The sequence below is a fragment of the Puntigrus tetrazona genome, chromosome 23, assembly GCF_018831695.1.
Source record: "Puntigrus tetrazona isolate hp1 chromosome 23, ASM1883169v1, whole genome shotgun sequence".
NCBI classification, from domain to species: domain Eukaryota; kingdom Metazoa; phylum Chordata; class Actinopteri; order Cypriniformes; family Cyprinidae; genus Puntigrus; species Puntigrus tetrazona.
Genome location: NC_056721.1, coordinates 4,579,372 through 4,638,526, shown reverse-complemented (window position 1 = coordinate 4,638,526; position 59,155 = coordinate 4,579,372). Strand labels below are relative to the sequence as shown.

Genomic DNA, 59,155 nt, shown 5'->3' with positions numbered 1-59,155 from the left:
ACCGGGAAAGCCTTGCTAAAATAGCACAGAATGTTTGAGCGTAGACCACTCGGTTTGCTAGAAGTTGGTCCAAACATTTCCATCACTCCAGGAGATCGTTTTCCATGCTCCTCTCAGTCTTCTTAATTGTTTGTAGTTCAAAGACATAGATGGGTCTTCGAGTCTTCCTGTGATTTATTATTTATTTATTTTCACTTCCCGATAAAGGCAGCAATGGATGTTGCAAAGGCAGTTGTTGCTTTATTTAATTCATGTTTGGACGCAGAATGACTGGAATAGTTATAAAACTACGAGCTTCTGCCTACGATTCTCAGAAAATAAAGGCGTAAGGAAAATAGGAGCCTGCCGAAGCTGGGTCAGTGGCGTGAAACACGTTTTTGTCTCAAACTATTATTTTATTTAAAAATACGGTGAAAATGCGATTCATTTCGTGGATACAACTGACCTGAAATCAAAATTTGAAGAATATAAGATAAATTAAATAAAGGCCCTTAATAATTATTGTATATGGCACTTATTATTTCATTAAAAAATGCTTAGTTACTGAAAATAGCTTATTTGGGTGTGATTTCCTTAAAAAATTAGATTTACTGGAAAAGCCAGCGTATGGTTTTACTGTAAATTATTTGTTCTCTTTTAACAGCATTTTACTATTAAATGTCTGTCTACAGTTTTTCAGTAGCTTTAAGCGGTTAACAGACTGTTTTCCTTTTTTTTTTTTTGCATTGCATTGCATTTTTAGTTTTATGTAAAAAAAAAAATACAGTCACGTTTTACAATGCATCATTTCGAAATGATCACAAAACGACGACAGAAGTGATTAGATTAGAACGAGACTTTTCTTGAAAATGGCATGAAACCAAACGAGCATGAAAACAAGGAAAAATGGTATCTTTTCACTCTCATTTGTCAGCGGCTGATGTAATCACTCTATTACCGCATTTTAGAGGAATGATATTTTCGGGTTTCACCGCTAAAAGACAAACTACGCCCTGGACAGTGTCCCAGTGCTCTAACTGCCCTCCGCACTGTCAGCTTTTGATTGGTTAAGCCATGCGGCGGGCCAATGAGGCGTGACCCCAGAGCTCCGGCACTGTCAGATACTGTCACGGGATGTCACGGGCTGCTTATAATGCGTGCGTTTGCGTGTGTCTGAGTTCCTAACACGCAGATCATCACGCGGCTGCGATCCTCCATGTCGCGTGGTAATTGCCTCTCAAGGTGGCGGTGGAGATCGACCGCTCTTTAATTATCTGTTTGCGTGACAGCTGCTTCCACCGGTGACGCTCATCAGAGACGCGCGCCTCTGATCTCTGCACGGAAGAAGCGCACAGTCACTCAGGCCTCCCCCGCAGGGAGCGAAGAAACGGGTGGCGAAAGAGAGCTACAAAGCCTGCTCGGGCTGACGGTGTTTGTGACCCGATATTGGAGAATTAGAGAAGCGGGCGCCATGAAACAGCTTTCAAGTACATCCGATTCACACAAGTAGTTCTTCGCCCTCCCAGGCCCCAAGCTCTGCCCGCTCGAGGACAAGAAATCCTTTTTTGTTGAATGTCCGAAGTTTGAAAGTTACAAGTTACAAGTTAATTGGGTAAGTTACCCAATTCAAAAATCGCTTGTGTGCATTGGGCAGGCAATTATAGAAATGATCATAAGTAAGTGTAGATAAACGGATAATATCCTGGCAGAAATTGAATCAGTCACTGTTTCTGTCTGATTTTGTGGGGTTTTTTGTTGTTGTTGTTGCCGGATCATTAAAACAAAATATTCATTTTGGATGTAATATGCGATTCTGTGCATTGATACGAATACGAAGTGTAACGTACCTGAACTTATCTTGAAAGAAATATGTAAATAATATGCAATCTGCAGCAACAACAACAACAACAAAACATCGCTAATTTCAAAGGGGAAAAAAATAAATGGGAATCGCAAAAATCTGAGATTTGGATTTGCAATGAATAAACTTGTAATAAACTTTGTGATAAACTTACAATTAAAAAAAGAGTAAATGATTAGATATAAATCAGAATTCTGAGAAAAAAATCTAAATTGTGAACTTGAAAGTGAAATATTAACTTTTATTTTAAAATTTTAAGACAAATATTTGCTAGATGCAAACTTGCACGTTTGAGAAAAAAGTCAGAATTGTGAGATGTTAACTCTGAGATGTTAATTTTTGAAGTCAAAATTGTAAGTTATAGAAATGCAAGAAAAATCTGAATTATAAGATAAAGATAAACATAAGATAAACAGTTTACAGTAAATAAGTCATAATTGTGTGTTATAAACTCCCCATTCTAAGAAAGAAAGTTTAAATGATTAGATATAAACTTGGGGTAAAAACATAAAACTCATAAATGCGATAAATAAACTCTCTAAACATCTTTTTGAATGTGTTGTGGAAATGGTCTGCTATAGCTACGGAAGGCTAATTCTTCACAAAGATAAAATGTACCAACAGATTGTTACACAAGGATTACACCGACTGTCCGTTTCATCAAGCACATAAACTCCTGTCCTCATTTCAGCACGCAACATTTCCAAACTCACGTTTGAGGTATGAATATGTGTGTCATTTATTCTAAAACTCAGAAGGGAATCCACGGCTCCAAAATGCTAATTCTGTTACGGGTTTTAGGATACAAACCGAACGGCTCTATTGAGTATTGAATGCTTTCGAGAGGCTTTAGAAGCGGTTTCAAATCCTGAAAATGAGATGGAGGGGGGAAATAATGGATGCGGGCCAGATGCACGCAGCGGGGAATAAACTGGTGATTAAAGGAATGTGGAGGAGTTAAAAAAATCGTACAAAATGCCTTTCGTTTAAAACCTAGCGGGCTGCCTAACTAAACAATGTTTTTGACATCACACCCAGGTTTTGATGCATCAGTCATGCCTGAAAATGTTCAGCTAACTAAAGACAAAGGCAGGAGCTTTAGAAAAACAAGTCTGAGACGGATATACAGTTAAGCTAAAAGTGATGTTTTTTTCCCGTGGGTCTCCTGAAGTGAATCAGCTCTCTACTGAGTGACCAGGAGAAGCTTGAGGTATTCAGACACACGGCTCACAGAGGTCCTTCATGAATAAGAAGAGCGGTAACTATCTCTCCTCCATCTCAGAGATCCAGCTCGGCAGGAGAGCACAGAACACCTGTGGATGTGAGAGAGAGAGACGGATATCTTCTCTGGCGGCCCAAGCAACTCAATGAGCTTTTTCTGTTTCGGTCGTGTTGTACGAGAATAGGTCGCATTAAAGGGGTAGTTCACCCAAAAATGGAAAGTCTGTGCTTAATTACTAAGCCTCATGTCGGTCCATACCCGTAAGACCTTCGTTCGTCTTCTGAACACGAGTTATTTTTTTATGTAATCAACCGAAATGCGACCGAAACGCTCCTAGGCTCAAAAACGTGTGGTAAAATGTACAGTAAAAAACTGGCAGCTGTGGTTGGCAGAGGTTTACCGTAAAAATACGACAGAAATTTTTTGGGGGGGGGGTTTACAGATTAGAATTTAAATTAACATTTAAAACTGTATTTAATTAACTGTTATAAAGTTAACATACCAACACACGATACTGAATAAATGCAATAAGCATTCATTTAACAATATTAGATGTGACATACAAGCCCAATTTACAAAACTGCTAAGAAATTATTTCAATGAAAAAACATCAAATGTGAAATGTAAAGAAGGGAACGTCAATTTGCGTTTTTCATTCACTGCAACTTATACATTCTATTCCACGTCCAAAAACTGTACACTACTGTAAAATTACATGCCATTTCCATCACAGTTTTCATCATATATATATATATAGTATGGGAATCGTTTTTTACTGTAGTTATTTTGCAGTCTTTTTTACATTGTAGTACCTAAGGACATCAATTAAGTACTTCAGTGACTCATCTGTAATGTATTGAAGATTTTATGTGCGCAAAAAAACGACTTTATTCAACAATTTCTTCTCTTCCGTGTCAGGAGCAACAGTGGTCTTCATTTGTTAACAAATCAGTGTATTTGGACACATCTGAACATAACTTTCTCACTTTTATGCACTAAATTTTTTTTCTCACTGAAATATCTCTGTTAGGTAATATCTAATTAAATATCCGAATGAATGAATAAACAAAATTCATTGGCAACAAAAAAGAACATCTTGTTCCTGAAAAACCATGACCAACATCGAGAGAATCACCTGTAACCTGCAGAAGAGTCATTAAGCAAATCTTGGAGCATATGAATCTTTTTGGTGAACAAAGTCTAAATATCTGAGTGACTAATTAAAGTTATGCATACATTATCCAAAAAAATTAATAAAAACTAATAAAAGCAGTCAGTGTGCTGATCTTGTCACTTAAAATAAAATCCTGAAAAATTCATCAACATTTCCACAAAAAACATTAAAGATTTCAGTTTTTTATCATTGATAATAAGAAGAAATGTTTAGCAAATCAGCACATGAGAATGATTTCTGAAGGATCACTGAAGACTGGAGTAAAAACAGTTATTTGCTGTAGATAAATCTGATAAACTTGGGTGATTTGGGCATTTTTAATAAACGCTCTTTACTTTGCATGTATTCCGCTACACCATAACTGTTCACACAAACTTCACGTATGAAAATCTGTACTTAGAAAACTTTATTCCAAAACACACGCATACAGCTGTCTTTGCCACGCCATTTCTTGTATAATCACGCTGGTTCCAAGTCATTACGTAACCAATGTTCATTTCCCCTCACATTTTTGCATAACAAGATAAAAAAAAACCCATTGCATGTCTGAAGAGAGCGTGTCAGAATGCACGAATCAGCGAAACGCTCTGGAAACCCATCTATCATTACGTCAGAGAGAACTCTCTCACACAAACGTTTCTAACCTGAATGGACTGAAATGGTTCGTGTCAGATTTCCGTCAGCTTTGAGTGCGTTGCGTAAAAGCCTTGAACAATGACCGCATTGTAATACAGCAACGTTCAAGCTTTCCTTAAACACGCCACTGCGTCACAGTGTACTCGAGTGTCGAAGCGTTCGGGATTCATCAGCACTAATAAAGACAAAATCACAATAAGGAAAGAATTCGATTCTCTCCGCAAAAGCTCCTTTATCACGCCAGAGGAAACAAACGGTCTCTGTACGGTACATACTTAACATGTCCCCTTGAGTTCTTGGACATAACAAACCTCATTGCTCAAAATCCTAGGTCACACAGCCTACAAACATTAAAAGTTAGCTTTTGGATTATTATGCCGGAAATAACAACACAGCCTCGTCCGCGCCGACCCAACAAACACCAACACACTCATCCATAGAAACCAACGACTATTTGGTGTTCTCTTCAATCTCCACTTGACCTGAAAGAGAAAACTTTAACTGTACTTGAAGTGTGATGTGGATTCAACGCAACACCGAATTGATGTAAGCGTTTGCTTGCGTAGAGTATGTTGCAGAACTAAATTTCGTCTCCAGCCATGCAGACACGTGGCACCTCTTTACATTATTGCTCGGACGACGGGGACTTCTACGAGTGATCTAGACATGTACTCTAACTCCTAGAGCAAAGGTATATTCGTACTCTGATATATTCTTTGTATATTAGGAGAAAACCTGCTACGTCGTGTGCAAGATTTTATAAAGGACAGTGAAATCGAGAATATAATTTATGAGGGTAACAGCAGGAACAATGTACAGCTTTTGAACGTCCTGAGAAGAAAAGCCAAACGATGGTTGTGTGCATCTGATGTTATTAACATTCATTCGTTTTTTTAAACAAACTGTCCATAATATCCAGTTTCAGATCATGTAGTCTGTGTTTTTTTGTCGGCGTGAACATCCCCTTAGCTTGAACGGGAAGATGTTGGATAATCAAACTTCATGCCTTACATCTAATTCTCTGCGAATGAAATGATACAATCTATCGTGAGAGGTAGGAGAAGGAATAGTACGTTCCCGCACTTGTAGAAACAGGATTTCTTCAGCATTGCATCTACGTCCACGAGTGAAAAAAAAGCAGGTCTGTCAGACATCCCAACACTAGATGAGATGAACTGCTCTGAATTGATCTGAGATCAGCGTTCGTCTTCTGATTGGGAGTCAACTTCTTAAAGTCAAAATTCTTGACCCAATGCTCAACTGTTGTCTGACAGAGCTAGGTTTTGTAGAGATGAGGTGAGACTTGAATCTTATCACTATATTACAGTTTTAGAGTCCGACTTTGTCCTTTTGAGTCCCGATCAGATCTGCATAAAAAGACGGTCCTGTCTGTTAAACTGGTGTTGAGTTATCAGTCCACAGCTCCACCGCCGGGCAGATTTCTGCTCTCTCTATTTCTGTCTGTAGCCTTTTGGAACAAGTCCTCCCGTATCTGCCGGGAAGTCGAGAGAGCCGCCAAAAGGATAGACGAGCTATGAAATGTTGCCGAAGGAAGCTGTAAAGAGAGAAAAGAGACAAGAGAATGAAAAAGAGAATAAATTATTCATGTGATTGCAGGAAATGCATGTGGAGAAGGGATGTGCATCACAGAACCTCTCCTGTTAGACATTTACTCACTATCCATGGATTTAGCTTCTTATCTATTAGATCCCTCTGTACCTTCATGTTCTCCCCTCTAATGCTTGTCTTTGAGGGAGGAACTCAGATCTTTAAAAACACTCATAAATGTGCATCATGTGCACACTTCAGATCTTAAGGCTGTTCCCAAAGGCGGCGGCAGCAGCGCTACACAGCCTTTATAGATGCCTTCCTTTGTGCACGATTCTAATTCAGCATCAAACTCTATTTCAATTATACAAAGCAGTACAGTCAAAGTTTGAATTCTAATTAACAGAAACCATTTGAGTATGCAATAATTTAGGCTATTTAAAGTATATATACAAGGCAATTAAGTTCCCACAGGCAGACAAGAGATAATAGTAAAACTGAGCTTTTCAAAATTCTAAATCAATAAAGTGAAAACCATATATTAGACAATGGTTTATGGGTTTATCTTTAGATCAATGTCTCCTAGCAGAAATTGTAAAAGTTTCGAAACAGTGTGACCTAATTAAGCCTCCTTTGTTGAAATCATGTGACTTTGCCTGATGTAGTGGTGGGCCGATAATCACATAGTAATAGGCCGATAATAAATAACACATGCATGATTTATTTATTTATTTTACACAATAGTTCAACAGAAATAATTAAAACTTGATACAAAAATATGTCTACAAAAATAAACAGATTCCAGCTGCATAAATAAGTGAAAATAAAGTTGTTAAAAACAAATGAAAAGTAAGTAAACTCTGTAACTAACTAAGCAGGGAATGATCTGTTTAGTTTGTATGCAATGGAAATATAATAATCTACTTTTGTAATAATGTGTACATATTATTTATACAGCTTGTCAATACCCTTACATAAAAATTTTGTACCTTATCTACTCCTAAATCGGTTTGTATTTGCACGTAGTAGTAGTAATATGTACCCATAAGCTGTTATTAAACAAGTTTTTTTGATAAATGAGGTGCAAAAATCTACCTTTGAGGGCACTGGCACACTGAGAAGCTATTGCACCCCTAAAACAAAATTGTATATTTTTATATATTTTTTCTAAAGGTGTATTTTACCTCTTTTACTAAAATGACAACATAGTCTAATTTAACCAGGGTTGCCAGGTTTTCACAGTAAAACTCAATTGCTACTTAAAACTATTCCAAAACGAGCCAAATTGCTTTTCAAGGGGAGACGATACAAGTGTTGGTGGGGTAAAATACACGTCTTTTGGCAGGGTTGATAAAAGTCACATTCCAGACTTGGCAACACTGCTTTCAAATGTACATTTAACTGACTCCCATTTGGACCGTTGCCTATCATGCATTGCAATTTCTTCCATTCTTCTAATTCTAGGTTTTTTTCTAACTACTTGTTCGTATATTATTTGTGTGATGCACTATGGGATTTCCAAGGTTTTGGAAAACAGTCAAAATCCAGGTTGGAGATTGTTCACATTTAATTTGATTAGTGTGCACTTGTTAGAAAAATGCTTCAAAAGCGAGCGTTTCTTAAGGTGCAGATGTGAAGCAACCATCAATCATACGTGAAGTGCTGCAGCGACAGACCGCCCAGATGTTGTTTGAGAGTTTGAGCGGAGCTTGTCTTGAGGTAACAATTAACATAACTCTCAAGAACATCATGGTGTGCTATATTTCTTATCTGTCACCAGCTGAGAGTGTTATCTGAGAAAAATGCAGGAAGGATCTTTTCATCAAGGGCAGAAACAAAAAGGACTAGACAAAATGAGATCATATCGGAATACATTATAACTGTAGCAGCCGGCTGTCTACTAGAAACACTGCATGATTTATTTTTTTTTGTTATGCAATCAGTTTGTAGGGATTGTAAAAAACACTGATTGCAATTTACAGACGTGTTTCTTCATGCCCGGGCAATCAATGATAGTCTAGCTCAATCTGATCTGAAAAAAAAGTAAGAAAATGAAAGTAAGAAAAGATAAGAGTACAATAGAAGGAGAAATTTAAATCGCTGGACAATGAACAATCAGAGACGAATGCATTTGAGGAAAGGAACAGGTGGTTTGTATGAAATAACACTGTGCCAAAGCTGAGGAAAGTCAGAACGACAGCCTCTGATGAAGACAACTGATTACTGCTGTCCATTTATGAAAAGCATTCAGAATGAAAATAGTGAGAGCAGAGACAGCTAGGAGGGGAAGACACCCAATTTCAGTGAGGAGCGGTGTTCAAACTATCCCAGAGCTCCCGGTGAGACCCGGTTTCAGCAAGACAAGACGTCTGAAGTGTCTAAAGGGATCAACGGGTGTTAAGACATTTATCTCGATCACGGGGGGCGCCATTATTTTATGTGCACATTACATTCTGCGTCAATGACGTCAAATGGTTTGACGCGGTGAGCTTCTGCCTCTTTATACTGCAACACAATAAACAGTTCAGAAAATACAATTCTGATAAGAATAAAGTTGATTCTGATTCTGATTCATAGCCATTTTCCTAGCGATGAAAGTTGGACGAAATAATGGAAAGATGCCTGTAGACGAATAAAACTTCCTAAAGGTTGTTTCTTTGTCCTTTCCACGTTAGTTCAGAAGCCTTTGACTCTTTTAGCAGACCACAGCTACCGAAAGAGCTTACAAACGGCCGAGACAAGAAATGCTGTGCCGTCCCATTGGGATGTAAACAGACCCAAGCTTTTTATTACGGAGTTTCTTATTGTGGATTTCCCTCAATATACAGGTCATTTAGACTTCTAGTGGGGGAAAAAATCATGGTGTGGCATTTGGTTTAAGCCTATGGTTGTATCTATCGTGTCCTGTAAGCTCTTTTATTTGCTGTGGTCATCATATCAGTCATTTATTTTAGAGTTGTCTATTCTGAGCTCACCGAGAGCAACCATTTTATGTCATCAGAATTATGACCCCCCCACACAGTCCAAAATATGTATAAAATAATGTGAATTTTTATTAACATTCATGGGTTTTCTTCTACATATTTCAGTAAGGGACATCAATTACATTACGTCAAACCGTACAAGTCTTAATTAATAATTTAGTAATAACATATATTGAGGAGTTGGCAATGCTTTATTTGAAGTTGTCCTTTTTATACATTACATGTCCTTATTACTATAATTACTATGAATTATGCATAATTACATGCAAGTAACCCTAAACCAAACCCTAACCCTAACCACGTAGTTAATTAATATTATTCAGCACTTAAATGTATAATTACACTATATAAATGGTGATGTACTTTCTGATTGAACACATATTTTTCATTATGTTTTTCTTTCTAAAAATACTTCTCTTTCTTTTCGTTTCCCATGTACATAATGAATGGATAACTACGGAAACCTAGGATTTGTTTTTCCCCACGCTGAACCTTGCCCTCCATCTGGAACTTTCCATGAACACGACCCAATAGGGTCTGAAATTTATAGTCAACATCAAGGGAAAAGAGTGGGTTGACCTTTAGAAAGAGCTGACTATCAACGTCAGGAGGTCAAACTATGCCTAAATGTTAGAGTGTGTGTGTGTGTGTGTATATATATACGTATAGCAAAAAAACATAATCACATGTAAATTATTTAATCTTTTTTTATTAATATATTTATGATCTTCTAATATCTTATGAAGTTTGGAAAATGCAGTCAACATTACATAAAAAAAGCTAATTATGTTCGAAATTATGTTAATTTTAAGCAATGTTCAATTTACCAGCACAACATACTGACACAACACACGAGTTGAGTTTTTGGGTGAACAGTTCCTTTAAAGCTGAAAAGGAAAAAGAAACGAGATGAAAAATGTGCGTTGAGTAGCTTGTTGTGGCAGATGTTTGGAAGGGCCTCAGGATGCTCTCCTGATGGAAACAGGCATATGGAGGAGACAAGCTGATTACGCTGGCGGATGTCTCAGGGATTTTGTGTGGGTCGCTCTGCTCTAAATGAAGCTGAGTCTCAGAGACTTCCCGTCGGGTTCACAGCGTTAGCTACATCAACATTTAATTGGTTTGTTGAAGATTTATTTGTCTGAGCATCCCATATCTGTCTCCTTTAACGAAAATAATTTCACAATTGATATTCGGTTTGATCTTTTGCGGTGTTCTCAGATCTTTTTTCGCGGTATGAAACGAAACACTAAAGCAACCCTCCTAAATAGCAACACAAGGAAAGTGCATTACAAAGCACGTAAAAAATTCATTGAAACAGCATGCATTCGTTTGTATGAACCCTTTTTAGGAAAAACATCTCGGCGAGATTAGTGCTTAAATACAAATGTGACGTCCGAAACATGACAATGAAGCTAAAAAAAGGATGTTTCCATGCACTCGCTTTGTTAACTGGAACAAACGATTGCATTGTTTGCTATGATGAAGAGGTGGATTACAGGTTTTGCTCTTCTATTTGTGCTGAGATGTTTAAGGCTATTACAGTTGGACGATTGGGTGGTAATTTGGAGAAGAGGTAATAAGGTTTGGTGTTTCAGTAGAAACAGCAATTATAGTGTTGGGAGAATCTGCCTCGCTCTCGGCTAAATTGCTTCGGTGAGAGGAAGGAGGAGGGTTCGGCGAGGGATGAAGAGGGCAGAATTACTTAGCCTTACTGGGATCCAAAAGAACAAAGCAATTTAGAAGAGTACAGAGGCAACATGGCAGAGGATAAATACAAGATAGCGATTGGACTGAAAGGTCAATCTACACCTCCGAATCACTCATGTGAGCGTTATGAGCTTCAGCAGAGAGCCGGAGAAGTCCAGTCCAGAAATCCTCTCTGATGGGTATCAAGCTGATCGTTAATAGACAATGCTAAATTATTGGGCAGAAAGCTTTTACCCTCAGTGATACACTGTATATCGTAAAATTGCTACATCTATATATTTATACTGATAAATGAAACCATATTTGTTGCAGCACCGGTATGTGAGTTGCACGGGACATAAAAGTAGCTGTTGTGTAAAAAAAGACATGGACTTATCATGTAAAGAGTCCCCCATTTCTCACTCCGCTTTCCTGTTAAATCTCTGTTGTACTGGTAAAAGAAAAAGGTCCCTAAATAAATCATTTAAAAAATTAATGATACATAATTAAAGAGTTTTAAAAAAAGATTTTTTTTAGAGTATATTATATGATCTGTGGTTTACGTTTTAAGATCAGTAAAATGTTTTGTAAAAAAAATTAATACTTTTAATTAGCAAGGATGCATTAAGCTGATAAAAGTGAGTAAACATAGCAATACAGTTTTATGAAAAAAATGTTTTTAAAAGTATCCACGAAAGTAATATTAGCATAACTGTTTTTAATGGTGATAATAATGGGAAAAGGTTCTTGTGCAGCAAATGAGCAGATTAGATTCAATTCTGAAGGATCATATGACACTGAATGATGCCGAAAATGAAATATATTCAAATAGAAATCCTACTACTGTTTTCACTGCATTTTTCACAGCTTGGTAAGCATAAGAGATTTCTTTTAAAGCATGAAAATGAATCACAAATCTCCAAATCCCCCAAAAAAGGATTGTGAACGGTACATCTCTTTCAGATCAATATCAGCTAAACGCACATCTCAGGTATAGGTTATCGTAATAATAAAAAAGAGGCAGAAAAAAGAGGGACAAATTATCAACCAATCAGAACATATTATGTTTATGTGAAGCTGAATTTTGGACCAGTGATGTTTCAGAGTGGGAGTGGCTATCAAATCTGCCCAGTAACCATGCGATAAAGTTTGAGAATGAATTTTCTTACAGAAGAAATTCTTACAGGTTTATAATGAGGGTGAGTAAATTATGACATAATAACTGAATGTACACTTTTGGTTGAACTATTGTTTTAATGTAAGTTAATAACCTTTTAACCTTTTAAAGTGCTAAATATTTGAAGACATGCTTTATTTGGGTGTTAAATACCAGTAACATGACAAGCGCAAACGTTACTAAAACTCGATTCATTTGAATACCTTCCTCCCATATCTTGTGCTTCTGAAAGGGAAACTCCTACAAATGCGTATTCAATCAAGTCAGGTGCAAAAATGACTGTGTCCTCACCTTTTCAGTGATAATTCGCCATTGCGCATCTTTATCCTGACAGTACTATTTTAATGGCAAAAGACGGTTTGCGCTGTTGCAAGCTGTTAGTAAAACTGGCTTAGTCTCTTCTGTGGCTTTCTTGTTTTCCCCCCAATCAATATTTCATATTTTCATTCATGCCGGCTGAATCAAATATGACAGGCTGCTATTGACGGCCTCTGTTTAGACGTCCAGTGGAAACCCTGCTGGCTGAGAGACGCATCTAAGAATAAACTCAGATAAGCTGTGTCCTCCAGCCGTGCCGAACAGTCTCCAGGAGCCAGACTTAACACGCTCTGACAGGTGACGCCGACTATCAGAAACAAACTAATCAGCATTGACGGCACTTTCATTTGACCGTCCTCCTCTCTCCAACACCCTTCACCTGTCTGAACCCTCACCCAGGTCCTCTGTTTGAACCTCAGGTGAGGACTTTTTCTCTGGGTGGCTCAATTAGATTCCTTTATCAAAGCACGGAGACCAGGACCTGGTGAAGTGTTAAATTAAATTTGGCCCCTAAGCTGTTGGTAGAATTCCCTGACACAGCGTTTAAGTGGTCTCTAATTCCCTTTCCTTGTTAATGTGGGGTACACTGGGCTTTGACACTTGCTGAGGCGAGAGTTCTCACCGCGTCTGCTCCAAGGAGACCCCTCACACTTTGTGTCTTCAACTATGGGTTGTCCTTTAAAACTTTGAAAGTTGTGTTTAAGTGATCTTCAAAAAAAGAGATACATATAGCCTTTTGTATCCCAAAAAGACCTAATAGGCTACCTAATTATATAGAGATAATTTTTATGTGTGTGTGTTTTATTACATACAATGATTTCTGCTTCTTAAATTTAATTGGCTGATATATAATTTAATATAATATGAATATTGTCTGATCCTGACAAACCATACGTCAATGGAAAGCTTATTTATTCAGTTTCAGATGTTGTACAAATCTCAGAAATCTAGAAATCTACCCTTATAATACAATATAATATAATATACATGCAGTAAAATTGTTTGTCCTCTTTGTTTTTTACTTATGTGTCAGAAGAAACAAAAGTGCATGAAAAAAAGCACATGTATTTAAAATATGTCTATTAGGTAAGTTAGGTTATGCTACATACAATGTTTGAATGAATCTCTGTCTCACATGGGAAATTGTTGACCTCTCACCTCTGCTGAGCAGCTGTAGGTTACGCACTTCCTCTCTGACCTGAAGCTGTAGGACCTGCTGCAGGACTTCCTGTCTCAGTGTCTCTTGGATTATACCCATTCTCTGCAGCTTCTCTCCGTTCAACCGCAACAGGGCACGACCTGAAAAAAGTGTGTGAGAGGCAGGATGAATGACAGTTTAAAAAGTCAAAGTCAGCTTTGGAAAATAGCGAGACGGAACAGAAAAGGATTATATCCAGAGACAATTTGATCAGTAGTATGGAATTGGTTTACATTTGTTTAAATCCCCACAGAAGCCATCAAATTCATGTCACAAGTCTTGCCAACAGAACAAGACAACCCCCAAAAAGTCCTGCAGATGTCCTGCTGCTTTCTGAATATGAAAAGAGTAACCAGAGATAGAAGACTTTTCCTTTGTGCAGTTCACAGGGGTGTAAGGTGCTATTTATATAACTTAAAATGCAGTAAAAAAAAAGAAGGAATTTACATAATACATAATAAAAATATCAACCATAAAAAAGCAACAAAATAAATCTTTATAAAATCAGTGTTAGCTATATTTTACCAGTTTTGTGTATGCAGTGTATCTTTTTTATTGGGCTACAATATCGGTAGCTAAGCTGCAACATGCTAAAACTGTACTGAAATCAATTGTGATTTGCATCTCTCATTTCACTTCCCTTGAGAAGTGACATTTCTGTGGCTCATGGAGCCGGTGTAGAGCTGTACAAATCTCTTATGAGGATCAACCCCGGAACGCTAACTCAGAAGACAGCATGTAGCATGTAACATACAGGTTTTTCAAATGAAAGTTTTTTTTTACCTCAGCAATCATACAGTCTGACGACATAAAGCACGCATGTACCTCACTGTCAGAGTCCTGTCCTTCAAAAAGCACCACAAAGCGGGGGAATTTATTGTCATTTGCCCCGAATGCGCTCGCTCTAATTAGATGCATAAATCAACTCATTCTCTCTTGCAATATAATCATCCATCCTCATTCTCACCTGGCAAGAACACAGACACTCCCTCAGAAGAACGCCATGTATACAGTTTATGTAACCGGAGTCTATTTTAGGCCACATTAATGAATGTGTTCAATTTCCGCACATATTGCTTTGTGTAATGATTACTAATGAATTCGGGTTACGTAAGGCCCATTGTGTGACCTTGGATGAGTGTATTGATTTGTGTGGCGTGTGTCCAGGAACATCGGCGCTGGACAGCTATTCCCCTCCGTAAATGAAACATAATGACCTTAATAACAGCTGGCTGTGGCTATTTCTCTGATGATGTAGTGGAATTGGAGAGACGAGTGCAGTGTGGTTTGGGGGTTCAGGGATTGGATGGCGATGATTACAGTTTTACAGATCGTTTACAGAACTTCATGAGCTGTCTCTTGAGAGAAACCACTACCTGCCGTTTAATTACTTTCTCATAAGCGAGATTCGGTTACAGAAACTTCTATGAGTTCAGACACGGTGAACAAAATGACTCCTCTTGGTTAGCCAGTGGTTAGAGGCAGAAAGGTTGACCGCCTTTCAAGTCGGCTAACACATAGCACAACGCATAGTTTCCTTTCGTTTGCTGACAGGAAGTTTGGTTAAAGACCTATATACTGTAGATACACTCTGTAGGCTTATAGAAAAAATAAATACAATTCGCAGCATTGTTTCAATCTGCAATGAACACTAGTGGCAGCAAAACACAAACAACTTTATTCCTTTTCTCAAAAATAATGATTACAGGGCATATCATTGATTAATAAATAGCTATTTACATGCAGTTCCTTGCACAGTACTATTTTATGACCTCTTTTTACCGTAGTGCATGATTTGTGAAATTAATTTTGAAGTCTGCATCATATATCACCTCCATGTGTAGCTTTTCTCATGAAGTAAACTTGCTCAGTAGAGCACCCGGTACAGCATAAAAGTCCAAAGTCATAAACGTTATGATCAATATTTGAATTATATCTGAATTTAAAAGGCATAGTTTCAGTTAGGGCAAAGTTTTTTGGCTTCTCCTCTGAGGCCACAAGAAGGCATTGCTAATTGCTAATTGCTAATGCACATATTTCTTCATTTAAAAACAAAACATGAGAAACTGTGGGTTGGGAAGTGTAAAATGCCATAAAGTTTTGAGACATTTTTATAAAAGTTGAACGTTAATCATTTATATCAATTTTACATGGCTTTCTGAATATGTGGCTCTTTTGTGTGAGACGCGAGTGTAACTGTGATAGATGTCTGTCTAGAAAATGTCCAAAATAAGCTCTCGGTGTGAACAGCTTGGTTTCAGTTTTGACGTAAACAAGATTTGAGCTAAGAATTGCTTTTTCCGCATTCACAGAATGCTCACTACCAAACAAAAAACAGTGTGACTAGGGCCTAAGTCCAATCTTCAGATTCTGTAAGACTTTCTGGTAAACGTTCCTCACCACAACAGAAGTCCCGCCTCTGCATTCATTGTGAATAATGTCGAGCGCTTCTCACTACCAACTGAACCCCTACGTTATTTTCAAATGTATTTAACTTCTGATCTGCTGAGATACATAAAACAACGCACCGAAATATTTGCCAGATTCTTTAAATAAGGCTGAACGTGCTTCTAGTGCCATTCTCTAGTCATGTGACTTGTTGCGAAAGTATCCAAGACATCATTTTGCAGAAATGTCACCACAGGCATGTTTTTCCAATGAGTCTGGGTTGTAATGAGGCCTGCCGGGCTCCAGACCAGCAGGAGGTGCCGATGAGCTGCAAAGACAATGCATATTAGCTTGGACTGTTGCCATAATTATCAACGATGATTATCTACACAGCAAGTGCACAATGACGCTACAATTGCGGGGCAGAGAGACTCGTCCCAATCTCCTTGTGTTGTCATGCCACATGCCACACAGCACACTTTCAGTGTACAGATGGAGCCAGACATCTGTGTCCAGGTGCCCAGGGCAGGCCGGTGCCATAATCTGTCCTTGGTCCAGACATAATGAATGGCTGTTCTCTTTTACATCACAGTGACACAAGACGCTTATCAAAAAATGAATAGTATGCGAAGAGTGCTTGTGCACACTGACAAACCATGACTTGCTACTCTAACAGAGGCAGATTGTATTAATAATGGAATCATTTTAGACAGCATTTTACTGGACAGAAATCTGGACACGGTCATTCATATTTCTGGTCCGTTTTCCCAGAACTTTACTTGACTTTTAATTTTTATGAGTGCACTAACATACAGATGACCTCGAAGCTAACAGACACTCGCTAAAAAGCTTTCTTCACGAAAAGCAATTTCAAATTTTATGGGGTCTTTAATGTGCTTTACTGTACAGTGGAAGAGATCAGCTGCAAAACCAAAGCCGTTTTGCAGAAATATATACGTTTAAAGAGATAAATGGGCGGTCGGTATGAGGGGACATCTGTTTACGTGCGGCTGTGTGTGTGTTTGGACAGTAAAGAACAAAGCCCTTAAATGAAATCACAAGGTGAATCCCAAACAGAGATAGAGAGAGAGAGAGAACAGAAAGAGGCCTGAAAGCACCACGCTGAAATAGCCAGTTCTCAGCATATTACAGTAAATCACAGTAATTCACCAGACACCACTTTATTAAGCTGTGTCCCTCGCCTCTATATCTATAATATATAGCAGAAATCAGAGAGCCTCAAGACGAAACGGCGAGTGCCTTTTCTTTTTGGAAAGGTGATGTTTAAAGTACATTTCTGTAAGATTGTGCAACGTATTTGCATGCAATTAAATTGCGTTAGCTTACGAATGAACCTGTGAACTTTATGAACTTTTGACTGCAGCTCTCTCTGTCTCTTTTATGTAATATATAACAATGTGTCATGTTTGGTGAAATAAAAATATATATGTTAAATGAGGGTATGATTAAGTCAAACTATTGATGTTACGCATTGTTTTGTGCAACGTTTTATCATATGAATAATTTATATTGCACACGTTTTCTCGTTTGGACAGATTAGTAAACATTATAACATTATAACACTTATACACAATATACTGTTAAAAATGTGTAAAATAGACTAGCACCAACACCTGTACATTTTTACTGTGAAATCTGCAGTGTTTTGTTGTGTGTGTGTGTGTGTGTTGGGGGGGGGTTTCCTGTCTGTTTTCCGAGTGGATTATAATTAAAGACTATTTGTGTGGATTCGCTAGTGCTTTCTCAACCAGGAACCGTAACAATTATACTGTTTATTAATTATAATAAATAATTAATTATACTAAATTTCTGCGCATCATCATATTCATTATATGATCAAATTCATATTCTTCAAGCTAGACTTCTAACAATCTTTCCAAACTGCTCTTTCCATTCATCCATCTTCATTTTAAAAAGCATCAATCACTGAAGTATACCATGTTAAGCCAGATGTATAGGCTTTTAAATCAATTGCTAGTGTATTTAACTACTAGGGGCTCATGGGGGATTATTGGACGGAGATGCTCCAGTGACCCAGTGTGCTGTGACGGAGCAACCTCCAGTTGCCCCTGGGGCTTTAAAGGACAGTCACGGACCAACACTGACCCAGTTTCCAGCTCCAGGAATTCACACATGGCTGTGGGGATTGCATTCGCTTCCCAGTCACTCACAGCAGGCTGAGAGGAACAATTAGAGCATGGGTGATGCTAATAACACTGATAATGGAAACGTCCATAACTAGCCAGAAGTGCTTCTTGAGGTTGATATCTGGACTGTGGGGGTTTTCAGAAGCTGCATTGTATTTCCATCTTGCTATGGCTTTCCATTTTGCACAACATCGAGATGTTTTGTAAAGCTCTCTCTCTCTCTCTCTCTCTATATATATATATACACACGCACACTAATTCAGTGCTTTTGAATTCAGCCCTCAAGAAACACTTTATCCAGAATTGCCGTTTGTTTGAGGCTTTTGTGTATCACAGACAGCACAGGTGAACAGGGCAGAAATGAATTCCCCGCAGATGGGTTTAATGTGCTCCCAAATAACACCCTCAGGATAGTGATAGAGGTGCTGTCAAAAACAAGATGAGCTGGAGTAAAGGGGAGAAAGAAAAATGCTTTCAAACTGTTGGTTTTAAAAAGCACGCCTGTTTTTTATTTGCTGTGATTTTTATGACCAAAGAAGACTGAAATTATATTTAGTTGCTTCATTATATATAAAATAACCAGGCCAAATTGTAATTTGCTATTGTCAATGACATGTTAAGAATAGAAAAGAGAATATTTTTTAAATTATACGCTACAATACACCATATCAAAAGTGCACTGTGCACATGCAGTTTGGGTAATTCAAAGTCAAGCTCATTTTTTTACAAGCTTAAATTGCATTGTCAGAAAAATATAAAATTATCAGATTTCATAAAGATTAGTTTTTTTACCTTTACACACCTTTACGTCGTGAAGGTATTACTCTCTTCTATAATGTACATATAAATAGTTGCTTTGAACCACGTGACTTTGATTTGGTGGACAAATGTAATTACAACTGAATATTTAATTAATAACATATGAATAATTTTAACATATTATAACAACATCAATAACGATAATAATAATTATGTAAAGGTTTTCTTTTGAAGACAGTTTAATCAATCTGACATTTTCACTTTATATATTATATTATATTAAGAAATACAAGCACGCTCATTATGGAAAAAATATATATGTGTATCACACACGCATATACATATATATACATACACACACACACACACACGATTACAGCCACTTACATTATTAATAAGCACTGAAAAAATACCAAACTGCACTTTTCATGTCATGGGTTCTTTACGCCCCATTTTAGGATGCTCAACTAATAATTCATATGAACACTGTCCAAAGCAATTCACACTTGCCGCTATCATCTGACTCAAAAGACCAGTACCTGCGTTGGAGCAGACGCACTCTGTGCCTGAAGCAAGCGGCGGTCTTGTCTGACATGAGTCAGTGTCTTACGATGTTATACAGCAGTGTGTGTAACACCGCTTCAAGCCACAGTGCCAATGACCCAGGAAAAATGACACACACAAGCAGCCACTTACGGACACACACCATCTGAGAATGAGGCTTGATAAATGAAGCAATAAATAATAGCGCAGATAATAGAATAAAGCCTCTAGCCGGTGTCGGCGCCCCGGATGAATTACTTAAAGGGGCATTTGGAGGGGGCAGACATTTGTCACTGCACCTAACTAAATGTAATGCTGCTAAAATGAGTGCTTGTGTTCAGCCATCACTGAAGGACAGAAAGAGCCACGGCATGCATAACCCTAAAACATAAGAAGCAGAAAAACACTAGATCACCACTGATTTCTGTTGTTATATATAAATGTATATATGGTACACTATTAAATTCAGCTTTTTTTTTTAAATGGCACAAAACATTTAATGCGCCTCTTGGATTTTAAACTAGATTTTGCTTTTATGGTGGACATGTTATATGTCACTGACCCCAATACAAACCATTCAGCCATCAAATCTCTCCTAAGGCACAACTCTTCCCCGATTGGTTAGAAGACGTCACGTGACTCACATAGCTTGACACTCATATGACATTGAACGGGGTGTCTGTGATTCAAACTACTTATAACACCACATCCTCTGCCTGCCAAATGTTACAAATCCCACAAATAACAAAAGCCGAATGTCCACCTTCGGTGAATCCATTTAGTCTCAGCTCCTCTTCAGAACGAACGCACGGATGGCAGCGCAAAATGATTTTATTACTTGGAAGCTCCGCTCCGGTGACCTCTAGATGGCGAGGCCTCATGGAAATGACTGTGATGTGACAAATGGCTCAACATTAGGGTGTATAATTGTCCATTAGTGAGGGAACTCTGGGAGTTGGATGAGAGTGTGTTAGTTCGAGGATGTGATCTGCCAAAGCTGTTCCTGACAGACCACAGTAAGGCTTGGCAGATCTATAATTATCCCGAAGCTTTACAAAAGAATTACTGCATAATCGCAGTGAAATATAATTTGCATATCACATAAGTAAAATCATTAAAAAGAGTTTAATTTTAAAATAAAGGTTAACTAAAATCACAGGTATTTTGATATTATTGAGATACTATTGGATTATTAGATTTTTTTGGTTAATATTTTTTTTATATTTTAGTTCATTTAGTTTATTTTTAGCTATTTTAATATTTATTATGTATTTATAAATTCCAAACACATGCATGTATATATTTAAGGCAAATTGTATCTTTATATATTAAATATATTTATATAATATGAAATATAAGAATATAACTATATAAATGTATATACATGCAAATATTTTAAAGATATTTAATACCGTATGTGTGTGTGTGTCTTTATATAATATATATACACAATACACACATATATTATGTAAACAAAAACTTTTATTTTGGATGTAATTAATTGTGAGCCTAATATATATATATATATATATATATATATATATATATATATATATATATATATATATATATATATATATATATATATATATATATATACAGACATAAAGGTGAACATGTTGTGAGCTGTAAAGGGATACAGCATGTCTTGGTTAACACAAAGTTTGTTGTTATTCATCCTTATTATATTTATTAATATTTACATAATATTAATAATGTTTAATAATGTTTAAAAAAGAAATTTCATTTTCATTTTCATTTCATTTTCATTTCATAAATTTCAATTTAATGAAGATATTTAAACCATAATCACTATACAATGCCTACCAAAATTATTAAAACAAATTCAAGGTTAAAACAAGGTTTCAATAAATTATGTAAGCTTTGTGCCACTGCTGCTCTAAACCGTATTAGTGATGCCCCAAATCATTAGTTGAATTGAAAATCAAGCTGTTATAAAAGGTATAGGAAGATATTGTCAAGCACTGTTTCAGTAACATAGTTGACATGTTTTGAATGTGTTTTTGTCAATTTTGTCAAAAGAAAAGAAAAGAAAAGAAAAGAAAAGAAAAGAAAAGAAAAGAAAAGAAAATTTGACTTTTTAAAATCAGATTAGTCGATTAATTGAAAAAAGAATCTGCCAATCATATCAAAGAAAGTTTTATATATATAATTTCAGTGAATGTGCTTTATTTCAAGTACAACAGTTTTTTCAACTCTTTTAGCTAACAACTGAAATATATTTTATATATATTAAACATATATATACTGTATATATATATATTTTTTTTTTTACAAATATTAAAATAATAAATAAAGGTGGCAAAACATTGAAACTACTAAAACTTTCAAGAAATTTAAAGTGGAAACAAAATATAAAAATAAAAATAAAAATATTACTAAAAACTATAATAGTAACAATGATGCTAAAATAACACTAATACTGATCTGCCAATTCACTTGTAAACAGGCTTCACCATTTGAAAAAAAAAAAAAAATACTACTTTGAATGGTTCCTTCACATACCAGGCATGTCTTTGACTAAGTTTTACTCACATGAACAGTATCAAGTCTAGACCAGAAAGCCCAGTTCTGAAAGTGGTCTGATCTGTACCTGTGATGGCGTGGTGAGAGAAGGCCTCCACATACGTCAGGTAGTTGTGAGGACAGTGTTTCTTCAGCCACTTACACACGTCCTGCTGGGTCCAAAGCACCACTGGTTTGCATAAGCTGGACAGCGTTGGGCTGGTGTGGTACACAGTGAAGGCCTCTCCTGGCTGGATCTGTGGAGCGAAAACATCTTTAGTCTCCACCTCCACCGAAACCAGTTTAAAAACTATATGAAGCCCATATGTTCACCAGACAACATTCCCGTCAGGTTAAAAAGCTCAAAGCACTTTTAAATGTAAAAATGTCAATCTATCATAAAAAAACAAAAATAGATGGATTAGTAGGCAGGACGAATATGGTGCTTTCGTATCTTCAGGGTGCTCTTACAGGGTACGTTTTTTTCTGTGAACGTGCTAATTAAAACAACTAGCGTTGCATGCTTCTGTGTAAACAATGCTCTTCTAATTACACGCACACTTTGTTCTGACTGCCGCAATGAGCAGAAAGATTCATCAAAACACACTTTTATGGCTCTGTGCTGCAGAGAAGTGTAATAAAACCCTTTACTGGGGTATATTACTCTTGTGTGAGAGCATGATGAAATGCGATGCTAGCTTGTGTAAACTATGAGAGTAAACACTCACAGGCCTGATTTATTTCATCGGGACTACCAGAGACCTTACACTGCGAGGCAAATCTTGCATACATGTGCAAACACAACGTCTTTATAAGGCCTTATTTCTAAAAGTCAAAGTGAATATGCAAAGCACGGGTAACTGTGGATCTTTGATAAGTATGAGCCAAACGCTATTTACCACCGGAAGACATTATTTAGACCACATGACCTTAGGAAACTGATTTCGGACAGTTCTGAGGCAGCGCGTTTCAAATTCGCCGCATTGAGCTGCTTAGCTGGAAAGTGGCATCTGTGCTTCATGCATCTTGACAACTGACAACAAAGCAAAAGAGATAACGTGATACCCGTAGGCCTTCAACTACACGATCCCTGACCCCAAACTTTCCATTTCCATGTCTCTGTCTTTGAACAAACAGATGTGAATATGTATTTCAGATGAAAGGTCTATGGTCAGTCAGAAAGATGGCAGCTCTTGTAGCAGAGGGAGTATTTGTTGTGAGGAGCTGCAGGTCGCACATTAATCAACACCTGAAGACAGAAGCTCATTTTCACTCAGGGAAACAGACAGATAGAGACAGGCACTGAGTTAGGTAGCAGACAAAACACGGCAGACAGAACGAGAGTGATAGTGAGACGTGGAGCATTTTGTTTTCATAAAGAGTAAGTGAAAGCCGTCACTGAACAGGATTGAAGTAGATGGCTCAACACACAGGACTGAACTTGTAAAAGGCTGAAAACATGATTCTGTGTGAAAAAGAGATGGCACAAATGAAAGCACAGCACAGGACTGACAGAATATAACATAAAAGAGAAAAAGAGATGTGTATAATGGGAGTCGTTTCAGCTGGATCTCTTAAAGAGATCAAAAACTCAAAAACTCATTCCAAACTCGTCGGGCCTTCGTTCATCTTAAGAACACATATATTTTGATATTTTACATATTTTGGATGAGCCTGACAGCTATCTGACCCTTCATAGACAGCAGACACATCTCAAATGATCCAGATCCAGAATCGTAATAAATACGTGGGTCCATGAGACGTCAGTAGCTCAGCTTCAGTTTTGTGACGCTACGCAGATACTTTTTTGCACAAAGAAAACAAAAATAACATCCTTTGCTCAACCATTCTTTCCCCTGAGTTACGTCTCCCCCCACTTTGAAGACTACCTAAGAACATTTGTATAAAACTGAAATGAGATCATTCAAACAAAGGATGTTACTTCTTTTGTAAAAAAGAAAAAAAGTGGTAACAGAAAATAAAGATAACGCTCTTCGTGCTATGGCTTAAATTGCACTGCATGTCAGACAATATTTATCTAACATACAGTTCTCAGATGTGAATTTTATTCTAAATGAACTGTAATGGCACACCAAGGTGATCCCGATGTATGGAGAGTGGGGGACGGGACTGAGGATGAAACAAAGCAAAGAGGATCTGGTGAGAGCTGCGAGTCGCCCTCATCATCACCATCAGCTCCTCCTTCACACTCCGCTCTCTCTTTCCCAGCCATCCATCACCCTCTATCTCTCCCAAGCCAGCCTCTGGGCATTACACAGCCACCCTTGAACCCCTGAGACCCGATTCTGTCCAGCCTGAAACATACAGTCATTAATAATACACGGGGGATTGAACCTGCAAGGAGAGGGGCGGCCCGATCTGGGCGGCCATTTTGTGAGATGCGTCTGAATACATCAAGCTGATGCATGATTAGAGGGAAGCCATGTCCTGCTCAGCTAATTATACACACTAGCTTGGAGTCAGTAGGATTTTGTGAAGAAATTAATGCTTTTATTTAGTATGGATGCATTAAATTGATCAAAAGTGACAGTAAAGGTGTTTCTATTGTTATAAAATATTTCTATTTTGTATAAATGCTGTTCTTTCTTGTCTTTTCATCAAAAAATTATGGTTTCCACAAAATATTAAGCAACACAACTCTTTTGATACAAGTGAATAGTTTAATTACCAGAACGACTTTACAGGTAAATGTAAAACTGCACTGTTCACACACATTAGGTCTTTTTTCTGGAAAAGCACCATTCACACATCCATTCCAAAATACTGCTCATTTCTGTGATCATTATTAACCTCTAAACATAAAACGTTAACATCTGATCACAGTAGGCAAAATAAACTATGCCACTTTTGTTTGTGGTCGCTTATTTTCAGATATTTAAGGCGCAGTGTTTTTAGTTTACTCATGACCTGACTTTTCGTCCGATGAATCCTTGCTCTCTAGTTATTTTATAATATCATGTTACTGCACCGGTTTCAAATTTTGAAAATATTGGCGCGCTTGTGGCGTCCTGGAAAGTTAAAAAAGTATCTTCGTTGCTTCACAAAATTCCGACTGAACCACTGATGTCGCATGGACTGTTTTACCAATGTCCTTGCTATGTTTCTGGACCTTGATCATTTCAATTGTGTTGCAATTCTGTTTGTGTCGTAGTGTCCCCTTATTCTCCTGTTGGTATCTTCTCTGAAGCTGAATCAGGTATTAAAGGCGGGTGACATGCATCTCTTTAATATTCTGCCTGCTCCCTCTGTCGTTGAGATCGTTTTGCTCTTACAACCTCAGATACAATCAGAGATCACAGTGAGTTAGTGGACTCAATCAGAAGCACACAGTGAGTCTGTTACCGTGTAAAACAGTTGATGTCACACTGACCTTGTAGCTTGCGTCTCACTCTCTTGACTTAAACTCCAGATTCTGCTTGTGTTTCTCTGTCAGTCTGATTTCTGCCTAATGATCTCCTGCCGGTCTCCAGTTCATTTCAGTTTAGTTTAGGTCAGTTCAATTTAGTTAACTGAAACTAGTTAGATCAGTTAATTTCTTTTCGAAATTGGTTCAGCCTAATTAAAGGTAAGTCAATTCAGTTCATTTCTGTACATTTGGGTACAGGTCAGTTCAATTCATTGTAGTTCAATTGAGTATAAAGTAGTTTAAATTAGTTCAGTGCAGGTTTCTTTTCTGCTGATTTTAGAATAATTTAGTACAGCTCAATTCACTTTATTTCTTTTCGGGTCTGGTCAGTTCAATATGTTTAACTTAATAGAATCAGCTGAGTTGAATAGTTAATACAGATCAATTAATAGTTAATACAGTCAATACTTAAAACTTCAGTTCAACTAAATTAAGTTCAATTCAATTATTTTCAGGTCAAGTCAGTTCACTAGTTCAGTACCATTTATTTCATCTTTCTAATTTCTGTTCAAGTCGGTACAGGTCAGGTCAAGTCAAGTCATAAATTTAGTTCAGTATAATTGAGTTGACTGTCAATGCATTTAAATTCATCTATATTTAGCTGATTTAAAAAATAAATATATATATATATATATATATATATATATATATATATATATATATATATATATATATATATATATATATATATATATTTCAATTCATTCATTCATTCATACAAGGTGTTCAGTTCAATTGAGTTTAATTTAACCCTGTATACTGTAGAATATACAGTATAAGTAACTAGAATGATATGAAGAAAAACACATAGAAGAATTCAATACATTTTACACATTGAAACATTTCATTATGTTCAGAGTAATTTTTGCCCGAAGCACAGTATAGTTGTATTTTTCAGCAAGTAAACTAGTACTAGCCATTTTTTTAACAATCCTTTCAATCAATCAGTGTTGCTCTTTCTTCCGTCTGGTCATGTCACACCTCAACACAAGCTTCATCTTTCATACAGCGAATAGGTACAACCCCCCCCCCCACACACACACCCCCCAAACACACACACCTCCACTCATGCTTGTCTCTCCATCTCTCTTTTCTTCTGCAGACTACCTCCAATCCCACAATCCTCTGGGCCAGGACAGCTTACATGCATAAGAACCCAATGATCCCTCTCAGCCTGGTGACAACTGACTGATATGAGACTTCAGACGCGGTCTGCATGCATTATGAGGTTCCCACAACATCTGTTCAGACACACGGGGTTAAAAAAGCAACTCAGAATCATCTTTTTCATTTCCACTGGAATCCGACCATTTATCCGAGATTAACTGAGAACTGTACGTTGATGTTAAAAAGATTGAGCCATTCAGCCTAATTAAGATAGGCTGGCTAAGTTTGCTGACTTTTGGTAATCTGTGTGCTTTTCTAAATTGTTTTGTGCTGCTGATGGGGTCGGTAACCTTTGTAGTAATGAGGAAACTAAACAAATCTGGAGGCCAATCTCCTCTGGCTGTCAACCTCAGGTAGCCTCATCACAGCTCTGCTTTAATGGACTAAACCCACTGCATGCTAAACAACATTTGCATGGCACTGTTCCCATGAAGGAATCAGACAGTTTACTTGTTTTCCTTTTTCCATTAGCCCCGTATTTAGTCTGTCTTCCTCATTCTCTTGTCCCTTTATGTGCATATAAGACTTAACACTAACAAAAAAATCAACTGTGCTGCAAAGTCGTGTATTCACAAAGCAGCCAGAAGTCATTTATTTTCATTGAAAGATTGTAATATCTGGCAACCGTTGCTGAAGCGCTGTGGATCACCAGCAATGCTGCAAAGTTTTATTCTGTATTACTTTATTAGTAAAAGCATTCTTGTGAGATGTTGATTCATGCAAGGATAGCCATTTATCTTGCGCTATGATGCATTATGCGCTGTTACAATTTATATTAAAGCGCTGCGCAATCCAGAATGTACTTTAAGCTGGAAGTGCTTGCTAAAAATATCTTATTTTACCATTAATTTATTCCATTTGCAATCACATTTTCAGAAGCTGTGGCCAGTGGTGCAGACAGAAATGTCAGGGCAGCAGCAGGAACACCTACTGAAACCAAATATACAGCCACCTGGTGATGTGTGAACAACCCATAAAGATTTAACCGCCCTCACTGAAGCCATCATTAATGTGCGTGTGCTGTTTGAGTAGTTTTAGCACCACGTCACTGCTGCTGAAACTACATTTGCATTACATTTACATTTATTCATTTAGCGGACGCTTTAATCCAAAGCAACTTAAAAATAGACTTACATAAAGAGGCAAATAAAAACAGGAAGTGCTCGTAATTCAAAGTCTCATACACTGTTCAGATCAGTGCAAGTCGATGGATCTTACCTTGTTTACTCTTTTTGTCCATTTGTATGAAGTTGGCATTCAGCAGAATTCTTTTTTTGTCATGAAGTATTGTACAAATCAAATAAAAGGCCTATATCACGTTTGAATAAACTAATCTTGAATATGGGATAGAGTTGATAGATAATCATAAAAGTGAGAAATTTCTCGGAAGGGCTAAAAGCAAAGATTAAAGTTTCTTTTATAGTCCTACCTTGTGGATGATTTTTACACAATTCAGTACAGATATTTTCACTTTGACAAAACATATGATTATTTCCATTTTTATAATGGTAAACCATTTCGGATTTGAAGTTAATAACCAGTGAAATTTGATTGACTGCTGGCGGCCTTGGTTTTGAAACATCTGTGTCATGTTAGATCAAACAATTCAGTTGCTTCATCAAAGCAATTCTTTTGATCATGAATCTTTTGTCATGAGTGTCTGAAGATGTGTGAAGTTTATGTGCACTGGACCAACGATTTAGGAGGAGTTTAGCAGATTTACAAAATGGCAAAACAATTACGAATCGGTTCTTTCTTATGACCCAAAATGCAAATTTCCTTATTACAGCTCTTCCTTCTGTCTGTGAGCAAGACCAGGTTTGGTGTCTCGATGACTTGCGGTGTCTGACCTCCAGACAGTTTGAGGGCAGAAAAAGAAAAAATATTAAGAAGAAAATCCTCACAAAACACAATAGGGTTCCAGTAATACTGCTCCTTAAATACAGTCCTTAAACAATACAGTGCTTTCCCCAAATCCTCACACTTCTTCTGACAAGACAACTACTGAAATATTTTACACCTTAATGAAATGCAAAATGAAAAAACAAGAACATCTTGTGGGTAATTAAATAAACCACTTGTTAAACCATTCTCGTACATAGTTCATTAGTCATGGTCATGGTCGTCCTAATTATTTCTATCCTTGACAATCTTGCCAACAGCAATCTGACACTTTTGCTCACCTTGAAATAGCAAAAGTTTATCCCTAATCATTCCCAGCCCAGTCTCCAGCCAAATGCAGTAAATTAATGTTATCTTTAACACAAATCCCATCGGCAAAACTCATTTTCATTGCAGGACTGTCCCCATGAGATAAGCCTTGTTAGAATAAGCCACAACATAACATCCTGCAAAGGACATCATTTTGTCAGAAAAACTGGACTCTACCCACAACCTCTGCCAAGTGCAATCATGTGTAATGGAAGTTTAATCTGAGAATATGATCTGGTAATGATGGATTCATGACCATCAAGTCATTTTTATGGATGCATTGAGATTTCTTTGAAGACTAGCCTTGTGGGACGGCCAATTAAACAACAGGACCAGATGCTGGAGGCTCGCTTGACTTCTGCTATACGATTACACAACATTCTTCATAATACCAGGTTGTGCCTCACACGGCCCTAGGTGATATGATGTAATACTACATACATATGAATCATATGTCCAGGATGTTTGGGGAATGTATTTATTGAGAAACATCACAGGGGAAATATTTTGACTCATGAGTACTAATTGTCTTTAAATGCAAACGTAATTGTATTTGGGAACTAGGGGAAACATTTTCTGACTCAAATTACATATTATGTTTGTATTTTATATAATTTCTTACTGTATGTCTGTAATTAAAAAAGTGTGAATAGTTTTAGTGTTAATATATTTTAGCATAATCCACCAGGTCTTTAGCATTACCAGGTACTTTAAGCACAAGATATTACTATGTTGTTAGACACTGCCATCTATCAATGTGGATTAGCATGAATGTTTTAAAGTGGTATATACAATAGTTCACTTATCTGCATATCAAAATTGCAACGTTTGCACTCATTTTTGTCTTTAGATTTTCTGATTCTTCAGTCGAACAGGTGCACATTCACTCATTGTCTCCACTGGTAAAGTCACTAAAGTTTTGAATAGGGAATAGACACCCCACTGGACTGCTCCAGGCACGTAGATGTGGCCACCATGTTGTAACAGTAAAATTGACATCATTCAGCATACTCTAGGTTCACACAGAGCTGTTGAACCGTTCTTTTGGCATCTTTCGAATATTCAGTGATTAATATGGTCAATGACATCAAGACCGCTACAATATGTTCTTTAGATGCTGTGTCTTTGTACTTCCAAAGAAGGTCACTACTAGAAATCAGTGGTTAAGCAGTATTTACAACACTGTTCCAGAACAGTTCAACACAAGCGCATTTACAGAGGAATATTTCCTGATCCTGACAGAGCAGTCTTTGCTGTCTGTGCACACTATAAGAGACTATAAAGTGGATCAAATTCTGACTCTGCAAGGACAGTCTGGTGCTTCTGACTCACAACCTTTGAGGTTTCTTATTAAAAGAACCTGCTGCTTACTATTGAAAGGCGAGTTTAGAGCAGTGAAGTGTAGTGCTTATTGTTTATCGTTTCTTGATCACAAATGCAGACATGGTCATATTTAAAAAGTCATTATAATTAGTAATCATGTCCTCACTGGTTGCAAATGCCTTTTTAATGGCTTTTATTGTTTTTGTGTCATAGGGCATGGACACGGTATCACATTATAGTAAGGGGCATAACATTTCCATCAGATAGCTGGCCATCTTTGCTACAAAGCGCCCCGTTTCAGAGTAGAAACAAATGTACAGTAAGTGGAAAATAACGTGTTTTTTAACCTTAAACTGCATAAACGCATTAAAAATAAGAAATTTAGTTTTGGAGTTTTTGATGTTTCCCCATTCAAACAGATAGGAGCTGCACTTGCATGCCCGAGAGGCGTTTCAAAGTGACAAAGCTGAGTGACATGACTTGTCTTAAAGGGACTTAAAGGGTGGAGCTATCAAAACATTGCTATTCACGTAAACATTATGCCTAGCAACAATGGCTCAACCAATTGAATTAGTTCGGGGGCAGAGCTACGTCATTTCCTGACCAATGGTGGATAGAACTGTTTAGAAAAAACTATTTGCAAACCCATAAGTGTTTTATGAGATGCTAATGGCATATGGAATCACACACAGTGAAATGAGGGTGCGATACAATCTTAAGCTAGCATTTGTTAACCATTCTGCAGAGACCCAATCTGAAAGACTCCCACAGTTTGCAATTCAAGCGTTAAGAACCCGGTTTAAAGTTTGCTCTTTATTCAACTTGCCATAACCTTGAATTTCAACAGTTGGCTATGAGTGTGTGTTTGAACACACGCCAGTGACCTTCTCCCATTCACACATACACACACACACACACACACACACACACACACATCCCGCAGCCCTCATGCAATACTGAGCTCATCTGAGCCAATCCTGAAACCAGGAGAAAGGCATAAAATCTGTTCTATTTAAAGTGATGCTCACAACACCAGAGCAGCTCAATTTACATATGCATTTCCTCACAGCTCACTGTCAAGCAGAACAAAGATGTTTAACATATAAAAATAAATAAATCACACGCTACTGTCAGCCACTCAACTGAGCCTTTGTTTTAAGGTGACACATTACAAAAGGATATTTTTTCAACTCACACCATTCAAATAAATTATTCAGAACAAAACAGATAGAGCGTAAAGAACGCACTAATCAAATTTGGTAGTTAAAATCAGGGTAAACATATTTTATTATGAAATAATTATCACCCTCAAGGTTGATGCATACAAAGAGGGAATCATTCATTTCATGTGCGCGTCTCATTTGTGTCTTCTAATAGAAAAAAACATGCATATTATGAGAGACTTCAGCTCAAGCTTAACCTGATTCTTGGGTAATGGCTCAAATAATGGGACGCTATAATATCCAGACATCAGAGGTGCTTTCTCCTCATCACGGTTATGAGCCTGTTGTGATGGTTTGAGTGTGCAGTGATAAAGAAGGACAAGTGTAGCTAGAGAGCGCTAGCGCAGACGAATAGCTCACAGAAGTTTACCAAGTGATGCTAAACACATGAAAAAATCACAGAGCTGAGGCTGTAAACAAGGAAACCTCTGCATGACCTTCAGAGCTGGGAAGGAAGGGCATAAATATTTTATGATGGATGAAAACGAAATCCTGGATAATATTAAATGCACATGTGAGTATGAAAGTCAAGGTCTGTTCACACCAGTCCAACTGCAAACATGTTTTTGCACAGCAACTGTTAGCACTCTCACAGCTCTCACACACCAACGTTTCGTTTTAGTTATCTAAATACTGTTATTTTAGCATGTACAATAACAATCTACGAAAAAATCTTTTTGCAAACTTCTCTGGTAAGTTATTTTTTGAATGGCTGTCCATTCAGTTATCAAATAATAATTGATAATGAAAATAGCGATCAGAAACATTTTCTGAATAGTTGTCAGTTTATTAATAAAAATAGGATAAAAAAACAGTTATAAGAATAAGAATAGTAACTGAAACTGAACTGACAAACACTTGAAGGACTCTTTACACATTTATTAATAATAATAATAATAATAATCACAGAGATAATAAATTTTCTGAATGGTCATCATTTTAGTTATATAATTGTTGTTATTGCAACTTATTATTATATAATAATAATTCATTCATACTTTGGTAAACAAAGCCCTCTGGTAAATATGACAGATTTTTAACAATGCTGTCAATAATCAGATTTTAGTTTCATGATGGCTGTGATTGTGTACCTGTATTCCTTCTGTCCCGGGCTGCTGCAGCAGTTTGACGGTCCTCCTCGTCACCCTCTGCCCGCGTCCTTCATGCCAGGTCAGGTTGCCCCCGGCCTTGCGTGGCAGCTGATAGTTGAGCTCCTCTGCTGAGACTGTGTGCTCCAGCGCAGCCCGACAGAAGCTGAAGCTGGACGCAGCTGTGGAGGACAGACGGAGGCCATTATAGTGTCCACATCACCACATATTACACAGGAGCGCGGTCAAAGCCCCATGAATGCTGAACCCTGGCATTAGAATGCCAAACATTTCTCCCCATAACAAAAACAAGTAGATACTTGTTATTATTTTCAGCCTGTTTTGATTATTTTATTAAATTAAACATAATAGATTTTTATGACATGAGTCCTTAATGAGACATTAGGTGTAACCCAACAAGTCTACTCAGCAATCTTGTGCTTGTCAAAAAAGAGAAAAATAGATACCAATTGTTCCTCTAAGTGGCCAGTGAGGGCAGTCTTTAACCCCAGCAGATACAGGAGACAGGTACGATGTGTCAGGTCATGGACCTGCTGAGCAGTCCAGAAACCCTTTGTGTGTGTGTGCATGAAAATGTAAATGTGGCACATCAGTATGTCAGTGTCTACGTGCGATGCCACAACATGATTATCATACACAGGATCTTCCATGAATGTAAAGTGTCTGTAGAAGACAAACCTACTGTGTACAAATACCTACTATTTTTATAAGCGGTGTAGCAAAGCAGTGAGCACTATGCAGTGTGACACAAACATTTCAAAAAGTCATATGCCTCTGTCATGCAAAGAAACAAAAACTGCATCTTTGAAACAAAAACGGTTATTTTGCATTGCATAATTACATGTTAAGTTTTAAAAAATGCTTAATAACAATGTACGGCTTATTTTGACAGGCAGCAAGTAGCAATGTAAAACATGCTCAAAATTTTTGAAAGAAATTAATGACAGTCTTTCTACATCACAATTAATTTTTTTAATTCAGCGTGTGACTCAATATCTCTTTGTAATGATATAATGTATGTAATGTAATTTGCTAGCAATTTAAAAAAGTATTTAAAGACAATCAAATACATTTTTTATTTAATTTGATTTAAAGGTTATTCAGGTCACCTCAATGTCATGTAAAATGTAAATATTCAGTATGGTAATAAAAAGTATTTTCAAATTAAACAGATGTAACGACTACTAACAAGTTTTTTTTTTTTCCATATTATGACATGCATCCATTTTGATTAAAAACTATGAAATAAAAAACCCCCACATATACAGAACATAAATTTTTCACAATGAGATTTGTCCAGCAGAGATAAAACAAAAGTAGTGTTCTAATATGCCATATTTCAACCATAGTAATCTCTCACTTTTCCCTTTCCACCGTTCACGATCCTGAACTGCCTTATCCAAACACCCAACTGCAAATAAAAAACTAGCGATGTGCTTATAAAGGTCACTGGTCTTTCTTTTCCTTTCTCTGACCTTCTTCTACCCCTAGCTATCTCTCTCTTTCTGTGTATCTACCTCTCCCAGTTGGCTTTCTTATGTAAGCCTTTTTCCGGCATAGCTAATGTGATTAGTGCTACGGCGAGCACTTGGCAAGTACAAAATATTTAATGAAGGGTAAAAGATGATACCAGCGCATATCAGCACGTAAGAGATTTAAAAACAAGAGCGTAAGTCAGTGAGAAAAAGAAAGAGAAACCAAGGGATCAAAAGTGGGGAAAGACTGTAAATAATACATTAATGGCCATTCGCGGAAAAAAAGCCTGACAAAGGACTGAGGTAGCCCTACACAGCTTAGAAAAGTTTTGTTTGTCTGGTTAAGCTGGTCTCAGAGCTCTTTGCATAGAGTCTCACTGTGTGCAGAGCTCGAGTCCATTGTGTTTCAAACAGCGCCGCAGACGCCGCTAGCTCAGTGTTAACTGAAGTACTATAAAAGACTGTGGGAAAATGGAAAATCTGGGAAAACCGGCCTGGAGATGCTGACAGCTGAAACAAAACTGTTTCCACCTATCAAAACCATCCCAAAGGGCAGGTCAAGTTCATGGTGTAATCATGGGGTGATGGGAAAGAGGGATCGTGGAGCAGTTTGTCAGGGTTCAGTGATGCGTTTCCTGTGGCTGCTTTCCTCACTGTTCTTTCTCTCCTGGGCGGACAGGAAACTAAAGCTGCGGGCTTATTACTGCCAATCAAATCCCCGGGAGGCCAAAATTAGAGCTCTCGACGCACTGAGATGGATAAGAAACACATCCCATCACTCAAAGATAAGGGGTGTGGTCAAAGACTGTACAGCATCTGTCAGTCATCCACAGGGGGCTGCGGCTAAGAATGATACTTCCTCTGGATATCTACCCATCTGTCCAAATTACTGTGTCAGCATTTCATTTGGATTCAAAGAATACTAATTTTCACTTGGCTTCCCGGAAGACGACACTCTATGCGCCTTGAATATGCCTATTTCCTTTCCACATAGAAAGTGAAAAATTGTGGTATGCAACTTTCGGTGGCACACATATACAGAGCACTTGATCCTAGTTTGATGCTAGCATGTTGCTAAGCTAATACAAAATCAGCACACTAGATTACATTCAACTCTTTACATCAACTTTTTGGGTCCAGTCCACTGTCTACCTCTACATAGACACTTTTACCTGTTTACATTGTACATACATATATTTTACATTTTATTTTATTGTCATATATTATTATTTGAAATATACTTTTGTTGTAAGTATTTATTTTACATTCTACATTTAAATACATTTCTTTCTTCTCTTTTGCACAGTCTTGGAATGTACCAGACTCACATTTCACTAGTTGTACTTGTACAAATTGTGTGTGACAAATAAAAATCTTGAATCTTGTTACTAAATAAAACAGCCTACTAGGTTGAGGAAGCTAGGTTGTCATCTTGACAGTGAGAACAGGCCGGTTTCGAGTGTAATATTGTTTTTGTTCCATAGTGTAATAAACAAGTTGATATTGACACTATATTTAGAGGTATTTTGTCTGTTTCTAATTATACTATTATTACTACCATACCTGAACAAAGTCGCAGCAGTATATACCACTGTGCATCTCTAAGCAACACAGAGATGTTGAGGAATTAATTGGTTAGAAGAAAGATTCAATGACTCTTGAACACTGGACGCATCTAAAATCATCCTCCAATGAGTCATCCATCCATCAAATATCATCAAACATTGTTGTTAATGAAACTGTTTTGTGACTGATTCAGTGACTCACTTGTCTTCACCTGCTGGCATAATTATGTATTTTCAGTAAGTGAATGAAAATCCCCACCACTAATACAGACTTGGCCATTCCCATTTGTACTAATAATATATTAGTATAGCATAGTACATTACCTGGAATATGTTTGTACTATAGGTGTGCACATATATGTAAGACAAAAAAGATATTGCTGCTATTGGAAAATGTTCAGTGGTCAAGAAAAATACTCTCTGAGCAGCTGTTGGTTTCAATAGCATGACACTTTGTCTCTTTATATTTAAGATAATAGTGTAGATAATGGCATGCTGGTGGAGACAGTTGGGATGATTTCTGACCCTCACTCAGGCTTCTCATCGGGCTTTTAGAACGCGACCTTGGCCAGAATTGATCTTCAGTTAAGCGTTCAAGTCCCTCAGTGTGAAGACAAAGGGGTCTTGACACCACCATCAGGAGAGGGGCAGAGGAAGACAGCAGAGGTCAAATGTGGACAAAAGTCTGAATATTTCCATTAAATATTCTGGGAGAGAGATGTACAAAGCTTTTTGAGTGCTGATGCAAGGAACTGAACCGCTTAGACACATGTAATAGAAGACAAAGACAGAGAGAGAGAGAGAGAGAAATGGAAACAGGGGCAAGGACAGCTAAGTTAATGCAAAGAGAGAGAGAGATCCAATGGCAAATGCTTTCAACCCTGAAGAAAGAGTCACTCTCCTGCCTGATGTGATTGATGGAATGGCTTAGATCTTCTCCTGCCACCGCAGAAAAAGATTAATCATGAAAGTTTCCAAACTTCGTTTGACATTTCCTTGCCTTTTTTTAACAGTCATTAGCAAGCAATTACCCTGTGGTTTGGTGTGGCTTGTGGGAAGGTCATACCGAGTCAAAGCCCATGGTAGATTACCGCAGCACTTTTGGAAAAACTTATTCCTTCCTAAAGAAAGTACACAATTACTAAACTTTCCCAAAGGCTCCAAGACTCTTTCACCTGTCAACCAATTGGACATCTAAAGCACTTGCTGCTACATTCCCTGTTAAAAATGCCATTTACTTCCTGAAGTACTAAAATGAAACTTTTGTTACATTTAAAAAAAATGTATATGAATGCTGTCACATTTGATCAGTTTAATGCATACATACTAAAACTATTCACAGTTTTGACCGGCTAGAAGACTGGAGGGCAAAACATCTGTTCAGCGGCAGCAAAAATATTGGAAACTTAATATTAGCTTAATGGTTCAGTGTTTTCTATGGGAAACTATTTAATGTCAAACTTTGCACATTGTGTTTATATTCTGTCTTCATCTGCTGGCCTGTACAAAATATATATACAATCAATAAGGTGTTTACCTCAATTTCAACTTTTAATACCTGCGTTTTACTACATCAATGCAAAATGCATACAAATAACTCGGGGTCAGTTTAGCAAACTTTGTTTGCCCGTCAATTACTTTCTATATTTCTCTGAAAAAATAAATCTGGATGGCAGTTTGTGTAAACCATAGTTTTGGTAAAAAGTATGTTAAAGTGTCTTTAAAAATGTAAACTTTTGCTACTTAAAGCACATTTAACATGAAATTAAATATACCACAAGCTAATAGAAAGCAGTCCTGAGATTACCTTTTTAATATATAAGTCTTTTCCATATCAGCATGTCTTCCAGTGGGTGTTCAATCCATGGTTATAGAGTATTTACCAAGGGGAAGCCCTCCGGACACTATCTTGAACCCCAGAAATGAAGCATGAAATTATTCCATCTTGACCCAGCTCTAGAGAGCACTTCAATCATGTTGAGAAAAATACCGTAAAAATATAAGTTGTTCTCAAAGAATGTGTCATCGGGCTTCATCCATACTAACTAGCTTTAGTGCTGGGCGGCAGAGAGTATATAGTCCCATCTCTCATTTTTATTTTTCGCTTCCAAGACATCCAAAGGAAACTCTTCTACCTCACAAAGGCAAGCAGACACAATTTCAGGTCCATCGTCAACTCAGCTTATGTAAATGGCGATTATCCAGCACGCATCCAATTTGGTCCCGTGACTTAGATTTATCATTTATCCGACACAAAGTCGACATAACATGGTTAAAGTTTGGAAGATCTAATGAATCTTAAACCCTGATGTGACCCAAAGCAGCTCAAAACGTCGAAAGTTTCTTAAAGAATTAGATATTAAAGTTCAGCTCAAACCACACACAGGGCAAACCTGACACATACAGTCCACTTGAGGGTTGTTCAGTTTGTCACATCCAATGACCTGCGTGGCTAAAAAAAGGCCACGGATGTCTATTTAGATCTATGAACCTCTCCATGCCGCAAAACAGTCAGTCTGCTGGAGATCAGAACGCTTCGACAGCCAGCAAATCGACCCCAAATGAAGGAGGATTGACAGGGCAGAGGCATTAAGGATAACAGGAGATCCCCAGCCGAAAAGACAAGCGTGAGACGGCCTCCGTCAACAGAAAGAAACATCATTAAACAGGGAAAACAAACAACACAGGAAAGGATTATTCACTACGGCATTGATTTTCTGACCAAAAACAACATTCCTACAGAAGCTAGTTAATAGCAAGGAAAATAAATCTTCTGTGCTGAAAAACAGATATTTATTGAGCTAGTTGTTAAGGATAAGGTAAGGTAAGGTTATCAGTCTTATCAATCTACAACTACATTAAGGTACTTATTGCCAATATATATGTAACACTTTAGTATAGGGACCAATTCTCATTAACTAGCTGAATATATCACCAACATTATGGCTGTTTATTTGTACTTTATTTTCCAAGACATTTTCTACATGCCTGTTCCTACCCAATACCTCAGCTTAACAAGTACTTGCTAACAATTAATAAAATAAATCTGTTCATTCGCAACATTCATCTGTATGAGCTGTTTCAAAACAATCCAGCCTTTCCAATGCTACATATAAGAAAGAGAAGAATGTAGGATGAACCAGTTCACAAGATTGAAATAGTGTTTTCAAAGCTGAGAAAGAAAGATTGTTTGTATTTGCTCAGAGAAGATTTTTCAATACAGCATTAGATAGCAATGGTGCATTTGAGTGCACTTCACTGCTAAATATATGATATATATTTATGTACATATCTATATATTTTTTTATTTGAAGGCTGTCGTGTAGTATCCACGTGTGTAGGACTTGCATAAGAGTGGCATAAGAGGTCTGAGGTCAACTGTTTCGTGCCCTAACATGATGTGAGTGAATTATTCATGCATTCTGACGGCATCTTCTGAAAGCTTTCGTGTCACACACAAACCAAATATTGTAGAGCGAGCTCACTGCCTCAGCCCCCGTAGCTGTGATACAGTAAATTATATCCATAAAAGAGATGAGGACTTTATTGTGAATGCAAAAACAAATGAACATCTGCTGAGTTTGGAGGGAAACTTTGACCTTGAAGGAAAACTTTTTTTATACAGACTTCATTAGCATAGTCATTATCTGCATAATCAGAATATTTTAATACCAGGTATCAAACACCAAATATTCACTTAATAAGCTCCAGCAGTCCTTCCATTTTTCACTATAATTACATAATATCCTGACCTCTCTTTTGTGAGTGTGCAGTCTTCATGAGCTAGCCTACTGTAGTAAATAAATCATACACATCCCATTAGTATCCTAAATCGGTGCATATTTCTCTTCTGATTCGGATGAAAAAACACCGTAAGAAAAAGTTGAGCAAACTTAAAATTTTAAGTCTGCTCAACTTCTATTATTATTATGCATGGAGGACTCTTAATTTAGCTGGAAACAATGGTTTGATGTTTACTTGTGTATTATTGAGATGTTTTTATCAGTTTGGACTTTCCTTCTGACGGCAAAAGATCCATTAATAAACAAGTGATGTGATGCTATCTGTCCAAATCTGTCATCTATATCTTGGGTGGCCAGCTGAGTGCCACCATGTTTACAGTACGCTTTTATTTTTAGTTTAACTATTTTTAGATTAACTATCCCTTAATATTAGGTATATGACTAAATAACAAATGCATTTGCTCCAAAACATCAGCGTTTGTTTGGACACGCAAACACATCGATATGTTCTCAGATCTGTCATAAAAGTCAGTCATTATCCATCAAATTCTTTCAAGACCCAGTTATGTGAGCTATACCCACATTCTTTTTATAACCGTCTTACTCTCATTTATATCTATTTTTATTTCTCCCTAAAGGAATTTCAGGAGCAACATCTGATAGGAATGACACATATGAGACGTATTATGAAACAAAACTGACAGCTAAATTAGGTCTCCTGAGCACTGAGTGAAATAAAACGTTCCTCTGGGACAAACACTATGCAAAATTTGTTACTGTACATCATCCAACCAATAGTAATTAAGAAAAAAAAGCAGACCTACACTCATATTTGAAAAAAGACCACGATAATGAATATTAAATGTACCTTCGATGAAACTCTGTATGGCAGTTCTGTAAGCCGGAGCGGGGCCGGACTGAACCACCACTACTCTGTGCCTCCTCATGGAGTCAACCGAGGGCAAGAACAGCCATCGTCCAGAGCGCCAAACATGTCACTGTGTACTTCAAGAGTGTTGAAATAGGAAAGAAGAGCTTTCGCTGAGCTAAAATCCAGCTGCATATGAACACAAACATACAAGCCCATCAGATGCTCCTAACAAATCAATGGAGCCAACCTCTGCTGTCCGATGTACTCAATTCCAGCCACATTCAATACCGTTTCGACTGCATTGACTGTGAAAATGTGTGTCTGTGGATGAAATAATCCATAAACGGCAACTACAATGTAACACACACCATACAGTTTTTTTTTTAATAAACAGTGTAATAGGGTAAAATATTCATCCGTTTATGAATTATATGTCAAATTGAACATGCTGTGTATGCGACTATTTAAATTTGTATCATACTGTTTATCTTTCAGAGTTAACGTATTTATCCAATGTGACACTGTAAGTATAATTTGTAAAACTGAACAGGTTATTCAGAGCAGAGACTGACTGAACATCAGGCCTCTGTCTGCCTTCTGATGATGGGTGAATGAAGGAAAGGAGGTACAAGTGAACAAATAAAAGGATGGGAGGAACAAACACAAACAAATGCAAAAACGATTGAAAAATGATTGTGGGAGCAGGATGGGAAAAAAGAATGAACAAAAGGAAGGTATGATGAACTAACCAACGAGAGAGCAAATGACGGAAATGGAAAGAAGGAAAAATAACAAAAGGAAGGATAAGAACAGACAAACAGGAAGGATTGCAAGAATGAGGAAGCAGAAGAGAGGAATTAGACAATAAATGAAAATGGTAAATAAATGGAAAGCGGAAAAATAGAATGAACAAAATGGAGGAATAAAGACAGGAAGGATGAGCTTACCAATAAAACAAATGAATGAATGAATGAATGAATGAATATAACAAAACAGAAGGAAAAGGGAGGGACAGAAACAAACAAATGACAGAAGAAGGAAAAATGGGAACAGAGAAATGGGAGAAAAGAGAGAATGAACAAATGAAGGGAAGGAAAGAATTAATTAATACAATTCAAAAAGAAGGATGAAACTAATAGAATGAAGAGAAGAAGATATGTAAACAGGTAGAAAGGATGAACTAACCAATAATGAAATGAGCAAACAAATTAATTAAAGAGGCGAGGGAACAAAGTCATAGAAGGAAAGAACTAGATGAACCATATGAATGAAGGAAAGCGAAAGAAAGGACTGAGCGAAAAGAATGAAAAAAAGGAATAAGCAATTTGAGGAAAGAAGAAACAAAAACAGAAAGAAACTGAAAGAAAAAAAGATGGTAGGAAGGTTACAAGCGATGAAACAAACCAACAAACAAATGAGAGGAGAAGAGAGTCACCTCTGGGCCCCGGACACCAGAGAGAGAGAATAATAATAGACAAACAGACGAGAGGACAGAGAGAGAGAGAGAGAGAGAGAGTAATGAACAGCAGAGAGCAGAGGATCACACACACTCTCACACAGACAGTGGGGCGTCGCAGTGTGTCTGCAGCTCCAGTCACAGCTGTGTGTGTGTGTGTGTGTGTGTTTACTGCAATCTGCTTACTGATCAGACGTCTAGGTGCAAACAGGCCACCTCGGTTCCACATACTCACAGGAGGTGCTGCTACACAAATCAGTGTCAGTTTAACTTTACACAAACACACACAGTCACACTTGAAAATACTTGCAAAATGCAAACTTCTCTGTACAGAGGGAGAAACGTATTCCACCCCATTTTCGTCCGTCATCCTCGGTGTTTGGTGAATATAATCAGTCTGTCTGTAATTATTGTTGTCCCGGGTGCTGCCATCTCTCCACAACCCAAATGAACACAGTTAACCTCAAACAGATCCATTACAGACAACAAGCCACACTTCTCTCCACCTCATCCTTTAGCTTCTCCTCTTTTACCACTCTAACTATTCTACACCTGTACCTTTGTTTTTGAACTGAATAGTTTGAGAAGAAATGTAAATTATGTTGTTTATTCACATTTACAGTACAAGTGAGTACCCTAAAAGCGTACAGTACAGTACACTAAAAGTGAGTACAACACAGTACATTAAAGTATAAAGGTTCTTTACTAGAATCAATGGTTTTATAAAGAACCTTAAACATCCATGGAAGCTTTCAAATGCAGAAAAGTTTCTTAATAGTCAAAAAAGGTTCTTTAGATTTCTGAAATGTTCTTCAAAATGGTTCTTTTATGAAACTGTGTACTGATAGGTCTATGGCATCGCTGCAAAAACAAGTACTAATATTTTAAGTACTAATAAACAGTCAATATGTTAATAACAGGCATGCTAAGCAACTAGTTAACAGTGAGAATAGGTCCCTTAGTACCCAGAAGTGTGGAGCGAGCTGTCCAATTAACTACAATCTAATCAACAATTTAATTAATTTCAGAAACAGTGCAGCCCGAATTTTACAATTTTGATATTTTACACTTGTGAGTTTGATCAAATCCAAGATTGAATGCCTTAGCAATTACTCTGCGCACAGGTATTCAGAGAACATCTCTCTCTTGTCTCCTTTGCTCAGACAGCCTCACAGAGAGTAGAAAGGTTATGTGTTCATAAGGTATGAACTCACTCAAGTCCTCAAAGGACCCAAATGTAATCTCTCTCTCTCTCTCTCTCTGTCTGATTGTTGCTTTATTCTCCAATCACTGTATTCTCTTGCTTTAATTGCCATGTTATCAGAGTCTCCCCAGCTCCCCCTCTCTCTGCCTGACAGCTATGCCAATTACCCGTCTGTATTGTGTGCTGTCTGGGCAGGGAGGCTCCAGGTAGCCAACAGAACCAACACTGGCCATTTAGACACAGAACAGAGAAGAGAATCAAAGCTGCCACTCTTTATGCATTCAGTCTCTCCATACACTCATGTACTGAATGAATACTCCCTCCATCAGTCTGCCATTGCCATTTTTGAAGACAGGAATTAAAGCTACAACTGGAAAATGTTATAAACAGATACTAGGAGTCATAAAATAATTCCACAGTACAGACAGGTATCGCATAAAAACAGACTTTCACCATTAAAAAGCAGCTTGAATATTCTGTGTCTGCATTTGTGTTCCACAGGTTTACACCATTTGGGAGAACAGTCGCTTTGAGTGCAAAATAAACAGTGTCTTAATTGTAAATAACATTAATGTCTGGTCATACAGCCTTTCCCCTTTTGCTCAATGAGACATAAAAGCTTCTTCTTTTGGACCCTTTTCATTCTAATCAGAACCAGACTCCATTCTCAAAAAAGCACAGCAAATAATCTCATCATCTCAATAATGTCATCATAACCCAGTTTATGTTCATCGGTGTATCTGCTCCAGAAACCTCTTTTAACATGGTCAGTGCCGATACGTACGTTTTGTTGTAAATGTTCTTAATGTAAATGTAACTTATTGCAGTCGATACTTTTTAGTGTCATTTTTTAGTGAAATACACCATGATACACCAGTCCACCTGGAAAGATACAAGAAGAGCTTTTGAGGATGAAATAATTGCTGGATTTGCCAGGTTAGTCACATCAGATCTGTGAGATATGTTCACACAGACTGTCAGTCTTGCCAATTAGTGCTGGGGGTTTTTCAGTGATACGTTCTGCAGGTTACATTGTTATAACAGTAGGACTGTAGTAATAAGTAATTTGAACTACTCACTCAACCAATCTGTTCAAACAATCTTTCAGGAATAAACTTGATTCCTGCATCCCAATTTGAATACTATATGTCCTAAAGAATATTAAATCCATAAGTCCCAAAAAGTTGCATGCTGAAATCATACGGATGATAATATTACTAGTGGAAATTATTTCAAAAGGCAGATGCATGCACACTTTAACGGCTAATTTTGTTAAGGATGAGGATTTAGTTCAGAACAATGCAAAATTATGCACAATGAACATCTGAGTCGATGGGTTTAGATAAAAAGCTTTGAGTGATTAATATTCAATATCTAACCTGATGAATAACATGCATGCAATCTGCGACGACATTGTAAACATTATTAATGTTTTAATATAATAATTAAGGAAAAAAATTCAGTTCTTAGCATGAAAGGCACATGACTGGCAGATCAGCATGCTATTTCATTTCTCTTCAGCATGGTAGGAAGAATTGTTAAGTAAAAATGAAATATGGAGAGTTTATATGAGGACATTAACTGTGACAAGATGATTGACAGGCCACTTTACAGTACCAGAGTAGAAGCAGAGTAGACAATGCTATCTTCATAAGAGATTACTGTTTAGGTGACAAAAATGGGCAGAAACTATTTATATCGCCCCTGAATAATTTACTCAGTCAAGCTCACAGATTCATGCAGGATCAAAATGAATGACTGTCTTTATCAGTGATGGGAATAAAGGCGTTCTAAATAAACAATGTTGTTAACGGTGTTTTGTTTTCAGTAACGAGTAATTAAACGATTATTGTTTCCCCTCTTACAATGCCGCTATTGTACCTGGCAATAAAATCCAGCATTACTATAATTTCTTATAATAAAAGATACAGATCAAAAGAGCCTTTCACATAACATGCAAGAATTGACAAGCTACATGTAAACCATATTCTTTGTTGTATTTTCCTGTCAAACTAACGGTGTTCCTTTGGAATTCTTCAGCTTTTAAGAACTGCCAGTTCGGGCAGGGGGTGAAACTAATGCACAAAAGCTCATTTGCTGGCAAACAATATCTAAAGCACCACCACCGGTCCTAAGTTCCCCCGGTTATTTTAATTACTAAGGTTCTATCATCATATAATGCTAAAGTATCTTAATATCAAATTATAATGCTTGACTGACTGATGCTAAGTGGCGGTAGATAAATAACATGAATAGTGTAGATTATTCTATTTAGTGTCCATTTTTTAATGTAACATTTAATATTGGGAGCATCCAAATTAAAGGACATTTAAACAGTGCAATAGTTACATTCCCTGGTAATTAGTTACTTTTATAATGATGTAACTCAGTTACTATATGTGTAATTAAACAATTGTTACTAGTAACTATAGCTAAATACTTTTTTAAAGTAACATGCCCAGCACTGGTCTTTATTGGTCGCTTATTGAATCATCAGGAACAAAATTAGTGATGAATCATTTTAATCATTCACTTGACCAACTCGTTCAAACAAACTAATCATTTCCTTAACTGATGTGTTCAAAAACACAGATTCATTCAGGAAACAAACTGTATGTTGCTTGGAGATGGTTCTATAAATGCTTCTGCAGCGTATTTTATTGAAAAAAGATTTAAATAATCATTTAAAGCATATTCACACACTTTTAGATTTTTTGAATTAAGGTCATTTTCAGTTTGTCAAATGAAATGATATATATAAATGATATATAAATGATATATATACACATATCTCATAATGTCATACAACTCTGGCAAGAAACACTCCCAGCCATGCCAGATTCGTTTCATGTGATGTTTTCCACTCATATTTCCAAGAGGTTCCATGCAGTTTATATTTCCACATCATATTTCACACATGAATGATTAGTTTGATGTATGACAGACTGATTTTGACTGACACAGGCTGGAAATTCAAGACGTAATAGTTCAGAGGGTTCAAGCTATCATGCTTTGCCATCTCAGAAGGAGCACTGGTTGATATGTCTTTAATGTGTTTAATTTTTAACAGTCTTTATTTTTGGTCCAGGGGAGAATTGTGTAATTCAATACAGCCTCGAGCCAGCGATGGCAAATCCTGAGGGTGACTTTGAAGCTTCAGCTTGAGTTCAAAAACTGAGAGGACTGCTTATTCTGAGAAGGCCTGCCAGAATGTATTTCTCACTTTCATGACTAGCTTTCTCTCACACACATGCCAGTATACATCAAGCCCTTTCTAATCGCTGATAAGGTGGTCTTGACTCTTTCCTAGTGGATTATCAGAACAGACAGGGTAAAAGGTCAGTTATACGCTATTTGCTCACAAACACACACTCACTTGAGCAGCAGAGAGAGCTATTGTGTCACAGCATAGAGATTAGTGTCACAGAGATAAAGCATGACCTCTAGGATGCCCAGTGATTATGGGAGTGTAAGTAAGGGAAACATCATTGAGAGTGGTAGTCTACCTTATTTAAATACACTTCAAGAGATAGTAAGACACAGGAGCAAAGATGCAATCTTGATTTTGACATAAACATTCGTGACATTTTGAAACTCGCATAATAATAACATGTATGATAATGGAAATATTTGGTTCACTGGTTAACATTTAGGCATTCTGAGTTTGTTGTTAACTAAAATATATAGTTGGTTCACATTTTCATTTTCAAAAACGTTTAGTATACTTGCGTATATATCTTTATTGCTATTAATAAATTGTACTTTTTATATGGAAATTATATTAGCCACCATGTCCTAGAGATGTTCTACACTGGCCCTGGCTAGCTGATCACTAGTTAAAATACTTTCTCTAGTTCTTGAACCTTTTGTAAATTCTTGTGATCTCAATTATTTAGTTCAGATTTTGAGAAATGCTTACTTTTCATAAAAAGAAATTAATGAATAAACATTTCCCCTATATCCATGCATGTTCACTTTTGAAATAGAAATATTTCGCATTCTTGTTACATTTTTAACAAAGCTTTTTAATTTTTCAATTATACTTTTTTACTATTGAATAATATTTGGCAATGTGTTAATTATCAGCACATAATATTTTACTGCTTGCCTGATGTGTCTGTAGAGGGACATTTATTTTTACAACCAAGCATGCGCCAGCACCAGAGTGCACATGACCTCTATCCTCCATCTTCAATCTTTTACGACTATATTTACCAGTTCTGACTTATTAAATATTAGAAAGAAATATAAAACAAAGACAGTTAATGGTATATTAAAAAAGTATCAAAACATTTGCTTATATTTAGCTCTCTAAGTACTGCCATTAATTACTTGACCACTAACTGTTACTTGTGTAAAATGTATTCATATATAAAACAATGCTAAATACAATACAATGCACACAACATTAACAATTTGTGGACAAAGTATAACAATAAATATAATTTGCACAGTTGTTAGATTTAACCGCATTGGTAGCGAGACTTATTGTAATGTTTTTTTCTTCAGTTGGTCAGAACAAAAGTGGCAGACTTGCTACTTCAGTTTACAATATCTGGTGCAAATTCATATTTGGGTTATACTTCAATAGATATAAGCTACAATCTGTGACGCTATAGGTACAGGAGTGCAGAGATCGAAAGTCACACATTCACCTCATTAAAATTAATCTGCGCTGAGGAAAATAATTGCACGTAAAGACAATTAGTATCATTTATTATAATTCTGCAGAGATGGCGACAAAGAGGCAAACCTACATTTATTATTATTAATTTATTATTTATTATTATTAATTATTTTACATTCTTTTTTCATTGGAATTGGAATTTCTAACACAATCTCACATTGCAGTTGTTTCTCACAAACACTCTGATCTATATAAGTGCCCAATAATGTATTTAATATAGCATAAGCAACCCTCATTTAACATTCAAGTGCAAAAATGGCATCAACAATTATCAGACCCTCATCCATACACTCATCTGACCCTAAACAATGACAACAGTGAAAATGTTGAAGGCTCCACTCTTTTTTAATTAACTACTAATTGATATATAAAGCTGACACTTCTACCTAAATCACCTTACAGTGTAATTAATAAGTGAGAGTCCCTCTGGAACAACCTGGAGCTAAGTGTCTTATTCAAGGACATAAAGTCTGATCCACTTTATATCATATTCAAGGCATTCACAAACTCAGGCAAATCCACTGACAAGTGTTTGTGCACAACATGCATGAGATGCTCCCTATAGGCACCCTAGAGACTCTGGGTGTCTACCTGCTCAGGGCCAGTAAGAGCGCTACCTTACTTAACCGTGATAAAGCATCTTTACAGCACTCAGTCCCCGTACAGACAGACAAACATGGGCCTTTATATGAAAGATTCACAACTGTGCTCTCCTACCTTTAATACAGATGTATTGTCTCTGTATGTATTTATGTAATAAAATCAAACTTAAAGACACTTCATCAGCTCTACTCTTGTGAAACACAAGTACACTTACAGCAAACTTCTAAAAGCATCTATTACAAACATAATATTCCTAATATAGTTGAACCACTTTTTTTCATCCCTCATGTTCCCAGTGTGACCTAGCCCACCTCCCAATGTGCATACTATCCATCCTACATTCTATGTCAAGTTAGTACACACTATTTAGAACAGATAGGGTAGATAGTACGCACATTGGGACATAGGGCCAGTTTCTGTCTCCCCTTTGATTTTGTCATTTGATTCACCTGTGTCTCATTAATTATGCTCATTTGCCTCCAAATTTAAGTTCTAGTCTGTCCTGCGTTCCTGTCTGGTGTTGTAGGATTATGTGTGTCTGTCTTTTACGGTTTCACTCTCTGCGTGGGTTTATTAAAAGAATGTGTGCCTACATTCATCTAATTTCATGCCGTAGCATGACTCAAAGATTATTAAAACGATGATTTAAGATTAACTTTTCGTTTGACATTATTGCAAACTGCTCTTTTTAAAAGTGTACAAGACTAAACTCTCCCGAAGTGTATTTCAGTGGCTTTTTATTTCATTAACATTATCTGCACTTTTGAGATTTGAAGTACCCTGCAAGTGCCAATTAAATACAATTAAGTGCACTTCTCTCACAAGCCTTTCAAGAAAGCACCAGTCAAGAAGACAGGTTTTTCAGCAGTATGTATCAAAGTATGGTATCTGCTATCATAACTCCACAGTGTCACCGCCAGTGTTATGACAAATCAGAGGATAAAATCTAATAAACTTAACAGCTATCTAATTTTATAATTCATCTTTTTTTTATCCACATCTATGCCCCTTCCAGATGAGGTCTGTGAGGTTTGTGTGGATGACCAGACGGTCAAAGCAGGTCAGAAGAGGAAGCTGATGTGAGAGAAAGGGACAGAGACAGAGTTCGAGTCAGAGATATGGCCCACGGGTGATATTTTCAGAGACATGGTAAAATGTGTAGCGCTGTTCATCACACACAGAAACACAGATGAGAATAGAAAGACGACGTGCTTCGCTAAACCCCTCTCTCGTGTTCTCAGGTTCATAATGCATCCATTAGCTGGAGGAGAGCTGGATGAGACTGATAATACAGATGTTAAAATCAGTGTAATTGTGTAATTGCTTTTTGCCAGCAGGAGCAGCATCGTCTCTGCCTAGTGCTTTCAACAAGAACATTGACGAAACAGAAACCTCCATCACACATTTAGAACTGTTCACAATCAAATATGGCACTGGTTTAATAATAATCTCTACATGGTACTGTATTTTCTGCATATGAAGTAAAACAGCAGAAAAAGAAAAACGTGCCGAGTTTGGTCAGAATCCACTAAAGCTTTGTAAAGGGTATAGACTACACATGTCAGGACCTACTCAATGTCAAAATCATTGTCTACTCAATGTTAATGGTGTTAGAATTCTGCAGCAAAGCGATGATATCTCAGATTATTATCTAGTCCTGTGAAAAAAACTCCATAACTATGTGAAACTATAAAACACATAGCTGCACCTTGGTATAAGTATGGTACAGTCACCACAAAAGACAGCTTTGTAATTTTCCAAATCTCTATTTCTTAGCACTTTCAATAGCTCAGAAAGACTTGATAATGTAAAAAAAAACATATGCTCTGTCTTTTCTAGCACGTTAGATATGGTTACTCCTTAAGAAAGATAAAAGAAAACTTCTGTGGTATAACAAGCACATTCACGCCCTAAAGAGAGCAGCCCAAAAAACAGAGAGCAACTGAAGGAGAACAAAACTAGAGATATTTCGGTTAGCTTAGACTGTGTGCACTCTTTCTACCTAACATTGTTCAGGAGGCGGACACCCTCTGTCAGTTTAAATCTAAGTTAAAGACAAATCTCTTTAAACCGCTTACACATAGCACACTAATATGCTTCTATTTAATTAAATCCATTAAAGAATTGCTGGTCTGCATTAATGAGATCAGCCATAACCGGGAACGCTCCCCATAACACATAATGTTCTCGTTACACTGCCAGAAGAATGGCATCTACGCTAATATTAGTCTGTTTCTTTCTTATTCCGTTTCTTAGTCTGTAACACAGATCAGATAGTGGATCAGCACCAAGATATGATGTCTACTGCCCTGATCGTCAACAGAGACGAGAACACCTAGATGAGCTCCAGAGACAGATCACAGGAATCAGACACACACACTCTCTCTCACACATACACAATAAGTCCTTTACACAATCTGACATGGCTTCGTTTAAAATTGAACTGGAAATTAAGTGCTGGTTTCATCTTGCCAGAGGAGAACTGCCCCCCCATCTGAGCCTGTTTTTTTTCTCCATTCTGTAACAGAAGGAGTTTTGGTTCCTTTCTGCTGTTGAGATTCTTAATTTCTAGCGGTTACTGTTGATTTGATCAAACATCCTATTAAAACTATGCTTATCTAGACAACGATGGCACTGCATTCAACAATAAAATTCCTTGCTTAAATTGAATGCTTTATCTTGTCATTATACATTACTGACACTCTATTATCCAGTTAGATTTTTTTGTTCAGTGCTTTAACACAATAAGTGTTTTTAAAAAGTCTATATAAATGAAGGTGACTCATGACTGATTGATTGATTGATTGATTGATTGATTGGTTGATAAAGATGCAGCCCCATGTTGTACAATTTTTCTATTTGGTGCTTGGCTCCTAAAATGGAATTGAGAGGGGAAAAAATTCAGTTTACTTCTTGATTTTAAAGCTTAATGCTTTGATTAATTACATTTTTATATATATAATCTATTAATTTAAATAGGTTTAAGTCATCCTGCGGCCCCTTGACTGACAACCATTGCTTTGAGATGCTTTGGAAAAGCAGCAACTAACTAGCATACAAGAGACCATCAATTTCAATCAAATTCAAACCAAGTGCATTATCGCTAATTAGCACAACCCTCTCAGCGGATTCTATTATCTTTTCTCCATTTCTCTCTCTGTCTCTTTCTTCAACATCCTCCTCTGCTTTATCTTTCCCAATCATGCATTACTTTTCTTCGCGGAGCACTAATTTAACGCAAGATATTGGACACGGGCCCGTGCGCTTGCTAATACAACAGGATGAGAGGAGCTGACAGACCGGCCATTTAAAAAAATCAAGAGTGACCACAGTACTGAAGAAATTAGGTAACACTGGAGGGAGAACAAAGATGAGAACGCTCAGGGAGGTATATAAAGCTCTGCCCTCCGCAAGAGCAATTATCTGTAGCTCACGGGTCGACCCAGCAAGTCCTTCCAGCAAATGAAATGGACCTTTCTTCTCCATTTTTCAGTCATCCCCCAGCTCCTTCTTACTCTCTGTCCATTTTCACAAAGATGCTTGTTGATTTAAGCCAAATTGATCCCTCCCGGGTTTCAACGCCTGATCAATCTGTTTAAGGTCCACAGGGATTGACGAGTGAATGTTTATTAGACACCTCCCCCTTGCTTTTCCTCCCCATCCCCCTCAATCCCACTTTTATTCATAGGGAATCTCAGAAGTGTTGCTCTGATTCATAATGAAGCAGCATATGGATGAAGCACGTGATCTGTACAGTCTTATTGATTTGTATGTGAAAGGCATCAGCAAGCCTTAACTTTATCATTTTAAAGAGATCAAACAAGAGGTTTCGCAATTCATTCATATTTATAAGTGGTGTCTTTTAAGGATTATTTTGGAGTTGGATCAAATTTATAACTTGAAATATTCAATTTGACCTGAAGCGTTGCTACCAACATTGTTGGGGTGTGGGATTACTTTTCTAAGTAATCGGATTTAGAGTTTTAAAAAGGCAGGAGATCATATGGTTAAAAAAACATATTTACAAAGAAAGAAGAAACACAGATTTAGTGTAATAGAAACTTGAAAATTAAATTATTTAAATTCAACCAATTAAAATGCAACCACTGAGGAGCTCCTTGGCTGAAATTCCCTGTCTGTCACCTACAATATCCCCAAAAGGTAACTCTCACACAGAACACCCCATCAGCCACCTAGCATTGCCCTAGAAACCACATAAAACACAAAAACAAAAATAAAACGGGACATTGACATTAAGAAAACAACAAGAGCATACTAGGAACCAAATAAGACTGTTAAAAAACCAACAAGAATATCCTGGGCCCTATTAAGATGCTTTTTTGTTGAGCTGATCTAAAGTTACAAAGGGATGTAATATTTCCAGTACATTTTTTAAAAATGTTCAGGATGTTTTGGAAACCCTAATGCAAAGTAAACAATGTGAAATACAGGTGTGTCAGAGGTCTGAAGATTTCTGAGCTTGTCTGCTTTTCGGACACTTCAAGATGCAAATGAAAATCAAATTCAACCATAGTTAAAATGCTCATGTGGCCAAATGTGTTTGACAAACCTCTTAAGAGTGCCTCCTCTCCACCTACTGACCTAATTCATAAACAATAGTGTTGTTGAAGCACACTAGCCAGCTGAAATCATTCGTTTGATTTAGTTTGTTTCAGTTTTGATCAGGTCTTTTTAAACTCCCATTTGGAGTACTTTTGACGAATGGATGCACTTTATTTAGCTTCAATGTCTTAATTTCCATTCACTGCCATTATAAAAGCTAAAAAAAAATTGAATTTTAATATGACTCTGAATATAGTTATTTGAAAGAAGAAAGTCATATGGCTTGAAGGTGATTAAATCATTGGGTAATTTACATTTCTGGTGTAAATAAGAGGTGTGAACAGGGCCATAAAACATAGCAATATTCTAGAAACGACCACTTCCTGACAACCATCTAGAACACTTAACCACCCAGAAAGGAAACTAAATGTTTGAAGGATTGCTTTTAGACATACAGCCTGATTTGTGAATAAATTAGAATGATCCAGCAATATTGTCATTTTCCAGAGTAATTCTTAAAGGATCCTTATTTGACTCTATGAGATTCTGGTTGCAGATATCTGATGGATATTCTGTTAATCTTGTACACATTTCTTTGTCATTTTTGACTAGAGAGGGTGTGAATGCATCTGACGGTGAACTGTCCAACCGGATCAAAGTCAGACACAAAAATATCCACCAATGCCAGCTGTGCAAATATGTACAACGAGCATTAAACCCATGATGCACGGAGAGTGGCGTCTTTTCATTTAAAATCTTTTATCATAAAAACGGATCACTGCAAGAAAAAAAGCAAGCAAGTCTTTCTTGCTTTCTCTTCCCCTGATGTCAGCACAGATGTTGTGTGAACTGTGATGACACCGTAAGAGGATATTAAGACCAACAGGTCAACAGAACGAGAATTAAAACCCAAACATACACACAGCAGCACAAAAACATAATGAAAACGCACACACACGGATCAAACATGCTATATTCTACAAAAAAATACAAACACACGCAAAATCCATTTGAGCGAAATCCTTTGTCTGCTTCTAAAAGATATGATACAAAAGGATGAGGGATAAAGGGATGGATGGATGGAGGGTTTAAGGTGGGTACAATGCCTGTGAGTACACAAGGATGCTAGCCTAAACACACACACACACACACACACACACATTCCACACCATTTGAGGCAGGATCACATTTCAAAAGCTCTCCAGAGCCAACTTTTGGGCAGGACACCAAATAGCTGTTAACAGCCCCTCCTTAACAAACATGTGAGAGAAAGCTAATAAAGACCATGTTTATGTGGCTAAAGAAAACAGTAGCTTCCTTTCATTTAACCTCCTTTTCTTCTTTTATTCATTCGCTCATGTGAGAATCAGTTCACATTTGGTCATGTGGTCGGGGCGAGATTCATTTATTCTGACCTACAATGCACTGAGTACAAACAAGATCAAGAGGCTTTGGGACAAAAGCTCCTAAAGGAACAGATTTGGGAGCATTGTTAAAGGAATGTTCGAGGTTCGATAATAGATCATCCCTGTCATCAGCATGTGTGACATACTGTCCTTTACCACAGACAATAAATGAAAATTGTGTATTTCCCTTACTTACAAGTAAAGTCCATGGGACAAGACATATTGGATCAACTTAAGTGTAAACATTAGAATCTTCAAGACATAAAGAGATATAAACTCTGTGAGAGATATAATCTGAATTAATCTGCAGGAAATTCTTTGTGCTCAGACTATAAAGAAAAGACTTTTATTTTAAAACTGTTTATTTTTCACAATTCTGAAAGAAGCTGAGTAAAATTTTGCAGTATAAAAATATTCAACAGACGGTTAGCTTACCAAAGTTTTATTTAATTTTTAGCATTTCAGCTAAAAAAAATAATTTAGCTGCATCCAGTCATTTAATGAACAGTATAAAAGTAGCCCCACTGTTACTTATATTAATTATATAACATATACACTTATATTGCTTATAAGCATATCCCATTAAAATGCTAATAGTAATTTAAACAACTTTATATCTACAATAACACACATTACAGAATTAAAATAAGCATTATAACACAATCTTCACATTTCTGCTTTGGCAACTTCTTTTACGTTAAACTTAGGCGCATTCAGTTTTTCTGTGTTTTATAAACTGATGGACCAAGTCAAAACTATTATAAAATACGACGGAAAAGCTGTTGCAAGAATAAATGAACAACATGACTAAACGTAAATGCGAACGTTACGCATGCTTTGTTGAGTTATTTCTTTATTTTCGCCACGTGGAAAATACGACACACAAGATTTATTTCCATTAAAAAAGCGGCAAAAAAGTCTGCTAGGCGACTGGAGCGAAACGGTCAAAATTAATGAAATTCATTATTTGCGTTCTCAAACGACAGACAGAGTAAAAGCAAATGTCTACCAGTCACCGAAAAAAAAAGTCAGCGGTGTTGACAGACTGGTCAAGCATGGAATCGCTTCTGCTGATAACAGACAAACACACATTGAGCCAAAATATACACTCCCTTCACCCGCTGCATGTCAATCTGAGCGAAACGGGAAAAAAATTACTGTTTTTATCGCTACCGCTCGTTCGCTCTCTCTATTTTTTTTTTCCAGACGTTGTGCGTGTGGTTAGCGCTCGCGAGTGGAGCTTGTGGCTCTGGCATTTCTAATGCATCTGTATGCATGAATGAATGAGTGACATGTGCGAGTCCGTGCACTTAATGCATTGGTGGTCCCTTAGGTAGCAGGAAAGCAGCCCAGTCTTCGTGCAGCATGCTGGGATTGGTTCAGAGCTGTCGGGTGTGTGAAACGGGGCGAGAGGGGGTTAACCCAACATCTGTGCCTCTCCGGATCTGATGAAGCTTTATACGAGCAGTGACACAAACGTGCTTTATGTGAATCAGAAACCAGTGTTCTTCTGGAAATCGCTTTAATACAGCCTGCGTAAAATGAAAACCTTTCCTGCATCGTAACCAGAAAATGATACGGCAATATCTGTGCAATGGAAGACATTAAAAGCAAACAGTCGGTTCTCTGAAGTGTAATTGAGTTGTTTAATCAAACGGCTTGAAAGCAAATATGAGGTTCCTCTAAATAAACCTCTTGTGTACTCGCATATCAGGCTTTCTCTGAAAAAAAAGGGCCTAAACGTTGATAGTAATTTGCTCACAGAATATAACATTAATTAAAACAAGCCATCCGAATTGGGCAAAAAAAAAACATATGTTTGAATAAACATAATTATCTAACATTCCTTGAGGGAGACTTTATGATTATGCAATTTGTTTGTAAATGCATGTTTTTGCTCAAAGGGAACACTACATAATTCTATATAAAGGACATTCTATTCTGGGTACAAACTGTTATTTTAAAGGGATAGTTTAAAACTGAAAAAAGTGCTGAATATGTGCTCATCCTTGAAAATACGTACGAACTCCATTGAGTCTGGAAACACTGCATCACTTGATCAGAATAAGAGTCCGAACAGCTGATAAAAGCATCACAGCAATCCGCACCATTCCACTCCGGTGTAACAAATCCAATGTTAAGATATTATTCGACTTCAGACTGTTGCTTCTGGTTAAAATTTGAGGCCTTTACTCTAATATTGCTTTCTGAATTTCGTGTCTGAGTCGCGTCTGAATCAGTAAAGAAACTGAGAATCAAAAAGCAAATACGGTCCTAAACAAATGCGTAGGATTTCGATATTAGAGAACAACCGAGGATTGACTTTTTCGCTGGAGGAAGCATTATTATGGATTGCGGATTAATTTGGCCTGAAGCAATGTTTTTAATTTGAAACGTATTAATGACGGATCTGTTTCTTACAAACACGCAGCTTTTCACTTCACGGGATGTTAACTGACGGACTGGAGCGGGTCTGGACTCTCGTTCCGACGGCACCCATTCACTGTAGAGCAATGATACTTTGCATTTCTGATTCAGAAACAAGCTCACCTTGGATGGCCTATTCTTTCACGTCACTGAATATACGCTATCACACACGTGAAATGGGAAAAAATAGGAAACAGATGTGATAGGAAGAAGCCAGGATAAAGCGAGGCAAGGTCTTGCTGTCCGTTTCAGCACCACGCTGAGCGCTGCAGATATACTGTGATTACATATAATTGCCTGGGGCCGAGGGAAAACGTATATGTCTTACGATTACACGAAAGCCCTTGAGATCACTGTAAGCATGCGTGTGATTGTTTTCATTCATCGTGTAGGACGTCAGGTAGACTTGGTGTTTACGTCCGGCTGCAAACCCGTGAACTCTGGCTGACATTCCCTCCAGCGGGTTGAGCGCAACGTCGACATGACGGGCAAAAACACATCCGAAAAAAAAACTATGTGTGAGCGAGGCTTCACCGGTCACCGACTCTCTGACCGAAACATGCATCGGTGAAGCATATGAAAAAAATAGCTAAATTATGACAAAACGGTAAAACAGCGGTCTTAAGAATAGGAGCTACACTGTATGAAAGATAACCCAACTGAAAAAAGTTTTAACCACTTTCAATTAAATTATTGATTACCTGTAACCTGAGTTAACTATTCCAGGAAATCATTTTAAATGCTACATGTAAAAAATGTGAAATTGGATGCAATGATGTTAACATTATGCTGTAAATGAAGAAGAAATTAGTCAGTAGTAGGCTGTTAATATTGTGTAAACAGTGTAAAGAGTTCGCTTACAGTAGAGTACAGTATATCAGTTGACAAATATGTTAGTTTTCAGTCTAGTAGGCTATAGTATAGCCTAAGTATCGTCTTAAGTATCGTCTACTGCGATGCATGTCAACGGGACATCGTTCTGCGCTATGAATCACAGGAAAACCGGTTTAACTGAGCTTACCGTCTACAGCCATAGTCGGTACAAACGCGTATCTCTCCGTGATGGCTTCAGTGGGTGTCTGCCATGGTCCGGTCCGGTGGAAGAGAGAGCCGGTGCTCCTGAACGACACTACCGAGCGCACGGGTCTGCCGCGGAGCAGGAGAAATCAGCGCAAGCGTCCACATATAAACCCCAAGGAGAGAGGGATGACAGTCGCTCGGCTCCCAAAGCCTCGGGCAAGTTTAAACCCCTCCCTCCGCTTTCTCACCTTGGTGCTGCCGAGCGCGCTCTCACCGGTTACACAAGCCCTGGAGACGAACGACGGCACGAAGCCGTGCCATAAAGCACGCCTGTCACTTACACTACATCTAAAGCTGCGCTGTGCAACTTTGGGATAAAAAGCGTTTTAGTGAGCGCACTTTTACGACATTTCAGAGCTATAGGGACGGATTTCGTGGGAAATTTCAGACATACGTCACTCGTCCAGAAAATACAGTAAAAAGTAGCTGCAATGTTATTGTCACAACAAAGAAAAGGTGAGCAAGAGCAGTTGTCCAAAACAAATGTTCGCTCGTTGGTTATTATGAAGCAATAAAAGCCGCCAAAAGTTAGTTTGGAAATTATATTTTAATCATGTTGTCAAAGCACCCACTTACACTACAGGGGGCGCTCATATCGTTTCCTAAATAAGGAGGGTCACCAATTATAACAGTGGCCAAATATTTATTTTTCCAATTTTTTTTTTTTTTTTTTTTTTTTGTGGCAAAAAAATTAATTAACATTATAAGTGAGCCTCAAGTAAAATGTTAAAATAATTTTTAAAAACCTCATGACCACTTTTTACTGACAACCATGTTCGTCAACCCACATACGTTTATCGTTTATTTTAAATAAACTGTATGAATTTTCACTGTATTGTCAATGTCATATTTTCATTTACTGATTTGAAACAGTACAGAAAAACGAGTCCCTCAAACAGTTAAAAACAATGAGAAGCGCTGACTCCACTTAAAGCTTTACAACTGGTCCACAACGAGACTTTCTTCTGGGTCACAGCACACTCTTGTGCACTCTGACTCCCCCATTCTTGCAGTTGCGCTAGGATAAGTGCCATATCTGGTCTTTAGAAAATGAAGAAAAAGCCTGTTAAGTGCTGCCGTCACGCCTCAGGGCAACACTCGCTTGTCGAGAAGCGGTGGAGGAGGGAGTATCTGAGGCGAGCGTGTGGTGAAGAACATCAGCGCATCAGAGAGCCCTTTAGTGTCCCGTTCTACAAAGAAAACTTCCTGCGTTTCCCTCCTGTTTTGATCATCAACCGAACTGTGCCCCAGAGATGCTGCCGCGCCAAATGCCAGAACCCTTCTGCTTAAATGAGCTGTATTCAGCTGCTGACATAATTAACAATGATTGCCTTCGAAATATGCGCAGTCACCAGAAGAGACGAGAAGGTGTTTGGCGAGGTGGGTTTCTCAAGTTTAAAGAGGTGTGGGAGAGAGTCTCTGTAGAGTTAACATGGAAATGCGCA

General features: G+C 37.4%; 1 protein-coding gene across 1 annotated transcript; it reads right to left on the bottom strand.

The window, feature by feature from the left end:
- Positions 1–4,627: 4,627 nt before the first annotated feature.
- Positions 4,628–57,984, bottom strand: samd10b (sterile alpha motif domain containing 10b). Its single transcript, XM_043224057.1, has 5 exons — positions 57,652–57,984; positions 32,613–32,791; positions 22,259–22,427; positions 13,747–13,887; positions 4,628–6,427 (listed from the first exon to the last, which is right to left on the bottom strand). The coding sequence occupies exons 1-5, from the start codon at positions 57,662–57,664 to the stop codon at positions 6,405–6,407; spliced, it is 525 nt and encodes a 174-aa protein (XP_043079992.1). The 5' UTR covers positions 57,665–57,984; the 3' UTR covers positions 4,628–6,404.
- Positions 57,985–59,155: the final 1,171 nt, after the last annotated feature.

Bases quoted from the DNA above. Each gene is read 5' to 3' on its own strand.
- samd10b (XM_043224057.1), bottom strand. The intron at 22,428-32,612 runs GTACACAATCAC...TTCGCTCCACAG, and splicing joins CCGGGACAGAAGGAATACAG to ATCCAGCCAGGAGAGGCCTT. The intron at 6,428-13,746 runs GTGAGAGGTCAA...CTCTCTTTACAG, and splicing joins CCTACAGCTGCTCAGCAGAG to CTTCCTTCGGCAACATTTCA.